The 72,089-nt window shown below is 40.3% G+C and overlaps 1 long non-coding RNA gene across 1 annotated transcript; it reads right to left on the bottom strand.

Annotated features, from left to right (window-relative positions):
- Nucleotides 1-37,954: 37,954 nt before the first annotated feature.
- On the bottom strand, nt 37,955-67,578 carry LOC138742896 (uncharacterized). The gene is made up of 5 exons (XR_011344507.1): nt 67,522-67,578; nt 67,069-67,162; nt 45,769-45,903; nt 44,526-44,700; nt 37,955-38,415 (listed from the first exon to the last, which is right to left on the bottom strand). It is a non-coding gene; the product is annotated as an uncharacterized lncRNA (long non-coding RNA).
- Between the last annotated feature and the right edge of the window lie 4,511 nt (nt 67,579-72,089).

Below are 72,089 nucleotides of genomic sequence, written 5' to 3'. Positions count from 1 at the left end.
AGCTCCATCCTCAACATTCATTGGAATGACTTCATCACCAACATCGAAGTACTTGAGCTGGCAGAGTCCGCAAGCATCAAATCCATGCTGCCGAAGACCCAACTGTGCTGGGTGGGTCACGTCTCCAGAATGGAGGACCATCGCCTTCCCAAGATCGTGTTCTATGGCGAGCTCTCCACTGGCCACCGAGAGAGAGGTGCACCAAAGAAGAGGTACAAGGACTGCTTAAAGAAATCTCTTGGTGCCTGCCACATTGACCACCGCCAGTGGGCTGATATCGCCTCCAACCGTGCATCTTGGCACCTCACAGTTTGGCAGGCAGCAACCTCCTTTGAAGAAGACCGCAGAGCCCACCTCACTGACAAAAGACAAAGGAGGAAAAACCCAACACCCAACCCCAACCAACCAATTTTCCCTTGCAACTGCTGCAACCGTGCCTGCCTGTCCTGTATCGGACTTGTCAGTCACCAAGGAGCCTGCAGCAGACGTGGACATACCCCTCCATAAATCTTTGTCCGCGAAGCCAAGCCAAAGAATTTAAAATGAGGAACAGTGTCTATTATCACTCAGACCATGTCTCTGATATATGGAACAGAAATTAGTGAAATATCATATTTAAAGGTGAAAGAGCTTACATGAAAGAATTACTTCACTGTGATATACCAGATCATGTAGAGCCACCTATTTCTGCACCATGTGGCTCAAATTAAATGAGAAAACAAATATAAAGACAAATTGGGGACTGGGTTCTCAGTGCATCTGATTAATGAATGCAGTGAGAAGCTCAGAATAAATCCTATTGATGCCTGGACAGCAATTATGGGAGCTTTGTCCACAAACGTGAGACTTGAGAATAGTGACTGTCACTCATACAGGAGTGGGCCTCCACAACCCATGTCATGCCTGCCCCAATCTTACATAGAGGAGAAAAGGCTGAATAGAGATCTAGTTCATGGAACATGCTTCAGGTAGCATCCACTTTAAGTATTGTTCTAAGTTCTCTCCTTAGGGACTCTACCTTAATCTTAGGTACCACCCTAACTCTCAGTTTATGACCCACTTACGTTCTCCCGACCACCCATTCAGTTCCCCTTCCAGCTGAGCTGCCCTCATTAATCCAATACTCAGCACTTTTGTAAAGCCTATTCAGTAGCTGACAACACTTTTGTTTTTGCATGCCAATGAATTTTGTATCAACAGATGGTCAAACAATACACTGAAATTTTGATGCACATAAATGGAAGTTTCCATTTTTAGGAAACAATTTCTAAACAATGGAATAGACTTAAAAAATATAATGAAAATGCTATATAATTTTTCATCTTGTCCGAAGGAACAATATAGGTTGTAAATATACGTTGTATTTGCAAGACAAACCTGAGAAGAAATGTGTTTTTGTTCACTGATGCTCAGCACATGCAAGAGCACTGACTAAAACCTGTCCACCTCCACACTTTAGTCAATTCCAATCAGATCAAAGACAGCAGAAGTCTGGCTTTAGCCCATAATATATACACAGTCATCAAGTTATAGTCATATAACACAGAAATGGACCTTTTAGCCCACCTTTGACCTTTTGGTGATTTACACTAATTCCAGTTATTTGCAAGGGGTCTATGTCCTTCTATGTCTTGCCCATTTAAGCATCTGTCTTAATGCATCTTAAACACTAATCTGATTCCACACCTTGACCAGCAGCACATATCAAATATCAATCACTCGCTGTATAAAACACTTACCTGTATAAAATCTCCCCTCTCCAAAGCCGATGTCCTCCCTAACATCGCCAAAAGATGTTGACTGTCTACCCTATTGATTCATCTTCTGATCTTGTATCGGGTCACTCCTCAGCCTCCCTTGCACCAGGGGAAACAAATCCATCTGATGCAATCCCTCCCCATTACTGAAATCTTCAATTCCAGGCAACACCCTGGTGAATCTACTTTTCTCTCTCTCAAAAGCAATTACATTTTATCAATAGTGTGGCGACCAGAACTGCATGCAATTAGTGTAGTACTGACTGCTGATTGGAGGAATACATATTTGGAATGTTAAACTCGGTTTCTGCTAAAACACTGACCAGGTATAATTTTTGTGATGTAGCATTAGCCGGGACCTATGTACTCATTCCTAATCTTTTCCCAAAGGGATATCAAAAGCAGATTGGATATGCTGGCTGTATGTGGCACTATGGCTAAGGACTAAGGAAGACACCTTCCAAGATGCAGATGTGCCACTTAAGGAACTTATGGAGGAGTTCCAGAGGAATATCGATGTCCTGTGCTCATATGAAGCAAAGAGATAAATAAACCTTCTATCATGTAAGTTCTCTGTTATTGTACATCCTTCATGTAAAGTTGTGGCTGATGCAGTATTTACTTCAGAATGAAAATTGCCTCTATTCCAAATCCACAGATATACTTTGCCATCTTCTTGATCTTTCTTCAGCCAATTTTTCTACTCTGAAAATGTGCCTGTGTGTACAACATTGCAGCAAATGGAGGCTTCACCTTGCCCTTTCAATTGCCATTCCAGTGAAGTATAAACCAAGTTTATTTTTCTCAGGATAATTTGCAAAGTTCCAAAACGTGAGCCCAGAATTTGTCCTTAGGACCTGTTTAATTAATAAACAGATTTGAGAGAGCTGTGTGATAGTACTTTAGTGAGAATCCAAAGCTCATTTCAGATTTTAGTTTAAAATCTCCAAGAAACAAGGCCTCATTTTTTTTCTCAGCATGTTTGAAATTTGATGACAAACAAGGAGACTGTGAATAAGCCAATTTGTTGCAAGAGTATCTGAGAAAGTGCTAATTAAAACCCTGTCCCATTTTACTGTTCTTCAGCCAAAGCAATATCAAGCATGTTAAGTATTCATACAAAGTAACATTAAACATAATGCATAATGATGCATCTGGTAGAGCTGATGCTCGCAGCTTCAGATATCCGAGTTCAATTCTGTCGTGTAGGGAGTTTGCACATTCTCCCTGTGACCATTATGGATTACCTCTGGGAGATCCCCCACCTCAAAGATGTATAGGTTGGTAGGTAAATTGGCCATCGTAAATCATCCTCAGGTGTATTTGTGCATCATAGAAACTGAGGTGGTGTGGAAGTTAATGGAAATGTGGGGACATAAAGGGATAAATGTAAATGAATAGTTGATGGTCTGATGGACCTGATGGTCTGAAGAGCCTGTTCCCATGGTGTATGACTCTATTCAAGACAAATGGTATTGAAATAGGATTATGTAGCATGATCAATAATCACAAGCAGACACAAAGCAAGTGATTAAACGCTTTAATATCCTGAATCATCTAGCACATAACTACATGCTTCTGGCCCTGATCCGAGGCTGGTATTAAGGGAGGACACAAGAGCTATCAACCTTTATTGGAAACTATGGGGAGGTGTTATCAGGTTGGAGGTGGGCCAGCCTGAGCAATCCAGTGAGATCCCCACCTGCATTACCATGTTCCACCACAGACTACTTCATCTGAATCAATGTGAAAATGCTGGAATCACTTGGCAGTTCAGAGAGCATTTGTGGAAAGAGAAATATTTTTAATTTTTATGTTTATTTACTGTTGAAATTCATTCATTTTGTGTCCACATGTACTATTCTGTACACTTAGAAATATTTCAGAATCATTTTTGTACTGAATAGAACTGACAGAATGCAGTATTAAAATATTAAATCTATTATCATTTTTTATAAAGATGATGGGAACCATTACTTGAGAAAATAACATGGTCCAATTAGTTCTCATTAAAAAATCCTGACAGTTGCATTTTTCAAAGATCATCTGCTGTGGTTTGGTGCCAACATTCTGACTCAACTGTAAAGGTTTGAATACAATTTTCGACAGCCCAGGGTAATGGTGATAGAGTATACACTCAGAATTACAGGTGCAAAAATTGTTCTAAATTACATTTAAAAAAATGAAACAAATTAGTGTAAAGGAAGAGAAAGTGAGGTGGTGTCTGTGGTCCATTGTCCATTCAGATATCTGTTGGGAGTGGGAGAAAACTGTTTCTATGCCATTGGATGTTTGTCTTCAAGCTCCTGTACCTCCTTCATGATGGTAGCAGTGAGAAGAGGGCATGGGCCAAGTGGTGTGGGTCCTTGAGGAGAGAGGCTGCTTTCTTGAGACACCACTTCTTAATGGAGTGCAAGCTGATGCCTGAGATGGCACTGGCTGAGTTTTCAACTCTCTGCAGTCTTTTCAGGTCCTTTGCATTGACATTTCCATACCAGTCAGTGATGCAACTAGTCAGAAAACTCTTCATGGTGACATACCAAACCTCCTCAAACTCCTCAGGAAGTGAGCCTTCTTCATGACTGCATCGGGATGGGGGGGCCTCAGATAAATCTTCAGAGATGCTGACTCCCAGGCATTTGAACTTATCAACACTTTCCATTGCTGACTCCTTGATGACAACGAGTTTGTGTTCTCCTGATTTCCATCTCCTGAATTCTGTAATCAGTTTCTTAGTTCAGCTAACATTAACTGCAAAGTTGTTCTTGTGATGCCAGTCAACCAGCTGATCTGTCTCATACCTATACGTTTACTCATTGCCGTCTGTGATTCTGCCAACAACCATGGTGTTATCGGCAAATTTGTAGATGGCATTTGACTTGTGCTTGGCCACACAGTCTCAGTTTCATACATATGTGTAGCACAGTAACAGGCCATTTTGGCCCATGAGTCCATGCCGGCCAATTTACATCTAATTAACCTACACCTCTGGTATGTTTCGAATGGTGGGAGGAAACTGGAACCCCAGGGAAAATCCACGCAAACACAGGAAGAATGTACAAACTTCTTACAGACAGCGCGAGATTCAAACCCCGGTCCTGATCACTGGCCCTAAGTTTCCCAGACCCTCCCCCACCCTCCCATCCTGGCTAATATTTAATGATCCATTAACATCTCAAAAACTGATGTTTGTGGGATCCTTCTGCTGAATAATTTTGCATTTCTTGTATCACCACAGTGACTATATTTCAAAACTACTCTCTAAAATGTAAAATGTCTTGGGGAATGTCTAACATTGTAATAAACTCTTCTGTCAAGTCTATCTATCTGATAATAAATTACCATGCTAAGTAATTAGCATTAATTAGTCTATTAGTCCAGATGCAAGGGGAGTAAAATTATCATGGCCACATAGGTATTGTGAGCCAATGTTTCCTGTTGCTTTGAAGTATGCTGCTCCTACCATTACATGCCTTAAACTATACATAGATTGTATTGCAGAAGTTATCTAATTTTAAATTATATTAATCAAAACCATGCGTTTGCATTATTTTAGAAGGAAATTTCAAAGAAATAGTTTGACAAAGTTCTTCTCTCACTCAGTGGATGCTTTGGTGCCGTCTCTTTCACTCGGATATTACACAAAATTAATGGACACACTTTTGGAGGACAAGAGTGCACACAGCTGGTGGCAGCTGTACCACCAAAATTAGATGCAAAACCATGGGGGAGATGGTGCCTGCCATGCTTACACAACCATTGTAGACACTACGCCATGGCTTTACAGCGCCAGCAATCAGGACCGGACCTGGGATTGAGTCACACACGGTCTGAACGGAGTTTATCTGTTTTCCCCGCTTCTGCATTGGGTTTCTCTGGGGACTCCGATTTCCTCTCACCATTCAAAAATGTACCAAGGGTGTAGGTTAATGGGGTATAAATGGGGCGGCACGGACTTGTGGGCTGAAATGGGCAGTTACTCTGCTTTATGTCTAAATTTAAAATTAAAATTTACAGACTACGTAGCCTGAAACTATTTCCAATATACAATTCCATATCTCACTTTTCCCCACAATCCACACTTGCTTTCCCATTCTCTGCATCCCAATGTCATTCTTTTTGCCATTTCATTTCAAAGATCTAAAAAATGCAAGCTGATCAGATACAAGACAGCAATGATGATGAAGACACGCCACCATCAAATGTCACACTCACAGCCACCAGCTCAGATACAGCTGTGTGTGATTTAGAAGATAGCATGGAAGTGAGATTACTCATGATGAGTCAATGGGAAACCAGAAGGATTCAACCACATTGCTATTGTCCAGACCTTTGCAGAAACATAAGAACAGAGGTATCCTTGCCAGAGGTTCTGGACTGCAGACGTCTATCTCTCTTGAGTGGAGAGATTGTGGCCAGGGTGATGGAGATCCTTGGTAGTGCTAGCTGGCTTTCTAAGGCAGCATCTCTTGTAGATATTTTAAATGGACAGGAGGAGGGTACCCATGATGGACTGCAAGATTTGCCATTTTCTGCAGCCTCCTGTATCAAGGCACAAATATCAACAAAGCCAAAAGAAAGTGCTTTCATATTGATCCAATAGGCAAATGCAATACCCTAGTCTTCTGGATCTTGTAAATTATTCTTATGGATGAAAGATTAAAGAGCATATGGAAGGTTTGTTATATCTTCTTGTTTGTGTGTTGGTTGATAATTGGTCATGGAAAACAATGATTCATAAATAAATGCATGAAGATATGGTAATAAAATTAATTGGATTCACGGTCAGACAAGGTAATTTTGAGATAATACCTTCCCAGCATCTTTGCTGTTACCCAGAAAATCGAGTTCATTCATGGGTGTGAATATGACTTGGAAACTGTCACCATGGTTTTCCATTTGCAAATTAAGTACCAGCACATTGGTGTTTCTTAGAACGATATCTCAAAATGAAATCGTTTTCAACAACAGCTTAAAATATCTTTCTGGAGTTGTTTATGGCTGAATTCATTTCATTGTGGTTCCTGTTGCTAGTTTGTCATTTGCAAGAGAAACACATTTTCTCCACTTATTTTAAGCCTCTATTCTTTCTTGTTAACTACTGTCATCCAGGCATGTTATTCACAGCTTGCTATTCAAAGCAATCAAGTGCTCCAGTTGTTGGATCCAATGCACTTTAAATGGTACATTCAAATTGCAGCTCTGGTTTCCATTTTTACTTTTTAGTTTGATCTCTTCAAACAAGTTTACTGCTAGCTTTGCAGTTGGGGTGACATCACGAGTTGCTCATGCAAGATGGTAACAACGATGGAAATAACAATTTTAATTTTGTTTGATTTAAAATTTGTTGCGAATGACTGGGCCAGAAACAGCGAAGATCAAACATCTATAGTCTGTCATCTCATACAATCCCAAGGACTGTGATGTCATCTAACTGCCGAGTGCCCAGTGATAATACAACATTCTGAAATAGAGTTGACCATGAAGCAGAGAGTATAACTTTGATTATTAAATGCTGTAAAATGCATCGTGAAAACTAATACCCTTCTGATTAAAGTAGAAGGTAAAATATTGCAAACATTTTGAGATAATAAAAAAGGTTAGCGTTTGAAATACTGATGTGAGAAAATTGCAAGTTCAATATCAAGCTTATTGGCGCATTTACCTGGTACAGAAGGATTCTTCGGTGATCAGTCTTGCAAGTCTACCAAGCATACAGCCGTGCAAAGCTGAGGAACAAAAGCACAGTAGCAGAGGATAGACTTGCAATGAAAATGATCAATTAGGACATAGCAAGGCTATCGTGAGAGCAGAGTTGTAGGATTCATTCAGGTGACTGATGGATGCAGGGAAGAAACCATCTTTAATCCAGCTGATGTGCAATTTCACACTTTTGATCCATCTCACTTGTGGAGTGCGGGGTGGGGGAGGAGGCAGAAAAAAATGATGACTGGACTGCGATGGATTCTTCAGTATATTGGCTACCTTAAGGCAGAGGGAGGTGCAGGTAAAGTTGATGGAGAGGAGGCAGATCTGCGTGATGTTTTGAGGTTCATTCGTCAGCTTTTGCAGTTGCTTCTTCTGATCTTACACAGAGCAGTTACCATCCCAGGCTGTGATAAACCTAGCTAGCTTTTAATCATGAACCTGTGATCATTCAAACTTTCTTAGCCTGCTAAGAAAGTGAAGGCATTGGTGTGCTTTCCTGACCACCCAGTCAACTTGGTCAGTCCAGGTACGGCCATTGGAAATCTTTACCCCCAAGAACTTGACACTTTCTACTCTCTCACTTCAGCACCATTGATGTGGACAGTGGTGTGGGCTCTACACACTTCCTTGTCTATGATCACCTCCTACATTTTATTGACATTGAGATAGAGATTCTTATTTTTGGTACGGTGCCACTAGACTCTGTAGTAGGCTCTTTGTGTATTCTGCTGGTTTATCATTTGATATTTAGTCTTTCACTGTGGTGTTGTCTGTGTATTTAAAGTTGGACTTAGAATGCTATTTGGCTGTAAAGTTATGGTGTACAGTGAGTATAGTTGAAGGCTGAGTGTACATCCTTACAGAGCATCAGCATTGAGTGTGATGATGGAGGAGATGCTGTTACCCATCTCCCCTGTTTGCAGTCTGTTAACAGGAAATAAAGAATCCATTTACAGTGGGGGTGCCAAGGCCAAGATCCCAATGTTTGTGGAGCGATATTTGGGACTGTGGTACAGAAAGAAGAGCTGTGGTCAATGAACAGGCATCTGACATGAGTATTCTGGTGTTCAGGTGTTCTGGGACTGAGTGGTGGGCCAGGGAGATAGCTTCTGTCATGGACTGTTTGGATGATTAGCAAATTTAAGTGGGTCAAAGCTGGCTGGCAGGCTAAAGTTGATGTATGCTAAGTCCAGCCTCTCAAAGCCCTTCATGATGGTGGATGTCGGAGCCATCAGTCATAGTCATTTAGGCCCGTTACTGTGCTCTCGTTTGGTACAGGTATGATGGTGACTTTGAAGCAGGTGAGAACGACAGCACTTCATCAGATATTCTGGGTCCAGGGTGCAGGAGCTCAGCAAGAGCACCATGCAGTGTTGATGTGAAAGCAGATGCTACTACCACCACTTGGCTCTTGAAACATTCAGAATGTTAATTTTTATTAGGGATGGAGAATTTGCTAAGTGACAAGAATAGCTCAGCTCATAATGGTGTCAAAGTCTTAAACAGACTCATGCAACAAAGTTTAATTTTATTCACAGCAGGACTTGTATGAATCATACTAAAAATTAATTGCCTAGAATATCAGGGCACTGTGGCAGCAGAAGCAGTTAGAATTAATCAGAGCCATATCTTGTTTCCATGAAGCACGCCTAGGTCACCAGTACACAACACGGCATGAATGTGAGGGTTTTTACAACAAAATCAACATGCTAAGAGGCAAATTTGTCATTGGGACTGTAAGATCAATCTGCCGGATTCATGGTTAATAACAATCATATGATTATGATGTGAGACAGGACAACATTTAAATGACGCATAATAAAAATCAATTGCAGCACACACTAAATTTTTGCAATGTATTATGCAGAACAATCAGGAGAATGGTCAATTCACAGTGATTTACAAAGAATTAAGGAGACGATTCTGTTACTGTAGCCTAGATGTGGAAAAGTGCAATATTAACTGAAAGTTAAGGAGTAAGCATTTTGTAGGAACAGGATCTAAAACTTTAAAAATGTTAAACCCAAACTCAATCCACTAAAAATTGAGAACTTTCAATTTTAATACAGGTAAGATAGCATCAGGCAGGAACTGGGTGACTTATTTTAAGACTTTGCAGTGGTTGCATCCCTAGAATTGGATCCAGGTTTAACCCTGGCTATCTTGTTATATGAAGAAACCTAGCAGTTCAAGAAAGATAAGAAGTGGTGCTGAAGAATTAAAGTATCACCGGTGGCCAGTTTGAAAGAGTGATATCTAGATCTCAAAATGCCTTCCTTCACTCCACCAGGGTTTAGTGCAGGTGACTCTTTCACAATGCAAGCTCCTCCCATCAGTTTCTTCCAGTGACTGAAACACCTCCACAGTATACTGACACCACTCGCAGTCACTGATCACCATGAACCCCTCTCTCCTGATCAGAGCTCCACTCATGATACACCCTCTAGAATTGCCTCTACTTGACAAGGAGACAAAACTGCTAATTAGTCCAGCATCTGGCTGGGGACATCTGTTATCAAAAGCAGACAATTTCAGGAGTGGAGATTTAAAAGTGGAAAGCCAGAAGCAAATAGCTATAGAGTTTAGCAGGCAGCAGACGAACAGCAAGAAAATTAGAGAGACATAACAGACAGACAATTACCAGAAAAAAATCTTTTAAAACAAAACACACTCAACATCCTGGTAAATCAATACATTCTATTAGCAAATACTGAGCTGTCCTTCATGAGTTAAGAGACCATTCATCTTGTGCTAGTTTATAAAGGTTCGAACATTGATTTTAAGCAAAAACCTATTTGATGAGCTGTGGTTAAATGAATGCAAGTGCGTGCAGGAGGGGCTTATTAATTATTCTCTTACAAGTAAACAGCCCAGATTGGAACACAAATGACCCAATGTATCTGATTATTTCAGGCAGAGAAATAATTAGATACATTGAGTCATTTGTGTTCCAATCTGGGGTGTTTACTTGTAAGAGAGTAATTGATTAATGTTTAATGATATTTTATCTGTACTTTTCTCTATACCTTGCACTTTGTCTTTGTAACAATAAATCTTTTTTTTTACTTAATATAACACTACACCCTGCATGTTTACCTGTTGTAACTAAGTATGGGTTGACTAGCCCTAATAGAACACAAAGCAAAGCTTTTTCATTGCATCTTGCTGCACATGACAATGTACAATCCAATTCAATTCAACAAACTTCTTCAGTGAAGTTTCCTTGGCTTAACTATTTCCATCATTGAATTCCTCTTCATCATTGGAAGTTATTTACTATTAATTTTATTGCTCGATTTACTGTTAATTATACCATGTTCAACATTGTTGGCACTTCTCCCAAAATTAAGGAACCCAGGCCTGCATGAGCCAATGCATAAGGCTGTTAAATGAATATCTGGGCAGTGAGTATTCCAGTAGGAGAGATAATTTATTTGAATCAGCCACACAAATGCAAAAATAGACTGAATGCGACCATCTCATTACTAATTGTCTAAACTCATAGCTTTACCAAATCTCTGCAGCACCCAAAATTCATTCATTCACTCCAATTTCCTGGATTAATAAAGCTGCAGGCCAAAACTGTTCCCATGATTTGCCCGCCATCGACCAAGTTAAAGGTCTGATCCTTCTCTACAGCTTGCAATGACTGTAGAATGCACCACAACTTTTCAAGGCCTCATTCTAACTTCTGAACAGCCAACTACAAGAACAAGGCCATTGCATTCATTGAAATATGGTTATCTTATGGGGGATCCAGGTCACAGACCATTCCAACTTAGACTTATATTGTCAATCTTTCATTTATGCTGGCTGAAAATATTGATATTCTTCAACATTGAGGGAGGACCTTCACAATATACATTTTATGAAATACTCCACTCCCAACATCACAATGGTACTTGTAGATGAAAACTAAATTTTAAATTTAAATTTAAAATCCAGCATGGTTATCATACTAAAAATTCCGACCCACAAGCCCGTGGTGCCCATATTCACTCAATTAACCAACAACCTCCATGCATTTTTTTTTGAAGGATGGGTGGAATCTGGAGCACCAGGAATAAACCCACATAGACATGGAGAGAACATACCAACTCCCTACAGACAACACCGGATTCGAACCTGGGTTTCTGGGGCTGAAATAGTGTTTTGCTAACCGCTCTGCCCCAGAATGCCCTGGTCACAAATAAAAATTGTTGCTATTTTCTGAACTTGAATACATTGCAGGTTGTTCTCAAATTAGTGAGAGATCTTTTATTCTAAGAAGGTGTTTCCTTGAAATCAGTGTTCTCAACCAGCTCTAGAAATGTCTACATTTCATTGGAGTGGCCTTCTTGCAATAGAAGTGTGCTTGAGTAGTAGGGAAGGTGCAAAAAAATCTTGATTTAGATTTAATGCTCGTGCCTTTTGTAGACTTTTTAAAAATCTTTCCTAATTTGGATCTTGAAAATTGGAACAACATAACTATCTCAATCGCTAGTGCTCCAGTGAAGGTATTTATCATGTCTGTTCTGGTAAGCAATGTTTCTCTCTGGTCTAAGCTAACAGTTTAGAAATTAAGAAAATAGCAGCAGGTTCTGGGAATTTGAAATGAAAACATAAAGACTCAACTAATCAGGCAACATAAGTGGAGAGAAAAACAGAGTTAATACTTCAGGTCCACCATCTCATTCATTATAATTGCAATAATGGTCTCAACCCAGTCTCATTCATTCCCTTTGTTCTCACCACATCGCCCCATATCTGCCACTTGAAACATACTTGTTTTCTCATTATTATATTTTCTGATGAGGATTCATTGATCCTAAACATTAATTCCTTTTCCATCTTCACACATGTTGCCTAATCTGTTGAGTGTTTTCATTGCATTCTTAGTTTCAATTGATATTTATCCTTGAAATGGTAACTATATTTCAATCTTTCAGATACTGATTATCCACTAGGGCACTTGTATCTTGTTTTTATTTGAGATAAGAAGCATATTTACTCATAGAATATTGAATGTAAAATGGAAGAACGAGTCAATTTTTAGTCAGCTTCAGAGGCTGATAAAGTTTTATTTTCCATTTTAAGACTGTGTGTATTTATGAGAATCTCCCATTCTATCTCAGAAATACAAAAGTCTACATCTGGAGATAATTTCTTCATATAATTTATGCATACAATTGCAGAATAAAAAAAAACTCGACTCATAATTCATCTGGTCAAATAGCATAGTAATGGATGCACTGTTTTTATCTCGATTTGCTATGTTGGGGTTTATATTTGTTTTGTGCAGATTGCAGGCACAATTTCCTCCCCTGCCAGGTGAATGCAATAGCAGGTGCTACAGCAGATAATGGCTGGAGATGCTTTAATCTAACTATGAGACTTCAAATCCAAATACTGTAGAACATTTATATACTTTTCATGTAGTCAAGCCTGAGTATAGTTTCTCCCTTCAGCTGGCATAGCCAATTTATTTAATCAGAATATCAATGAACAATATTCCCTGGAAAAAATGATATAAAAAATGTGTTGAGAAGAAAGAAATTAAAGGGCTACAGCTGGTTTCCCATGAACGAGTTATAGCTATGCTTGAAATGAACAGTAAAGAATAAAGGATCTATAAAAGACTCTGCCCCTTGAAAATACAATATCCTGCAGATAAGAAATCTACATAGAAGTGGCAAAATTATCCAGATTGTACTGAGCCTTCCGTTACATTTATCCCATTGGGTGCCATGCAGTTACCAATCCACCACAAATTGGCAACATGTAACGAGAATTCCTTTATGATTGAACTGGGATGAAAATACCAGTTGTACACATTGTTGTTTTATTTGTTTAATCTTTAGTGTTCCAAGAGAGAAGAATCAAAAATGGTTTCAATTTTGCTTGTTAAATAACTGTCTTTGCTAACATTAAAATTCAGATAGTCCCCAATTTACAACCAATGCGACTTACGGGCATCTGTACATATGACCAAAAAAGAAAGAAAAATATATGTAAATATAAAAATTACATTTTTGGGGTGAAAGTAGAGGCCTATCTATGGAAAATAGCACCTATGGCAGGGGTGGCCAACCTCTCGTGAGAGCTGGCCTTAATGGCCACCATGTTGTATTTGACAGACGATAAAATGAATTTCTGACTTGGGTCTATTTCGAGATTAGGTCAGTCAGAACGGAACCCAGTCGTAGGCTGAGGCTTTTAACGGATAAAAATTTCATATATTCTTTTTTTAGGAAAGCTATAATCCAGTATGATCATTTCTTTTCTGCTAAAGAGTACTAAAAGATAAATAACCTGTTGACAGTCTGCATGATGGCCCTCATGACTGCTTCACATTGGTCTTGTAGGCAGAATCATTTTTTTCATTTTAGGATACTTTCACTTGGTCCGTTCTTGTCAACATGAAGCGTGCCTTAACTTGAAGTTAACGGTGTCTGCAGCTTTCTTCTCTACTTCTCCTGATCCATAACAATTCAGGCTGTCTGCAAAACACTTTGAGAGTTTGGTCCATCTTCCTGTCAAGCCTTCCAAACAATCAACCTTTACAGTTCCTTTGATAAAATCCAACCCCTTGAGTAAATAATTAAACCTGGGTTGTTATCAATCTTTTCATTTTCTTAAACGTTGAAATGTCCCAACTTTATTTATTATTAGATTACCAATTTAAACTTAAAGCAAAAAAGTGAACAGTGGAGGTCATTTTCTTTTTCTGCAGAAGGCTGTTATTCAATGAAAAGAATTGTTACCACTAAGCCATATGAGTCTGTGCATCTAACTTATTTCAAAGGTGCATTTCAACCATAAATGAAAGGTGAAACTGCCCATAAGATATACTGAAGATATATTGAAGGACATCAATTAACCTCCTAGTATAGCAGAAGAATTATGCATCTAAAGTTTTAAATTCTCTAATTATCACTATATGAAACTCTATCTGCTTGAATGAACAACAGGCACAGATTTAAAGAATTAACTTGCTTCGATTCTGTACTGGTAACATTGTAAATCACAGAAAAATGCCACCAAGTACAGCAAGAGGAAGTCACCATTGTTCTTTTTCACAATGTTAATACATTTATATTTGTTTTGTGCAGATTGCAGGCACAATTTCCTCCCCTGCCAGGTGAATGCAATAGCAGGTGCTACAGCAGATAATGGCTGGAGATGCTTTAATCTAACTATGAGACTTCAAATCCAAATACTGTAGAACATTTATATACTTTTCATGTAGTCAAGCCTGAGTATAGTTTCTCCCTTCAGCTGGCACAGCCAATTTATTTAATCAGAATATCAATGAACAATATTCCCTGGAAAAAATGATATAAAAAATGTGTTGAGAAGAAAGAAATTAAAGGGCTACAGGAAATCTCTGCAATGAGTTAATAACTATCTTATCACCTTCTCTCTGATCTTTCGGTGAAGTTGTTTATTGTTAATGCTGCTACTTAGGAGAGGATCAGTTGTTCCAGAAATGATTAGGCTTAGTCATGAGACAGGTCTAACACCAGTAATAATGCTGCAATTACCCACAGAAATCCAGGGACTTTTATCTCTGGCATGGGTCCTCATAAACAGTGGCATCTTCTGCTCAGGACTTGATCGTAGAGTCAACATAGTGTTCAGCAGGTGACACAATTCTTTCGAGCCTCAAAACTGCTGGCTAGGGCAATGGCACTTTAAATTTGCACAAACTCAGTACCTCATTCAAGTGGACGGGAGATATCAGCTCTCGGGGGGGGGGGGGGGTGGGGGTGGGGGTGGGTGAGGGGGGAACCTTAGCAGTTAAAAAAAAATATTTAGTGAATGTTTGTGAATATTGAAGTCATTCCCAGAGATTCAATAATCCCAATCATATTGATCACTTAGACAACCTATGAGTGTAGATGGGACCTCACCAGTTGTCAAAGTGGTTGTGCAAGTTCATTTGAGAAAATTGTTCCACTGTGCAGGGATACCCCGCTTTACGAAAGTAGAATGGTCCTCTGAAACATTTTGTGTGCTGAAATGGCGTAAAGGGAAGACCAATTCACTACTATTGAAGGGTATTTTCGTAAAAGCGAAAACCCATTCAAATTTCTTTCAGATAACGAACACAGGTTTCTTCGTAAAAAAGAATGTGCATAAAGCAAGTATTTGTAAAGCAGGGTATACCTGTATTGGGTTCCTCCAAAGTGCATGAAGCAGGGTTCTTGCAGGAAACTATACTCCAGATCTTGATGGATTTAACAGCAAGATGTACAGGTAGGGAGCAGAGGTTTGAGATTAAGGATGATCTTATAGAGGTTGTTAAGTTTATGAAGGACATAGAGTAGATAACTTGTTCCTATGCTGGTGGCATCCAAAAACAAGAGGCCATAAGTTAAGAGGGGAGAAATTTAATGTATGTCTGTGTGGTCATTCTTTCCACACATGGAACAACTGCCAGAGGAAGGAAAGAGGCAGATACAATTACAATATTACAATGTTTATACAATGTTTAAATGGCACTTGGAGTAAAGGATATAGCTCTAACGGGCATAGATAGGCATCATAGTTGTCATGGACAGCCTGGGCCAAAGGGACAGTTTCTGTGCTGAACAACTCCATAGACCCCCTTTTACACTGCCCTCAAAAACAGGATTTAACTGCCTTTTAACCACTTCACTTAGCTGGGTAAATGCAACAAAAACGGGATGTGGGGGGAGGGTCACTTTCATCCCAGTAATTACTCACCAAGGTAGGTAATATCAGGCTTTTTTTTTGGTGAGGTCAACAAAGGTGATGTAGAGTCCTTTGTTTTGTTCTCTGCACTTTTCTTGGAGCTGTCTGAGGGCAAAGACCATGTCAGTACTTCCTCTGTTTGCGCGAAAGCCGCACTGTGATTCTGGGAGAATATTCTCGGCGACACTAGGTATTATTCTATTTAGTAGAATCCTAGCGAAGATTTTGCCTGCAATGGAGAGCAGCGTGATTCCCCTGTAGTTTGAGCAGTCTGATTTCTCGCCTTTGTTTTTGTACAGGGTGATGATGGTGGCATCACGAAGGTCCTGAGGCAGTTTTCCTTGGTCCCAACAAAGCTTGAAAAACTCATGCAGTTTGGCATGCAGAGTTTTGCTGCGAGCCTTCCAGACCTCTGGGGGGATTCCATCGATACCTGCTGCTTTGCCACTTTTCAGTTGTTCGATTGCCTTATATGTCTCATCCTGGGTGAGGACCTCATCCAGCTCTAGCCTTAGGGGCTGTTGAGGGAGCTGGAGCAGGGCGGAATCTTGGACTGAGCGGTTGGCACTGAAAAGAGATTGGAAGTGTTCTGACCATCGGTTGAGGATGGAGATCTTGTCGCTGAGGAGGACTTTGCCGTCTGAGCTGCGCAGCGGGCTTTGGACTTGGGGTGAGGGGCCGTACACAGCCTTTAGAGCCTCGTAGAAACCCCTGAAGTCGCCAATGTCCGCGCTGAGCGTGTACAGAGCCGTTGTCATACCCACACTCCTGTTCGGCTCCGAATCATGGGTCCTCTACCGGCATTACCTACGGCTCCTAGAACGCTTCCACCAGCGTTGTCTCCGCTCCATCCTCAACATCCATTGGAGCGCTTTCATCCCTAACGTCGAAGTACTCGAGATGGCAGAGGTCGACAGCATCGAGTCCACGCTGCTGAAGTTCCAGCTGCGCTGGGTGGGTCACGTCTCCAGAATGGAGGACCATCGCCTTCCCAAGATCGTGTTATATGGCGAGCTCTCCACTGGCCACCGTGACAGAGGTGCACCAAAGAAAAGGTACAAGGACTGCCTAAAGAAATCTCTTGGTGCCTGCCACATTGACCACCGGCAGTGGGCTGATATTGCCTCAAACCGTGCATCTTGGCGCCTCACAGTTTGGAGGGCAGCAACCTCCTTTGAAGAAGACCGCAGAGCCCACCTCACTGACAAAAGGCAAAGGAGGAAAAACCCAACACCCAACCCCAACCCACCAATTTTCCCCTGCAGCCGCTGCAACCGTGTCTGCCTGTCCCGCATCGGACTTGTCAGCCATCAACGAGCCTGCAGCTGACGTGGACTTTTAACCCCTCCATAAATCTTTGTCCGCGAAGCCAAGCCAAAGAAGAAGGTAATATCAGAGCTGCTGCTTAACTGCCTTCCCTGGATGCCAACACTGTAATGCTGCAGGTCCCCTTCTTTTTGACCCAGGATGTCGGGTCCCTATGTAAAAGGTCGCACTGAACTGGCTTTTCTTGGTTCAGTGTGAACACTTTGATCCAAGCCAACTTGGCTTTAAACACGGGTCATTCACATGCCAATTTAGTGGGATCTCTGTGTAAAAAAGGGTACGCAACTCCAATATAAGATTTGTTCCATGAAGATAGATCCACTGAAAGCAATATCATTAATTTAGCTGAATAGATCTGCATGTTTTCTGGTTATCTAGCAACAACAATGTGAATGAGAACTTTTTAACATTATAAATAGAACTTGTCCCAGTATTTGTTTCTTATGCTTGGCTCTTTCATTGTTCTGCTAATATATATGAGCTTCACATTGTTTTGCATCTGGACTTCAAGCTCAGGTTAACACAAATAGACATTTGTGTGCAAAGACTACATTGACAGAACAAAATTAAATTTGGCTTTGTTTCTTAATAACATTCTGCTTGGAGTTGTCACCATTTAAAAAAAGTACATGAAAGCTTGATAAGTGTGCAAGTAAACCTGATAATGAAAACTGTGAAAATGCAAGAGAACTACAACTATTAGTGAAATATTTTGGGACAAGAGTTTATTGCATTAATTTGCTTTTATTTATTTGCTCTCATCTATTGTCCCCAGACATCTGCAGCTATTTGATACCCAGTTATAAGGTTGATGTTGGTCTCTGCTGCAAAAACCCCTCTCACTGCTCCCCATCTGCAATGTCTGCTTCAAACAGAATGTGAGATCACTTTGCTGAGCACCTTTACACTGTCTGCATCAATGACAGGGATTCCCCCAGTGGCCAGCCACCTCATTTCTGCAGCCTACTCACATGTTGACATGTCTGTCCATGGCCTCATTCACTGCCATACCAAAGCCACCCGTAAATTGGAGAAGCAGCCCCTAATATTTCTGTCCCGGCGCTCCCTAACCAGATGGCATTAAGGTCAACTTCTCTTCCTTCTGCTAGACCACTCGCCATTCTCCCTCTAATCCCTATCCCTGGTTCCTTTCCTCCAGCTCTCCACCCTGTGCCACTCTATTGACAGAGCCATTTCCCCATCCCCTGTTTGCTGGTGTCCTCCCTCCCTCATCCACCTATTACTTCTTGGTTGGGCTCCTCCTCCAAAGCATTTTATGCAAATGCCTGCCTAAATTTTGCTCATACCTTGATGATGTATCTTTGCTGTACAATAGAATCCCCATTATTCGGCCCCTACGGATGTTGGACTCATTTTTCCAATGCCTAACTAATACACCTGCATTAAGAATACACTACTTAAAAAGCAAAAGGCAGTGCAAAATGTAAAGTAATTTGAAAAAAAAATCAGTATTGTAGGCTTTAATTATGTAAAGTTCACTTTAATCAGGTTGCTAACGTCGTTATGGAGTTGCGCTAACTGTGCACCCATTATAATCAAACCCCTCTACCAAGTATACATATAAAGTCTTTCTAATGTGTCTAATACTAATAAAGACTCTTACTAAGCAGGGATAGGGAAATGATTTGGGAGAGTTGCCCCAGTGGTGAGAAACATCGGCCAGCTCTTCATCCTGGGCGCCACCATTTTATTCAAATATAACTTTATCAAAACTTTACCACCTTCCTTGCACTGACAACCTGGCTCACCTCCACACAAGTGTCCTGGTCAGGCCCTTGGTGCACCTTCCTAACGCTAACAACCTGGCTCACCTCCACGCAGGTAGTGACAGAGAAAAGAATGCGAGCGCAATGAAGGGCCATTGCTAATTCAGCGGGGCAAACCTGCATGTCGAAAAAAGTGTCAGTGTTCCCTAATGGGGTCCATTTATTTGATATTTATCTATTTATTTCCTGAATTTTTTTTGCCAGTTATTTGAGTTTCCAGTTGATGGAATTCAGGATAATGGGATTCCACTGTATAAAGTACACTGTTTGACTTGCTGAGTTTCTCTACCATTATGTTGTTTAACCATAACATTGATGTTGTTCTGTGAGTTTCATAGCCAAACTCAGTCTGGATTTAATTCTGTCAAAATGTACACTTGAAAATAACTACAGTTGCCTATCATGCAATGGGAAAGGCCATTCAACCCATTTGGCCTATGCTAACAGAACGGATTAGTTCCACCAACCCTTCTTATTTCTCTGTAACTTATTCTATCCAATATGATCATCAGCTCCCCTGAAGGAAACCTATGCAGTCACAGAGAACCCTACCTTACCTTAGAATGCTTTGTACTAGTCAGCTTGAAGTGGAAATAAAACCTGAGGACTATCTGGGACTAAAAAGCTGAATAATATGCTCCCTTTATTAGGCAGGAACCATTTGAAACATGCCTAATCAGCCAATTTCTCTTAGAAAGCAGTATCTCTTCAAAGAAAGTTACTTTAGCTAAACCAAAGGGGGAAAAATGAATTTTACTTGAAAAGGAAATGAATAATCATGTAAATTCTCAGCTGTATTTCACCACGTCCAATAGTCTTTTCTATTGAGCTGGAATGAGCAGAAAATCTCAAAGACCAAACAGAATGGCATGGGAACTTTTCACAGGCTGGTATGCTAGCAAATATTTTTAATTGATATCTGTAAAATTGTTTAATTTCCAGGCAGCTTAAAGCTTTCATGGTCATTTTCTGATGTCAGAACCAAAATAATGTAGTGCCAACTGTAGGTGGTGCTAATGGATAAAAGTGGGCAAAATGGATATTAAAAAAATATTATTGGTTTGTTAACAAGGTTGAACACTTAACTCTGAATATCATACTCTGGACTGGCTGATGCAGTTACCACTCCAAAGAAGGTATAGTTACATGATTCACACTCATAGGGTTGTTTTAGAGACTGCCCAATAGTCGATGAGAATTGGAGGATCAAATCTATAGAGGCATCACAGACAGATGCAGGAAACACAAGGTTGTGATGGTAGGATACTCCCATATTGTAAAAGGGCTGGATGGCTTGGAGTTTGTCAAATGTGTTCAGCAATGTTTTCTAAATCAATACATAGAGGTACCAACTAGTGAGAGTGCAATACTGGATCTCCTATAAGTGAATGAAACAGGACAGGTGACAGAAGTATGTGTAGGGGAACATTTTGGGCCCAGCGATCATAATGCCATTAGTTTCAAGTTAATTATGGAGAAGGATAGGTTTGGCAAAGGATCTAGAATGCGTGAATTGGGATAAGTTGGTTTCAGGCAAGAATGTGCAAAGCATATGGAGGAACTTCAAAGGTGAAATTTTGAGAGTACAGAGTTTGTATGTTCCTGTTGTGATTAAAAGCAAGGTTAGCAGGCATAGGGGATCTGGTTTGGAAGAAGAAATAGGTATATAGCAACATGGAGCAAATAAGATACTTGAGGAGTATAAAAAATGCAAGAAAAACCTCAAGAAAGAAATCAGGAGATGAAAAGAAGACGTGAGGTTGCTTTGGCCGACAATGTGAAGGAACATCCTCAGGGTTTCTACAGGTATATTAAGAGCAAAAGGATAGTAAGGGACAAAATTGATCCCCTTGACGATCAAAGTGGTTGGTTTTGTATAGAGCCAAAAGAGATGGGGAAGATCTTAAATGTTTTTTTTCCATCAGTATTCACTCAGGAAACAGACACTGTTGTGGGAAGTAAGGAAAACAAACAGTGAGGTCATGGAACCTTTTCAGTTTCAAGAAGAGGAAGTGCTTGGCTTAAAGCAAATAAGGGTGGATAAATCCCCAGGTCTTAACAAGATATTCCATCGGATCTTGGGGGAGGCTAGTGTAGATATTGCAGGGACTCTGGCAGAAATATTTAAAATGCCCTTAGCCACGTGTGTGGTGCTAGAAGATTGGAGGGTAGTTCATGTTATTCCGTTGTTTAAAAAAGGTTCCATTAGTAATCCTGGAAATTATAGGCTGGTGAGCCAGATGTCAGTGGTTGGTAAATTATTGGAAGGTGTTCTTAAGAGATAAGATATACAATTATTTGGATAGCCAAAAACATATTAGGGAGAGTTAACATAGCTTTGTGCATGGTAGGTTGTGTTAAAATAATCTTATTGAGTGTTTCAAGGAGGTTACCAGGAAAGTTGACAACATGGACTTTGACGAGGTCCCATATAGGAGGTTAGTCAAAAACGTTCAGATGTAGATATTCATGGTGAAATAGTGAACTGGATTTGACAATAGCTGGATGGGAGAACCCAGAGATTATTTATGGATGATTCAAGGTCTGTGACTAGTGGAGAGCTTCAGGGATCTGAGGTGGGACCATTGTTGTTTGTCATCTACATCAATAATCTGGATGATAATGTGGTAAATTGGATCAGCAAGTTGTAGATGACACTAAGATTGGAGGTGTTGTGGACAGCGAAGAAGGTTTTCAAAGCTTGCAGAGAGATCTGGACGAGTTGGAAAAATGGTAGATAAAATTTAATGCAGACAAGTGTGAGGTGTTGCAGTTTAGAAGGAAAAACCAAGAAAGGACATATACGGTAAATGGTAGGGCACTGAGGAGTGCGGTAGAACAGAGGGATCTGGGAATACAGATACATAATTCCCTAAATTTGGTGTCACAGGTGAGAGAGAGGTTTTGGCATATTGGCCTTCATAAATCAAAAGCACTGAGTATAGGAGTTGGGATGTTATGGTAAAGTTGTATAATACATTGATGAGGCCAAATTTGGAGTATTGTGCGCAGTTTTAGTCACCAAACTATAGGAAAGAGATCAATAATTTAGGAACTGAGTTACAGGGAAAGGTTAAACAGGTTTATTTTCTGGGTCGTAGAAGAATGAGAGGAGATTTAAAAGAGGTATTTAAAATTATGAGGGGGACAGACAGAGTAAATGTAGATAGGCTTATTCCACTGAGGGTAGGTGAAATACAAACCAGAGGACATGGGTTAAGAGTGAAAGGGGAAAGGTTTAGGGGAACATGAGGGCAAACCTCTTCACACAGAGAGTGGTGGGGGTGTGGAATGAGCTGCCACTTGAGGTGGTGACTCAAGCTCAATTTTAACATTTAAGAATTTGTACAGGTACATGGATGGGAGAGGTATGGAGGGCTGTGGACTGGGTGCAGATCAGTGGGATGAGGCAAAAATATGGTTCGGCAAAGACTAGAAGAGCCGAAGGGCCTGTTTCTGTGCTGTAATGTGCTTTGATTCCCTCATCAAATTATAATATGGTAAATATATGGATGCAGAAATACTGTGAAGTAAACATATTTGTTCAATTTCAATCCACATGTTGCTTTCATGGATATAGAACTCACAACCTTTCAGAGCTATAACCTTGCAGTATTGTACTCTGGAATTCAGTTGAGAGCCAGTTTTGCCACTCCACATTGCACTGTAAGGCAATGCAATAAAATAAAATAAAACAGAAAAACAACATGAAACTGAGGATCATTCTGCAGAAAGGTTATTGCTCAGATGCATTCCAGTATGTGGGGTTCGCAGAAATATTTTAAAATAATTATTTCTTACAAGAAGTTGATGTATGCCTTTCATTTGCTGTTTGTGATAGTTTTCAACTGTGAGTTCCTGTGCTCAAATGGTGCTATTTTATGAGATTGATATGGCAGCATACAATTTGATGGAAAACAATTCGAGGCTGCATACATCCACTGATATGAGGGAATTACCTGGCCTCTATGTATTACATGCAAAGTACAATAAGTAGGCATGCATTACAAGGCCATAATTACTCAAGAGGTTTCAACAACATCACAGGATTAATTTGGTATAGCGTGCTCCAGGAAAATAAGAAGCCTTGTAAATTTTTCAGACACTAAAACTGAAATGTTATTAGCTATAACTTGGATTTCACCATTTATTTTTGTTTTTCCACGTACGTAGTACACAGCATCAAAACCCATTCTGTTATCCTGTATAAAAAAGGAACATTAAATGAGCTAAGAGCAGATGTTTTTGGTTTACACCCAGAATCATACATTAGAACATCCCTTGTACAGTACCCAATGGGTCTACAATTAATTGCCACTTCCAACAATTTGCTGCTCACCAATCTGAGAAGGGAATAAAGCATACTCCCTTTGGCAGCTCAACACCAACCACAGATGTTACAGCTGTCTTAGACAAGAGGCAGAATGTAGGAGAGGAGGCAGCTCTGAAATTTTGTTAAACAGACCAGTTCAGTGTCATCAGTGAGATAAATGACCAGAAGCGATATACTGAAAGGCTTGTGAATACTGGGGACTGGAGAATCAATGCAGAAAATGTCTTACCAGCTGTTTTCTTTAGGGATGGGAAGCTCCAGTCAATCAAGCAATGCAGAAACAAATTTCATGTCCTGCTGAGAAAAGTCACAATGACTCTACACACCATGGAAACCTATTGTAGTGTGTAACTTAAGCAAGAGCATTGACCATTCATTAATTGATTCAATGGTCCTGCAAAAGAAGGTGTGTTGGATTCTTACTGGTGGCTGCTAGGGTTGGGATAAAGAGGAGGAGATGGTAGAAGGCTTTAAACTCTTAAGGGTAAATATTTCCAGCAAGTTGTCCTGGTCCAACTATGTTGATGCCAAGAGAATGCACCAAGATCTCTGCTTCATGTAAGAACTGCTCCGCTGAAGACAACAGAGGGCGAATGCAGCTCAGACCATCATGTAAACTTCTCTCCCCACCACTGACTGCATCTGTGCTTCCCATGACCTCAGAAAAATACCTAACATATTTTCATTTAGTCTTTTTTAAAATTTTTCTCTTTTTCTTTTTTTTGGGGCAATAAATACTTATGGGTTTGATTACGATTTCATGTACTATTATTCATGTCCAATAGGATAATCAATATAAATATATATTGTATTTGGTTCTTTATGAACCTATTATGTATATTCTCAATTAAACTCAATAAAAAATATTTTAAATAGGAAAATACTCATCCTACCCTGGTGACACTCTCTTCCTCCTTCCTCTGGGTAGAAGAAGCAGGAGTCCATGGATAAATCCTTGAGTTAACTCCAGAACTAACAGCATGGGTTTGGGAACAATAGCAATGATTCTCCAGCTATGAGCTAACAAATAAGATCAGGATTAAGCAAGTCCAATCAGTGCCATTCAGGACAGCAGAGGTGAGTTATTGATGATGAATGAGGAAGCGAGCTCCGTCAAAGGCTGCAGATATATCATGAAGAATGACATGTCAGAGTTTACAACAGTCAAGCCAACTAAAGATATCAATCTTTGTGACCAGAATTATAGTCAGGTCAGAAACCAGATTGGAAAACTTAAATATACATATGCAGGAGAGATGGGCATAGATCTGAGTGCCAAAAGCCTATTATTTGTTCAGTAACATAAACTGCACGTTAAAAAAATTCAGCTTGAATTTAAGTAGACTAAATAAAAAGAAAAGTTTACTAAATTGGATATTTTATTATACTGGACAACAGACATTTTTCTACCTGAACATTTTTTGTTGAATTTTATGGATTTTGGACTGCTGATCACAAAAATCACCATTAAATGTTCCTATCATGTACCATTTCTTTGAGAAATAACCTATTTTTTTTAAATGTCCTGTCATATATTGCCCACAAGGCAAGCTGTTTTGGAGAGTCCAAGCCTGCCTGGTCATGCACTCAGTGTGGGTGCTATTCCAATGTTGTCTTAGGCCTGGGCATGTACGGAAAGCATTTAAAGATGTTGTTGTGAATTTTCTTGGAAACTACAGAGCACCAAACTACATCCAGCTTATTGACAACATGCTTGAAGCACACAAAACCATGAAATGCCATTGAAAATTCATTTTTTCCATTCACACTTGGACTTCTTCCCTGCTGTTCTTGGTGCAGTAAGTGATGAACATGGAGAAAGGTTTCACGAGGACATTGCATTCATTGAAAAGTGATATCAGGGCAACTGGAATCTTTCAATGCTGGCCGTCTATTGTTGGACACTAACATGAGAGGCATCAGATGTTGAGTATAAATGAAAATCAGAGACAAAACATTTTTAGGTCATTTGAACTAATGCTATGTGTCAGCATCATTAAGTGGTTAAACATACTAAATTCAATAGAAGTTAATTTAATGTTTCTCCAACTTCCTATGTGATATGGCAAATCTGAAATTATCTTTGAGTTCAGTTTGAAGTTCTCATGATCTCCAATTTTTTTCCTCAGAAAACAAACCTTTGGAAAAAAAAAATTGTTTTCCTGTTATTTTATGTGAACTCTATATATGTCAACTCTGCCATATATGTGAACTCTAACCCATATGTGAACTCTAACCCCTGTGTACAACAAATTTATAGAATTGCAGCCAAAGGACTTCCTTAAAAATACTTTCATGGATACTGGAATTTAAAATGTTTCATCCAAAAATCGAGTTTGTATTGGCAAATAAGTTTAGCATAATTTTCTAACAAAATATATTTTTTTCTATTCATCAATTGAGATGAATAGGTCTTCTCATGAAGTTCTGACCAAGATTTTCTGTGAATTTCTTCATCAGAAATACCAAGATAGCTTGTATCTGATCTTTGAAATGATGCTCTATATACATTAATCAGTGCTCATAGAGAAACATTTTGTGTGAAATACCTACCAAACAGTTATCCTCTGGACATGAAAGGATTCTGTACCTGGCAAGAAAGGTGTTACTGGTCCTTTCTCCTTGTTTTGAATGGACAAGAGCTTAGGTAACTCGTGAGGCATAAGATCATAAGACATCAGAGCAGAAATATGCCACGCAGCCCATTGAGTTTGTCCTGCCATTTTCCCACTCAACCCCTCTGCCCAGCATTTTCCCCATAACCTTTGATACCCTAGACAATCAAGAATCTATTAATCTCTGCCTTAAATACACCCAATGACTTGGCCTTAACTAAGGCCTCTAGCAACAAATACCACAGATTTAACATCCTCTGAACGAAGAAATCTCTCCACATTTCTGTTCTAAGCGGATGAACTTCAATCTGGAAGTTGTGTCCTCCTGTCTTAAACTCTCCCACCATGGGAAACAACCTTTCTACATCTCCTCTGTCCATGCCTTTCAATGAGATCCTCCCTCATTCTGCTTCGCTTTGTCCACAGTGGCCATCCATTTCAAATCTGTGCCCCACTACTACGCCACATGTCTGTCTATGGCCTCACTCACTGCCAAACCAAAGCCCACTCAAAAATTGGAGGAGCAACTCCTAATATTCCATCTTGGCACTCTCCAACTGGATGATATTACCATTGATGTCTTCAATCACAGTGTTTGCAGACTTTCATGTTTTAGCTCCCATTCGATTGTTGAGCCTGGACTTAATTCCATGAAGATTATCTTGCTTAGGGGAAAAGTTATATTCCAAATGTTGCTGTGGTAGAACCTGGGGTTGAAATTTGCTGCCCTGGTTGATGTAATACTGCTGAAGTGCTACTTTTGTCAGATGAAATGTATGTGTAACATAATTAACTGATGAAACAAGCAAAGAATTTCAATCTATCTCTTCACAACCAACAGGTACATGGGAGTTTATTCTTGGGAATGATCCCATTTGCCATCTCTTCTCCATGCTTCTTTATTAATGAACAAGGCTGGGAAAGGATGTGGTCTGAAGTATAAAGTATCTCTTTCAGCTCTCCATCTCATCCACTGGAAAAGAGAGATCCTTGTCACTGAACAATTGGATGGCCAACTCATTCACCAGTAGAAAATCTTTTACTCCAATTTAAGCACAATGATCTGGTTGAGTTCCAGCAGTAGATGCTTTACTGGTCAGCTTTGCTTGATAATGTCAATTGATACAAGGTTGACAGGTGTGCAATATTAAATTATTTAAAAATAAATTTCATCATATAGGATACTAACGGGCCATTTTACGCCATGACTCCATGCTGCCCAATTTACACTCAATTAACCAACACCCCCTGAACATTTTAAATGGTGGGAAGAAACCGGAACCTCTGGGGAAAACCCACGCAGACACCGGGATAACATTCAAATTCATTACAGATAGCATGGGAAGAGTCACGTTTGAAGTAGTTTGGATTCCTGGTTCAATTATTTTGACTTATAACCTCTGTGATAATCTTAGGTTATGACCTTCTATTGTTAATTCCCATTTTAGCAATTCCCCACTCTTTTAGAACTCAAGAGGCTCCACATGTAATCTCTGCAAAATCTGAAGATGCAATGGATGTATAAGTAAACCAACATTAGCATCCTCTTCCAAGATCATTTTTCTAGCAGTTATATTCAGCTGACTCTGATGCATGAGAACCCAACGCCTGAAACGAGCACTCTATTCAGAATACCAATGAAGAGATTTCTGAGGGACAGAGAAAAACAATTCCAAGAATGCTTTGAAAACCTCACTGAAAACATGTCGCATCCTCAACAACTTGTGTAGATCCCTGGTTTATTTCAGATAAGAATGGAGAATGAGCTTCTGGGAAGTCACTGAGACCACACGAGGCCCAATAAAAACAATGCACCACCTCCCAAACCATCCAGAATCTCACCTGAGGCAAAATCTTGGATCCTGCATCGGTGACTTCAGAATTCACTAAATTAGACCAGAAGCATGTTATCCTCCATTTTAAAGAAAATACCTAAGAAGAATAAAGAATATTTTGTGCGCAGGAGCAGGGTGGAACAATAAGATTGGCGGTATCTCACTTCATCTCACAATTTGGTTAGACCATAACCTCTACAATGAATGTTGCAATGCATTGCAACCAATAGTTTGTTGTAAGCTGAAGTACATTTAATTTAGTGAGCTTATAAGATCACCTGCTGCTAAAAATCCCATCTGGGAAAAGATGAGCAGAATTATTCAATGTTGTTCTCTTTATCTTTTTGCTTCAGTTGCTTGCTGATTGTAGTATTTCTTTCTTTCTTCTGCTTGGGTTCTGCTACATTAGTTCCAGGGCAAAAAGAACCTTACATCATCTTATGGTCCAGATCATAAGCATGAATCTACTTGAGATACTGAGAAATTTATCTTCTACCAAATTAATGTTCCTCTGTTAAAATACTCACAGAACATGTGATGGCACCATCTCGAAAGTGACACGCCTGTCACTTTCCCTGAAGAAAGCTGACCATGAAGGTGAATCAGTCTTGGTTATGTATATTTCATATTAATATCAATGCCTGACACTGATTTATCATTGCAATTTTCATGAACCTGTCCTAATGTGGCACTTACATCGATTTTCTGCTGTAGAAGCACCCTATCGCTTATTCTGGTAGCAAAGGAAACAAATTGTGGTGTGGAAAAACTGAAAAACTTCTAAATAGTGAAATATCTATCCAAGAAACACATCCTTCCTATATAAAAACAACCTCACAGGGTTACAAGTGGATTGAAATGTTCCCTTTCATTCTAATTGTAAAGTATTTAAGTATTCAAGTATGGCAGCTCCCGAACGTTACCCGACCAGAAGCTGTCATATTTAAATATTGAGCATGGAGCAGGAACAGCTAAATGCTCAGTTGAATGATATTTAAAGTTGAAATGAATAAATTGTACACTCATATTTAAAAATGGACAACAAACATATATGGCATCTTGTATTGGAGACTTCAATATGCTGAGGTGTAAAGATTGAATTCTGTTCAACAGATAAAATTACTGTAAAGTTACAGGCAGTGAATTATGAATAAATAAAGCAAAAATGGTAATTCATGTAACATTTTCAATAAATTGCTATCATTTTCTGCAGAGCACACTTTAATCTTATTTTTGTTCTTTTTATAGTTTTTCTTTCCTTTTTCCTCTGCACACCAAACCTAAGGGCAGAGAGCCATTATTTCCTTCCAGAGATGTGGTGCCCAAATATTCTTCTTCAACCACACTGACAATTTTAGAGATGAACTCTCCCAGAAATGTCCACACGATTGAATGATTAGGGCAGGCACTCAAAATTGGATTTCCAGCTCAAAATCTGGCTTTAAAGTGTTCAGATCTTTGAGAAAGCTAAAATATATTAAATGTTGAACTCAACATAGCTCTTTTGATGCCCACCCAAGCTAATTTACTGTAAAGCAGATAAACAACTGAGCTTGATAAAAAATAAATTGATTCGGTTTGATAAACAGTGTTGGATTAAAATAACACAGTTTCACGCTCCACAGATTTTTGGATTTATTCTTTTCTAAGATATGGATATGGTTGGCAAAGCCAACCTTTATGCCCATTCCTTTGTCATTCCAGACCTGAGTTTGTTCTGGAGTAATACAGCAAATTTTCATCCCTAAAGGACATTAGTGAACCTGATGATCTTGTAGTCTCATTAATTATTAAACTATTTAAAAAAAATTTCTGGATTAACTTAGATTCTTGATAGTGGGTACTTGGATACTTTAGTAGGATTTAACCTTATGTCATTGTTAAGTCGTCAAAAATTCTGATGACTTTTTTAAAAAGACATACAGCATGGTAACAGGCCATTTCGGCCCATAAGCCCATGCCACTCAATTACACCTAATTAACCTACAACCCCTGGTATGTTTTGAACGGTGGGAGGAAACCTGATCCCCCAGAGGAAACCCATGCAGACTCATAGAGAATGTACCAACTCCTTACAAACAGCGCAGGATTTGAACCCAGGTCCCAATCGCTGGCAGTGTAATGGCATTGCACTAACCGTGCACCAACTGTGCCGTCCAGTTACTGGTCCAGCAACTTAATCACAGCACTGCTGTTCCCTGATCAGCTCTGTTATTTCAGCATTTCATCTATTATTACAGTTTTAAAAAGTTTAATTTGATTAATGTGTTAGCCTGATTAACTGTCTTACCACTGAATCATTGACTGTGATTGGCTGAGAAGTAATGGTACAATATCAAGAAATAATTTATCAAAAGATTTGAGAGCTGGAAAGCAATCATTAAACAGAAATATTACTAGAGTTATGCACTGCATTACACCATGCTGCTCAGTGTGGTGGAACCACTGTTAATACTGTCTGTATGTGTATGGCTGGCCTGCACCATGCTCGTTGTACCTGTGGGTCCTTCCCCTTGATTCCCCTAATAAAAAGGCAACACCATAACCCCACCCCAGAACAAGATCAGGTATTGGCTCAGCAACATGAGATGTGCCTTTTGTTTATGGTAGTAAAAGCCTATAAGTCAGATAACTTCTAGTCTTTGGATAGCACATCATTCAAGAGTCAAGATTATTTATTGTCATGTAATAAAATAGTAAATGTGATATTACACAAAATTTCCTTTAGTCTACTGTAAAGCAGACAAAGATTTACTATCAGCAAAAATTGCACCACCCCTTCCAGCCAGAGAAAGAGAAGCAAAAGAAAGGCCACCCCCCCACCCCCACCAAGGTCATTGAATGTCCTTGGCTTTACCTCCAGTGCTCCCACAGCTTCTGCAGTCACACAGCCTTCAGTCCAAACCTGAGCTCCTGATGCACACATCTGACATGATCAGGAAGATTCCTGCGCCCTCTCACATCCCGATTCCAATATCTGGTAATCTTTCAGCCATTCTCGAGCCAGATTCCAGCAGTCCTCAGCCTGGTGTGTGTCCTTTGAGTGCAGTCGCCAGCAGCCCACATCCTATGTTGGTTCCTCACCTCAAGTCACCAACACATCACCGCCTGTGCATTTTTCAGCCTCAGAGCCTCTCACTGGTCTGCTGCCAATGTTCTCCTTCCCAAAGGGGGATGGGGGTTTTCTCCCCATTTTCTTGCTCTTATACTTTGGCTGGCAGTAGTTCTACAGTGCAATGAAGTTTTTATAATCAGTCTAATGGAATTTTAGCAAATGAAGAAAGAGCCACTTTAATTCTCCATTCTATTCGCCCTCTGACCTTTCTGTCATTGGCTCCTGCACTATTATAATGAGGCATAAAACACCTCATTTTCCACTGGGCACATTGCCATCTTCTAGAATCTATTTTGATATCTCCAACCACTTTCTGTCTGCATCATAGGGCTATGCAATCAGGGCCTTCACCCCACCATCAAGGGCTGACTATCTGTAGTAATCCAATGCATAGTCCATCTTCTTCTGTGTCCTGGCAATTCAAGTACAACCCCAGGTATTTTTTTTGAAAATGCTGAGAGAGTACCTTCCCCCACAAACCTTTCATGTTGTATGTTGCAGATTCCAACACCATCTGGGCTGAACGATAGTTTGTTCTCGGATCTGCTCTCACCTTTTTACTCTTCACGGTAAGACTGTGACCTCTGATTTTAGATGTATTTCTTTAGGTGAAAGGTTTCTTACCATTTACTCTATCTATGCCCCTCATGATTCTCTATATTTTTCATGTCTTCCTCAGCCTTCTCCATTTCAAGGAAAGCAAACCTGACTTGACCAGTCTCACCTTAGAACTGAAACATTCAATTACAGCCACATCCTAAAAGATCTCCTCTACACCCTCTTCAGCTCCTTCATCTCCTACCTATTATTTGGCAAACAGAAGTGCAAAGTTTTCAAGCTGAAATCAAAATGATATCAAGGAATATCATGACTTACCTGCTCATATTTTCTATGCCCTATCTAATGAAGACCAGCATCCTGTATGCCTTCTCCTTCACCTTATTGATCTCTTCTGCCAACTATTGCGGTAGACAGAGCCGATGTGCTCAAAGAAGTGATCTCCCAGTGGGCGTCTTTCCTGGCTTCTTGCCTCCACTGCCATCTGGTGCTATGTGGATTCCAGCTCTGGTTCCAAGCCTTCCAGTTGGTCCCCATTAGGATCTCAGGTACTTGCGCTGCATTGACTCCTGCACACCACAATAGCCACCCATTTCAATTTTCCTTCCCATTTTCCTTGCCAACATGTCTGTCCATGGTCTTATGTACTGCCAGACTGAGACCACTCATAAATTGGAGGATCAGTACCTCATCTTCCGACTGGGCACCCTCCAACCAGATGGCATTGATGTCGACTTCTCTGGCTTTCGGTTAAACCCCTCCCCATCCCCTGGTTTGCCCATTCTCTCTCCATTCCCTGTCTCCTTTTGCAAAGACTTGATAAATTCTATCTAGTCCTTTACCACATCCAATTAACACCTTTTGCTTATCTGGATTCCTCCCCCATTGTTTAAATTCTGAGACCTTTCTCATATATATCCTGCTTCTGCCTTTTCTGATATTTCCTTGAAGAAGGGCTCCGGCCTGAAATGTCGGCAATATATCTTTTGTCTCCTGTAGATGCTGAAAAGACTAGCAGATTTATTCCAGCATTTCGGTGTGTTTACTACAATCACAGCGTCTGCAACCTTGCATGTTTCACTCAATTAATTATGCATGCCAAGTTGCTCCTGAGGTAGGGGTGGTGAGCTGATTCCTTGATCTGCTGGACTCAATTAAATGTGGGTATACCCACAAAGCTGTTGGAGAGGGAGGTTGACCCAGCGATGCTGAAGGAACAGTGATTTATTTCCAAGTCAGGGTGGCTGCCATGACCTTCTATCTGGTGGAGATAATGGTTTTGGAAGATGATTCTTAAGGAATTTTCTTGAGTGCTGCAGTTCATCCTGCAGATGATAAAAACCGTTGCTCTTCGGATTATTTTGAAAATATGTTTTTGCAAGTGACTGTTCAGCATTCAAGGAATATTTTAGATAGGTTGTTTTTATCCTTCAACTGTTTTCCTTCTTTTATTTGTTTGCTAATTATTTGATGATAGAGAATTGTACACCCAGTAATAGGATAGATACAAACAAGGTCAAAGCCACGATGAAATCTTGTGAAAAATTGCATTTGTGGTATCAGTTTTTTCCAAAGATCTCTAGTGCTATATAAATGATTTCATAAAAGACTGTTGGATAGAGGTGGATATCAACTAGTTCCAGAAGCCCTGATAATTTACAACCATGAAAAAATGAAAAGACAAGAATGTGTTTACTAATACAGCTCAGGGTTTAGGAATTGTTGAATATATTAAACACTGCTTGAGATATGGAAGATTCTAAAGTTTTGGAGATATGCAAGAGAAAGAGACTATGGTTACACCAGTCATAATTATGCTGAATCACTGAGCAGGTTTAAGGAGCCACGAGGCTTATTGTCAACCTTATTTCTTATTGTTTCATTCCATAATTCTCCAGAGAACATCTGATATTCTCTTTGGAAAACAAGAGGCCCCAGAAGTAGCTGACTCATCAAATTGTCAGGGGTGAGATGCCTCACAGCTACAGCTTCAGAGATCAATTTCCCCACTTTGTTAATTGTCAGTTTAATCTTCAACTTTGTATTTTTCGTCCTCTAACCATGACAATCGCACCTCTCCCTCTCTCTCTTTATCCCACATCACTGTATTTCCTTTTTAATTATCCATGGCTGCAAAGCACTTTAGTTGACCTCCCAGTGGCCAACCATTTCAGTTTGGTGTCCCATTCTCATATTCACATGTCTGTCCATGGCCTCATGTACTATCCTGCCCTGACCACTTGTAAATTGGATTTCCATCTGGGCACTCTTCAGCTGGATGGCATTAACATTGATTTTTCTGGTTTCTGCTAACCTGCTCTCCTTCCCCACTACCCCCTCCCTTTCCAGTCTTCTTTCCCTTATCTCTCCACCTCCTTTCCTCTCTATTTATCGAGCCATCCCTCCTCCCCCTGCTTGCTGCTGCGCCCTCCCTCTCTTCTCCACCTATTATGTCCTGTCTTTGCTAACATGCTCCTCCCCCCATGCCTCCCCCCCTTACCTTTTCATCTGGATGCATGCCAACATTTTTCCATATCTTGATGAAGGGCTCGAGTTCAAAATGTCGATTATGTATTTTTATCTTCGCTCTATAAAGGATACAGTTTGACCTGCTGAGTTTCTCCAGCTTTGTGTTTTTACCTCAACCACGATATCTGCAGACTTTAGTGTTTTACTTCAAAGCACTTTGGTATACTGTTAAGTTACCATGAAGCATATTTTAATATTTTACAATATTAAAGGTGCTTGGTAGATGCATGTTTTCTTGATTTTTTTCTGATAAAACTAATGTTTTATTAGCCATAAGACTAATGTTTAATTAAGAAGGCCTTATGCACAGTGTGAAAAATGAAATTAATTTACAAAAAAAATGCTATCTAAAACTCACTTACTTGGAAACTTTGCTGATCTGGCAACTAATGAAAAAATGAAATCTTATGTTTGAGTCTAAAGAAAATAGTTACCTGACTCATCGCTACAGTTATCTGATCGGGATTAATGTGGGCATGTCTTGAGATCTTGACTCTGATAAATATTACCAATATATGCAAACTCTGCCCAGCATTAGACTGCATGATGTTTGCTATGATTGTTCCAGTGTCGATAACAATCAATTTAACTCCAGTGTGCTTTCATTTTGTGTGAACATATGAATATAGACACTGATCCATATTGGCACTCTGTTGAAATGTTGGTTCTCAGATATCTTTTGAACCTTTACACAAGATCAAATCTCACATGTAGCCAATATAGATTATCCCTGGAGAATACTTGTTTGTCACCAGACAAATTTAACACCCAGTTTAAACAGTTAAGGCTATTCAGGCCAAATCTGAACTGAAAACAGGTTTTTTTGTAAAAGGTGAAATGGGACACACTGCAATTGATTTCTCTTTCTTTGCTTTCAATGCCCAAAGGGATAATTTGACATAATTTCCTCATCCAGTGGATTTGGATTCTTCGTGAATGTTTTAAATAGCAAATCCTTGCTGAATGTGTAATGTCCCCCAGCTGTATTATATTCAATGCCCAGTGACCTCCATTCAGCTTTGCCTTGCCTCCTTTACCTTTAGAAATTATTATATTCTTTTGTGATAAAGAATACATGATAATGGAGGCAGGGAGACAATGAATGGTGATTAGAAGTTGGAACCTTTCACTAAAAATGTTATGATTATGTTTGAAAACCAAATTTTCAAAGTGTTCGTACATATTCAACATTGCCCTGGCTTTAATGCTTAAGTGATTTTTGTGGACTTTCTAGCTTTCTAATGCCCATGAATTTTACGATGCCCTTGTAGCTAATCTACCTTTTAATTAAAAAAAAATGTAAATTGAGTCATACTGGCCATGCTGCCTAATTACACCCAATTAACCCACAATCCCCGGTACGTTTTTGAACGGTGGGAGGAAACTGGAGCACCCAGAGGAAATGCAAGGGGAGAACGTACAAACTCCTTACAGACAGCGCCAGATTCGAACTCTGGTTCCAGTTGCTGGCACTGTAATGGCTTTGTGCTAACTTCTATGTTAACCATGGCGTTTCACAAAACAAAATAAATTTTATTGGTTGGGATTGAAAACGTCAGAGGCCATTCAGTGGATCATTATACACACAACCGTTTCAAACAGGGCAAACATCCCATTTTTGTCCAGTTCATTTTCTTGTGAAATTTATTGTTCAATTTTTCATGTACAAACATCAGACTGAAATAATATCTTGTTAGTTTGTTCAGGACTATTATCTGTGGTTTAAATTTTTACAAACATAAACACATCGCTGGAAATTCACCCAGATAGTTCCTATCCTATTGGATAGAAATAGCAGGACAGCAAATTGAATGAGAGGTATATCTATGCACTTATTGCCAAGAATTGGCGAGCAGTGCCCATTGCTAGGAACAGGCTACAGAGCAAATGAAATAAAGTCTGTTTAAAAGTTTCATTATTCAAGAGAAAAATGTCTGTATGTATTTTGGTCAGTATGGTTTATTGTGTGAAAAATAAAAAAATTAAAAAAAAAAGATTGTTCTTCTCTCAACTCTCACTTTTCACAGAAAACCAAAGCTCAGAAAGATTTCCATGAGAATTCCAACAACTTTGAACTCTGTCCAATTCAGTCAAATGAATTTGTTTATGTTATGGTCAGCAGCTTGCAAGATTTTGCTTCACAGTTCCAGTAACTGGAGTTCAATTCTGTCATCTATGTAGAGTTTGCACATTCTCCTTCTGACAAGGTGCTCTGGTTTCCTCCCATGTTTCCAAGATGTGGGTTCATTGAAATCTGTAATGTGCCCCGACTGTTGATGAGACATAGAATCTGAAGAGGAGGGTGTCGTTGATTGTAATGTGGGGAGACCTAACAAAATGAAATTGGTGTAGGACAATGAAACTGAGTACTTGATGGTGTGCACAGATTTAGTGGGCTGAAGGGCCTATTTCCATGCTGCTACACTCTATATCTCTCTGACCATTTTGATTTACCAAGATAAAGTCCAGTTAGGCTTAATAAGTAACTGTTGGCAAATTGCCTCTGAGCTGTGGCAATTTCTCCCAGAGGAGATTAGAGACTTGGAAACAAGGTAGATTTTACTTTAAAATTGTAATGTGGAAATTCATACTTAGAAAGTAAATTATTGCGTTAAACACAATATGCAACCAGTACTTTTGACTAATGTAAGGTAAAACATCATGAGATGGGAATGTGTAAGGAGTTACCCTGTACAGGGCTGTAACAAGAAGGGGAGGTGTCCTTGTACTCCTGTTAGGTAAAACATCATGAGATGGGAATGTGCAGGGCTGTAACAAGATGTGAATGCATCCTTGTACTTACAAGATAAGAGAGACATTGATGGATTGAGAGGCAGGAAGCTAGCAGGGACAGGATAGCAACAGTTTTAGTCATTGGACAAGTAATGATATGATGATGTTCTAAGCATGTATCCAAGGGTATAAAAAATCACCATTTTGCTGATAACGGCAGAATGCATTCTCCGACTAACATGGTTAGTCGCAAGTGTTACAATCCGGTAATAAAGAACAAAGAACCCTGATTTCGACTCAGTCTGGTGTTTGTCTCACTCATTCATGAACAAAGCAGACCTAACACTAACAGTCCTTAAAATATGTTTTTGGTTTCAATCTGTCTTTCCTAATCATGAAGACATAGCTCAGAAGAAGGGGAACGGAGGTGGATGTCCATGCATGCAAAAATGCTATTTAGTTTTATCCCAGCTTTCAGTCCAGAGCCTTGTAGCTTATAGCTCTTCAGCACTTAACCAAGTCATTTTTAAATGTTATTTAAGTGTCTTCCTCCAAAGTATTTTCTGGCATTGAGCTCAAGATCACTAGCTTTTTTTATTGTTATTACACCCTAATCTTCCAATCTTGGTCCCTGAAATCTATAATTATTGGCCTCAAATATAAGCTCCCTGTTCATAATGTCTAAACCTTCTGATAGTTCACTGAAATCAATCCTCAATCTTTCTTGCTATAAAGAAAGCCATCTAATCAATCCAGGTATAACAAGGTTCCAATATCTGATGTAAAAACACAATGCTGGAGAAACTCAGTGGGTCAAACAACTACTTTATAGAGCAAAGATAAAAATAAATAACCAATGTTTCAGGCTTGAGCCCTTTACATTCAAATTCTGATGTTCATTTGTTCTGAATTTCCAAGAGTTTGGCAAAGAGCTGTTTCCAGCACATCCTTTACATTCACTTGGGCCAGTGGAAAATGTATAATCCTACAGTAAAATCCCTGTCATGCAACCAGTAAAAAGAAACAAACAAATAAATAAAGCATTAAAATAAATAAAAATTTAAATCAAAGTTTAAAATTGTAAAAGTAACACATAAAACTTTGGTGAAAATGGGAGCAAATATTCAGTCAATGGAGTGCCCTGGTCGTGCTTTGCTTGTTGCATCTCTTTGAATAAAGTTGTTTGAATAAAATGGCTTCGCCCAGGATGAAGAGGTGATTGATTCTGCTTGCCGTTGGCTGCCTGCTTCGTAAGAGTCTTGTTAAGAGGATTACTCCCTGCTTAGTGAGAGTCTTTGCTAGTACATTTTTAAGTATATTAGCAAGGTTTTGCCTGTAAACTTGGGGGAGGGGGTTGATCTAATTCTTTCAGTCGGCTCCGTGGAGATGCAGCAACGGTTAAATGTTTTCAAAGAATGCGACTGAAAATAAAGTAAAATTCTTTAAGGTTTATATATGCATGCAAGTGAAGTTTGTTCAGTGAAAGTACAGTATAGTATTTTTGTCTTTTAAATTGTTTATTCTTAATGCTGATGCATTAGTTAGGCATTATAAGAGTGAGTCTCCAGCAACCATAAAATGTATATATCTAGCATCTACCAATCCATATAGATGAGAGATACCAGGGGTTTTACTTTACTAGGTGAAATCTTAAAGAAATGAATCAAGAGTGTACATTAATAGGAGTAAAATACAATAATCTGGAGAATCTGCTAGACCAGCACCATCGACGTCCTGAGAGGGTCAGATAATCAACATTTCACTATTGTCACTTCTCGTTAGTAACAATTCACAGCCAGGGTTACATCTTACAAACTGTGTCTTCATTCCCTTCTTTGCAACATTGAAAGTGCATAGTATATTTTAGCTGTAGCATTACAAAGAAATAATTTAATACTCATACCCTCTCCGGGCTGGTGAATATCATGCTCTTACATATTTACTGAACTTTAGGAGGAAATTATCCCTTAATTATTTTATTAATGAATCCTCCTCTACAGGACAAATGATAGAAAATCATAAAGGCACAGGCAAACATTTTATAAATATATTACAAAACTAAATGATGGCTTTTGTCCACCCTTACTTAAGTTTTTAATTAAGCTGTAACATATAATTCACAACATCTAATAGAGACTCTCCTTGAACTGTACTAATTGCTTCCATAGAATTAAATTTCTCATTAATTCCTTGATTTTTTTTATTGTGATATTAATAAACTGAACAATTAAACTGACAGTTTCATTCCAAAGACAGACTCACAGCTGAGTTTTGTTAAAATATAATTAAATATGCTGCAATCTGGGTTCACTTTTGAGAGCAGTGAATGTCCAATGGTGAGGCCCAAGGATGGGGAGGAATTAACCAATAGTCATTGTAATAACAACATGCTTTGGGAACATTCTAAAACCAGAGAGGCATCAAAAGTAGGCATATAATTAAAATCCATTCACCCTATGAAAGATTTGATAATATTCAATCAACCGTGTATGGGTCTGAATTGTTAAATGTTAGTATTTACATATAAAAGTCATGTTCAGATTGCTGAGTATTTTTTTCCTTTTGTCACTTTCTTGACAGATTTATACACAAGTTTTCTCTTGCGTTGAGTTTGGGATTAAATGAAGTTATTAATCATGTTGTGGATTTGTTTTCTTCTTTGAAACTTAATTGTCAGTTTGAACAAAATGTTCAGCGGTCTCGACACACCGTTCAACAATAATAATAGAGAATAGAGATATCTTGCAAGTTTGTGGCTGTAATCCTTTGTTACAGCACGTCACAGGCTTGATCATGGGAATTAGAAAGATTCAGTTGGTACTTGGATATCATCTTTATCTATCTATGGTGAGGTGTAAATAAAGTGGAAATGGATGACATGGTATATTAAATGTCATGCCTAGAAAAGTTTAGAATAGGCAGAGATGAAAGTAAAAAGAAAATTAGAATAGTAAAGAAAGGATATAAGAAATTTTATCAAGGAATTAGTGGTCTATAACTTAACAAAGGGAAGATGTTTAATAAGAAACGAGCTATTTATCCTCATTATGCTTCTTTGGCACAAACTTGATTCAGAAGCAAGAAGCCACATGATAGATGTGATTGTGATCAGAAGGCTTTAACTTTTGTAGTGCTCTAGGACCCAGCTTATGATGATTTAGGCTTACATATAACCTTCAGGATAGATGATACCAAAATAGTGAGGATGAGGCCTACAAACTGGGAAAATTATTTATGGACTTATCAATAGATGTAATTCAAACTGGAGACATAAGATTATGTATGTGGGAAGACAACTTGCAAAAGGATGAATGGGAGGATACTAAGTGTGGAGAAACTAAAGCCACTTTCAGGTGGCCACAATACCTGACTGTAACACTGCCTATTGTACTCCAATGCGGCTGTCGGGTGTGATAGTACAGATTCTATCACCAATGTGTTTATGTACAGGTGGTAGTGTAGGATGACTGTGATTGGCTGAGAGTGTAGCCACACCTACTGGCAGGTCTTAAAGGATTGCTCCTAGCCAGACCAGGTCATTCTGGACTGGTCGACCTACATGTGATATGCTCCAGTCTTTTAGTTAATAAAAGCCTTGGTTTGGATCAACAAGTCTTTGGTTCTTTCAACGCGCATTACATCGGGTGGCCACCTGAAAGTGGAGAACCTGGCCAGGAGGAGCACTTACATAACCCTCCTCTTGTAGGTATAATTTCCAGCTCTGAGAATCCCCTGTAGCACCTGAAAGCAGCAGTGGGACTACGGCCAGTGTTCACAGGAGTCACCATTTGCTTGGACGCAGCTCTCCTTCAGCTGGCACGTTCAGGTGACAGAAAGGTGTCTTCTCCGCAGCCACCTGAACTCCCCCAGCCACGTCTGCCGGTGTATTATCTGCATCCGAGCACATGAAAGCGACTAGAGTAATATCAGTTAGCCTTTTTCGCAGATTCTTGGTAGTGAAAAGAGATGAGTGATTAATGAGTCAAACAAGATACATTCCAGTATTGGCAGGAGCTTAGAATATAAGAACAGGAAGGTTAAACTCTATGAAATACCAGGTATGCCACAAATGGGGGGGGGGGGGGAGAGGGGGGTACATACTGTAAGGAAATGATAGTGAATGCAAAGGAAGGAAAGATTGGCAAAATTTTATCAGAACAGATGGATTTAAGTATCACCAGAGATGAGAAAAGCTGAGTGTTTTTTTTTGTGTCATGAGTCAAGAAGAGATTTATTCTTCATTGTTCACCCATGTCTCTTTTCTAATCTAGGCCCCTCACAAGGCACATGCTGCAGGGTACTTTGTGAGGGACCTAGATAACGTAGATTAGAAAAAGGACACGGGAGCAATGAACAATAATTAGTGGAAGGTTTGGAGCAGAGTTGATGAAAAGTCTCCTAGTGTTTAGTCAGGATTTGAAACTCAGTCCCTGGATGGTAGAGGTAGAAATTGTGGATGCGCTCTTGAAATGTGATAACCTTGCAAAACTACTGAGAAGTCAGATTTGGGAGGATAATTCTTCTTCAGAAGGCATAGATTCTGTGCTGTAAGTTTCTTTGTTTTTACAATTCTGTTAATGATACTATTTTTAAGTTGGTTAATTTAGAGTTCATTGTTTGCAAGACATATCTGAATTTTATTATTGGTTGTGCTTGTTAAGAACGGACTCTAATACAGATTATCCTCACATTCATGAAAGGCTCCAATTCCCAAGTGGCTTTTAAAAAAATTGTGATAGTAAGACTTCTCATAAACGATAAAAGAGTCAAAATTAAATTCTGACCGAGCATTGAGCTAGAGTTATAATGTTTCTGGTGTAAAACATAAATGGCACGTGGTGCCCTACAGGAGTCAAATCATGGTGAGTACAGGCACCAGGTCATTGATCCATCTCCCCATTGCTTCAACCCTTCTCTGAATGTGCAACATTTTTTCCCATTGATACAAGGATCATAACAAAATGCTGTTTAAGGCTGTTGTATTGGACACCCCTTCCAAGTCTTGTTTAATAGAAAAAACCTTCATGCTAAAACAAAGGACATATTCTGCTTTCTTTCACATGTGGTAAACTATGGAACTAACATACTTTTAGTATGGAACAAAGCAGTTTAGTCTTTTTGATTGGTTTAACATATTTAACAACATACTCCAAATCTTGAAGCAACATGTACACTATTCTTATTCTCTGTGATATTATTATACGTTTGCAGAATATATGAAATGCGTTATAGTTCCCAGCTCTTGCTCTGTTCTTCTTCACCTTGCCCATAGCCAAGTATTTTCCTTTCAACTCAAGCTAATTGCTAAAATATAATTTCTAATGCATTAAATGCAATGATTATTTTAGCTATTTATTAGCTACATCCACTTAAACCATCAAGGACCAATTTGTGTTTGTATTGGGATTGTTTTCTGAATTGAAAAAGTTTTATTCAGTATTTCACTTAACAAACAATAGATACAGGGGTGAGGGTGGAGGTTGACCTAGTTGCTGGGAGTCAGGTTCAAATGATGTGCTAACATTCTGTTTGCTTCCCTCTCCCCTAACAAGGAGGATGGCATTAGTGTCAAATATCACCCTCCCAACTTGAGTCCGTTAGCAAAGGTACTGCAACTGATTGAGTTACATTTTAGTTATTGCCAGTTACCATTCTCTTCTGTTGTCTTAAAAGCTTCAGGCCCTTGTTGTGACACACTAGCCAATCAACATGCCTCGCACAACCAGATCGCCAAGTATATTAAAATATATATGCACTCCATTTAGATTAATTTCCCAACAAAATCACGTAGAATTTAAACAAATTAACAGAAAAATAGGTGAAACTTGAAAATTCTTCCAACTCCCAACAGGTGTTCAGAACTAACCCAGAAACCTTGTTAGCCCTATCCAATCCTTTACTTTTAGACTTGCATAAAACTGTAAGAAGTAGGAGAAGAATGAGACCATTTAGCCCATTAAATCTGCTCTACCATTTGTGGTTGATGCATTTTTACTCTCAACTGCATTATACTGTCTTCTCCCTAGCCCTGGCCTCCCCAGCTGTCTGTGGAAACAGATTCACCACTTTCTGATTGAATAAACCTCTCCTCATGGGATAAAATAATATAATCACAGAGGTCCACTGTGCAGAAATAGCCCATTTGGCCCATCTTTTTCCATGGTAACTAAGTTGGTCCCATTTATAGTGTTCAGCCTAAATACTTTTATCTATGTATTGTTTGAATGTCATAATTGTCCTCACTTCTACCACTTCCTCTGGCAGCTCATTCCATATACCCACCATCCATTCACATACCACTTTAAGTATTCCCTATGCCATAGGTGCTTAAGGTGGTATGTGGGTGGAAAGGAAACATTTGAAAACCACCATTTTAATTGTACCTCATTGACTCATCATGTGCAGTGTTTCATAACTCCAAAGGAAATGGGCCAATGACAATTTTTCTCAAGCAAAATATTTCAGTCACAATTGGGTCTAGAGCAGTGATTCTCATCCTTCCCTTCCCACTCACAAACCATAAGCAATCCCTGACTAATCACAGAGCACCGATGGCACAGGAAACACTTAAACTGGTTGTGAGTGGAAAGAAAAAGGTTGAGAACCACTGTCCAGTATCTAATTATAATTCAGTCAACCAATCTCAGTTACATTCTTGCAAATCTTTTCTGCACTCTTTCCACCTGAATGATATATTTTCTGGAGCTGGGTGATGAAAATTGTGCACCATACTCAAAGTGCAGACTCACCCTTATATGGTAAAGTTGTGACATGACATCTCTGTTCCTCTACTCAAAGCCCCAAGAGAAGTGTGCCAAATGCTTTCTTCAACATCCTGTCTACCTGCTTCACATGTGGACTCATAGAGTTTAATTGTTGCAATTTGGTTATATGAGAGATATAAATAAATTAGTGAGGTGTTATGACTCACAATGGATTAATCCGATGGTGTTACAGCTACAGGAACATTTGGAACTAATCAGGGTTTTAAAAAAACTTTGATTTGTCATCTGGGAGCTCAATGCTAGAAACAGGCAGTAATAATATTGTCAAAATTGAAATCATTGCACTGATAGCTCACTGGATACCTTCAAAGAACCAGTTTTTTTTATTTACAGTAAATAAAGGAAGAACATGGAACAGACAGGCTTGTCTGCATCCTGTCCATATCCCATTGTAACCCATCTTCCTCACTATTCACAATGCTTCATACTTACCGACTTATTCCCAAATAAATTTGTTGCTTGCCTGCATAGCCAAAAGTCCTATTAATGTACCAATGCAAAATAATTAGCAAGCACTTAATTGGGTAAAATCTTAATTGGGTAAAGGCAAGCTGTATTTACAGTTGACAAATTAAACAGCACAAAAATAAAATAAATTTAAATCAATGTATTTGGTCTATTTTATACCTCGACTATTCATTGTGGTAATCAAATCCATGTTATTCTTTCCAATTACTCTCCAATTTCCTCTATTTTTCATGACTTTCCAATTCAAGAAATTGTTCCTGAATTGCATGTTTAGTTACCTGGTGGCTATTTCATGCATGTCGATCCTTCGTTTGAGCAGGAGTTGAATCTCTGTACATCTATTCTTTAATGTGAGACAGGCATTATCAACAGATTTTAAAAATTGCTTCTGAGATTTATTTTGAGATCATACTGGGTAATTCAGTATTTTTGAGCTTTGTTGTTGGTGCTCTCCTGCAGTGAAAGGAGATAACGACGAGACAAATAGTTACTTAGGCAGCTCACAGATGCTGGTTATGAATAGTGAATCAGGAAAGAAGCCAAAATTGATTGGTTGGATCTGATTCATTCCTGTTACTGCTGTGTCAATAGCTTCTGCTTGTCTTATTTCACCAAAGCTAACTTCTCCTTCAGTATTGCCTTGAGTTTGCCATGAATGTGGATTTTCAAGTTTTAGGTTACAACCTTCCTCCCCCCCACCTTGATCTGGTTCCATCTGTTCTTGACATGATCTCATTTTCAGTTTTCCCTCAAACCCATTGGTCAACTCCCCTACCTGTTACTCCACCTCAACCACTTTTTTTTGTTCCATATTCTATCACCTCTTGGCCCTGTCCCAGCTCACCACCCCCTTCTTAGGCTTCATGTCTCCCTGTCTCTCTCTCTTTATCCTTGGCAATGTGGCTGCTTTTACTCCATGGCTGCTGCCTGATCCATTAAATAATTTAAGATTCTCATTGTTCACTCAAAGTTCCAGAAACTGTAGATCTTGCGTTTCTCTTTTCAGAGATTGGGTAGAAATCTGATCCCTCATTGACTACTCATTGTCGCCCTCTTTTAATTGATTCCTATTCAGTTCAGTATCATCCAAAACAGACAAAAAACGTGCGGGTCACAAGGAGCTAAGCTATGCACAATCTTATTTTCATCTCATGTAAGCTCTAATGAAATGAGTAGTAGAGTTGCTAGAAATAAATATTTCCAATGACCTAACATAGAACAAGTGCCTTGACATGATGGTCACGAAGGTTCTCCAATGCCTCTACTTTCCTGGAAGATTAAGCCATGTCCCCTGTGTTCCTCAACAACTCTGCACATGTACCATCAAAAGCACAATTGCTTGATGCATCACCACATGGAGTGGGTGCTGTTCTGCTTAAGATTGAAAGCTACAGAAGCAGTGAATAGAGTTCAGAACATAACATTAAACCTTTCCTCCCCTCCATCTACATCTCTTGCTGCCTTGGAAAAGCAGGCGCCATACTGAAAGACCCAGCATTAACCTGGACACACTCTCTTCACCTTGCACACACCAAAGCGGTTTCTTCCTTGCAGCCATTAGGCTTTTGAATGAACACCAAAATAGTTTTGCTTGGTGCAAATTGATCTTCTTTTTCATTTCAATCCACTGCTCTGTAGATTATACTCTTCACACAGCTGTAAATGAATATCAAAGACGAGATGTTAGTCTGTTCGCAGAAGAGTGAAACACAATAGGCTGCAGATGCTGTGCCTGTTGTAAAAAAACACCGGAAATGCTGGATGAACTCAGCCAGTCTTTTCAGCATCTACAAGAGACAAATGTTTTGGGCCTGAGCCCTTCTTCAGGAAAAATCAGAAAAGGTAGAAACAGGATATATCAGGAAGTCTCAAAATTCAAACAATGCTGACTAGGGGAGGAACGAAAGGTGTTAATTGGATGTGACAAGGGTCTAGGTAGAATTGATCATGTCTGTGAGAAAGGAGACGGGGAATGGAGTTTTTAACAAAAGCCAGAGAAGTCTATATTAATACCATCCAGTTGGAGGATGCCCAGACAGAAGATGACGTGTTGTTCATCTAATTTACAGATGGTTTCAGTCAGAGAGATCGCTTTGTTGAGCTCCTTGGCTCTGTCCACCACAATAGCGTGGATCTCACAGTGACCACCCATTTCAATTCTCCATCCCATTCCCTTGCCGACATGTCTGTTCATGGCCTTGTGCTGCCAGACTGAGACCACCTGTAAATTGGAGGATCAACACCTCATCTTCTGACTGGGCAACCTCCAACTGGATGGATATTGACTTCTCAGGGTTTTGTTAAACCCCATCCCCAACCCCCACCCCCTGCTTCCCCCATCGTCTCTCCATTTCCTGTCTTCTTTTGCACAGACATAAATTCTACCTAGTCTTTTATCACATCCAATTAACACCTTTTTTTAATCTGTTTTGACCCCTCCCCCATTGTTTGAATTCTGAGACTTTGAGACTTTCTGATATATCCCACTGCTGCCCTTTCCGATTTCTCCTTGAAGAAGGGCATAGGCCTGAAACATTGCCAATATATCATTGTCTCCTATAGATACTGAAAAGACCAGTTGAGTTCCTCCAGCGTTTTGGTGTTCACAGAAGAAGCCTTCTCATTGTAAGGGGTGTTCTGTGATAAATAACATTACCTTAATTACAGCAAGATGCAAGAGGTACAATATTCCATTCATTATCATGAACATAAAATCCACAAAGTTCAGTCAGACCTCATGAAGGAGAACTGAAACATTGTGTCTCTGCTCCCCTGTTCTGTGTGTGCCTGCACCAGTGGCAGTGTTGCCATTGTATCAGAAGCAGGGCCACCATAATTTTGATCTTGAACAACTGAAGTTTCTCAACATAAAGCCAAATGATATTGTTGGCTGTTGATATTGCCCAGGATCAGTGCACTGAAATTCAGGGAGATGCAGTCCTTGTATAGCAACATCACGGTAGGTTTCAGCTTGCGGGGTAGATATGCCCTTCAAGCAGTGATGTAAATTGTTCTTTAGAAACTGGTCTTGTTATGCTTGCAATTTTGTAGACTGGCAGAGGAACAGTGCAGATTGAAACTCAAGGTCACATGCAAAAGTTCAGCAAGTTTGTGTCCACCAGACATCAGTTAAACCTTCAATCTTGGGCTTTGTGCCATATAAATTGGTTACACAGCAGCAAAACCTTCTGCATGATTCCAATCTGTTCACTTTTATTATGTTAGCTTGGATTTAATCTAGAATCGTGGCTCATTTTTCTGTTCTTATTATATTCCAGACATAATGCAGTTTGATCTGTGTGATGTCAAATGGATTCATCCATGATATTATCAGAGAGCAATATAATCACACATGGGGGATGATCCAGGTGCTGTGAATGGATGCTCATTGGAATTCATGTTAGGGCAATGGTACTAAAAAAATGCTGCAAGATTTAAAGGGGCAGGCATCAATTAAACACATATTTTCAAGAAAACATAAAGTCATTATCTAGATAAGATCTGACATTTCTACCGATGGGCGGAGTGATAGGCGTCCCCAGAAAAAAGCCTTACTGTTGGAGAGAACGAAGGGAGATGAACTCTTAGAACCTGAGTTCAAAGCAAGCAACGTAGGGTCAATGGCAGTGAATTGCAAGAGCAATTGGCGATAATATAACTTCTATATATTATTGATCTATGGGGCGGTGACAAGCTGGAAAGTGTCTATTTGCATTACCAGGATATACATGATATGTGAAACTGCAATAGCTCTCAGAATTAAAGATGCTTAGTATGTAGAGTGATCTCCCTCCCTGGATACTGTGTTTGCGTGCTTGATTGACAGACAATCAATGCAAATGTAGCATTGTGAGGGATTTCAAAGACATAGCTAGAAATATCCCTTCACACTGCATCTTATAAGAATTCAGCCAATGGCAAGTACACAAGGAACATCAAGGTTAAAAATTACAGCTACACGCAGCTGGTTCAGCACAAAAAGGAGAGTGGTGTACTTAACTATTAGAGACAATCTTCTTCAAAAGGTGTCAGACAGGCAAGCCATTTATAGGCACTGGATATTGTTAGTTAAAACTTGCTCTTGCATGCCTGTCTATGAAAGAAAATGCTGACATCAACCAAAAACACCAGTCTGGATATTTGTGATGGATCTTTTCTGTGTTTCCTAACATCCTTCTGCTTACTTAATATAAAGCTTGGGTACTTCCATATGGAAGAAGGATAAATCGGATAGAATGATTCCTGGGAGGCAAAAGTTACCTGGCTGAATACTCCAGGCCTTTTTTTAATTACTTGAAATTCTAAGGAATTGCCAGGGCAAAAGTTGATTAATCATATCTTCTGAATGGGTAGCTAAAGCTAACGGTTAGAATTAAGATGGCAAGAAACTCCTTTACCCTGAGGGTTGGTAACTCTGAGTGGTTCTCTAACCCAGAGATTTGTGCTTGTTTTGACATTGAGTGTTTTCAAATTGTGGATATGGAAATTAGGTGGTCAAGGAGATGAAGGAGAAGACCATGTGCGATCAAATTGAACGATGAAGCGGGAACCCAGAGAACCAATTGCTGGCCAACAATTGCTCCTATTTCTTGTAATTTATGGAAGCCTAAAATAAACATTTAATGTCAAATCTAGGTTAAAAGTCACTGGCAAATTATAAATGTATTGTTCAGTTTAGATAATATTCCATCTTGGGTTTTTATAGAGTTTAATGTGAGAGGAGATACGAATCCCCAGGATTTTATTTATAAATGGAATTCAAAATTGTTAGTTGGAAGTAGGGAATCACCTATTTTGAAACATTTGATTGAATTGTGGAATAATATTGATAATGAAATTGGTATGAAAGGATTAATATCGAGGAAAATGATTCTATGTCAAAATAGGCTTATTCCATTTTCAATGAATAATCAACTTTTGAAGATTTGGGAATGGATGGATATTAAGAAGATTGAGGATTGTTTTGAGAATGGGAAATTTATAACATTTGAAGGAATGAAGGGAGAATTTAATGTACCTAATAATACTTTATTCTGCTATTATCAAGTTAAAGCTTTTTAATCTGGCAAAATAGGTCCTAGTTTGATTTTACTGAATCAAAGTGAATTGGAATTACTGATTTGTATTACTACTATAAATAAATTTATTTCTGCAATGTATAATTTACTGCAAAGGAAAGCCCCCAAAATTGGAGTGCATAAATCAAGATTAAGATGGGAAGTAGATTTACAGACACAAATAAATGAAAAGGATTGGATGGACTTATGTAAGAGTAAAATTATAAATGTGAAATATAGATTAGTTCAATGTAATTTTTTTACATCAAGTGTATTTGACTCCACAAAAATTAAATCCTGCCATATCAGATTTATATTTTAGGTGTAGATCTGAGATTGGAACTTTATTACATTCAATTTGGCAATGTCTAAAGTTAGACATTTTTGGTTAGAGATAGTAATTTTTTGGAACAAATTACGGGGGTCAAATTCCCACAGGATCCAAAGCTATTTTTATTAAGTAATATTAAGGTTATAGGACCAAAATTAAAATTAAATATGTATCAAACCAAATTTGTGCTAATTGCTCTATCAGTTTCTAGGAAATATATTGCAATATCATGGAAATCAGAAATAGAAATATGGCATGCAGAACTTCGTAGAGAAGAATACTTGCAAATTGTGAGATAAATATCACGTCTTTTGGAAAATATGGTGCCCATATTTACAAAATATGGGTTGCATGTTTAGACTCTCTGAAGTCCTCACTTCTTGGTAACCTCCAATATAGACTTTACAGTATAAATGTTTTATTCTCTTGGCATCCTCCCATTGTCCTTTTTTTCTTTTTTTTTCTTTTCTTAGGGGTTTGGGGGAGGTGAGGTGGGATGGTGGAGGTAGGTGGGATGGTGGGGGGGAGGGGAGGTGGAGGGCTGGGATTATACACAAACACACACACACACACATATATATATATATATACACATATACACACACACACATATATATATATACATATACACACACACACATATATATATGTACACATCACATGAATAATTTTTTTTGAAATTGAATGTAATATAACTATTACTGTGGTTTAAAATTTATAAATAAAATAGTCCCCCAAAAAAATTCACTGCCAAATACACTGGTAAATTTTTGGGTGGGAAATTGAACCAGATGTGGGATTGACCACAACCTTGCTTAAATTCATATGATATATTCTTGCTGTTATTAATTTTTGTTTTTTTGTTGTTTTACACAAAATTGTTGGAGGAAGATTAATTAGTAATGAGTGCAAGGGCTTGGAATCTATTGGAAAATGATTCAGATTTTTTTGTGCTTTGCAAGTTTTATGAAAATTGTTAAGTTTTATAAATTTATGTAAATGTTGTTGGATTTGCTCTTCTTTGCCACTGTTCAGGTGAAGCATCAGTACTTTGTGGGCTGGCCTAATTGTCCATTTCTTCTGTTTATTTGGGCCTCCACTGACAGCTCATTATATGGTATACTATTAAAAAAATCTCATCTAATTTGTTCTCTTCCACCTTATTGAGCTGGAAGAATCAATGTGTTTGAAACTTGATGTTTTAGTTGCCTCTTTATTGATTCTCAATTCTGATTTCCTAGGGGCACATCCTTTGCAACACCTAGGACATGGTGGCACTTGGTGCCCTCCTATTTTGGTTCCATGCACTGGTTAAGCAGCTATATATGAAGCTGTTCGTCAGAAAGAGGGTCAGGTTGAGTACGCCCTTGTCTCTGTTGACGAGTGACTTGTACTTGACCACCTGTCAGACCCATTCTATGCTGAAATCACAGATGAACCAGAAGACAGCTCGGGTGATAGCCAGGACAGAGCACGATGGATGCACCAGGTACTGAGTATTAAGTCACATCAACTTCTGGTTAGATCCTGGTTGTGTTTCATTGGCTAGTTTACTGGTCCAATGACAATAAAGTGATCATCATCACATGGACAAGCAGGACATATGCAGGACAAGTATTCATATATACAAATAAATATATTAAATATTGTTTCAGGAATATGAGAGGCTTAGATGGTTAATGTGAACAGTTCCTTTGGTTGTTCAGCATGTTCACTGCCTGTGGGAAAGTTTCTCAGCCTGGTGGTGCTGGTTCTGATACTTCCTGACAGGAGCAACTGAAAGATGCTGAATTTGGGGTGGAAGGGGTCCGTAATGATTTTGTGTGCCCTCTTCAGACAACAATCCCAATGGTGGGGCGGGGGGGGGGGGGGTGAAGAGACACTTCAGTGATCCTTTCTGCTCCTCTTATAATCCTGTGGATTGACCTCCGATCCATTTGTCTGCAGCAACCGGCCAGGATGCTCTCCATAGAGCTCCTGTAGAACACTGACATAACGGTAGCCAGTAACCTTGCCCACTTCAGTCTTCTCAGAAGTGCAGCTGCTGCTGTGCCTTCCTGACAAGTGAGGAGATGTGTGCCCAAGATAGGTCACTAGTTAAGTGAACTCCAAGGAACAGAGTTCTCCACTCACACCAATACAGAGTTGTTGACGTTTATTGGGGGGTAGTCATTCCTGGTCCTCTTGATGTCCACCATCATCTCCTTTGACTTGGCCAAATTGAGACTCAGGTTGTTACTCTCTCACCATTTCATGAGAATTTCCACCCCTTGTCTGTGGTGCGGTTCATTGTTGTTGCTGATAAGACCAACTACTATTGCATCATCTGTAAACTTGATGATACTGTTGGAGCTGGACATGGCCATGCAGTTGTGGGTCAGTTAGCTTGAACAGGAGCAGGTGAGCCTACAGCCCTGAGATGTGCCAGTGCTCAGGGTGACACTGCTTGACGTTCTGCTACCGATCTGGACAGACAGTGGTCTTTTCGTTAGGAAGTCAGATTTCAGATTTATTGTCAGAATACATACATGACATCACATACATCCCTGAGATTCCTTTTTCCTGCGGGCATGGCAGAATTACCACTATTGGTAGTGTAAAAAATAAACTATGCAGCGTAAACATGTAAACAAATAAAAGAAATGCAAATTTGACAATGAAGGGGATGACAGACCATTCGATCAGTTGCCAGTGAACATTGCCCCATTCTTCCTCCTATTAACTCTGGCTCCTGATGCTAACTCAAAATGGCCACAGATGCTGATCACTCTGTGGATGGATCATATGTATTTGAACAGAAGACTGTGATGTCATTCATGTACTGGAGGCTTTGACTTGGCTGCTTCCACTTCCTGGTAACGCCTTCTCTTTTATGCCCCTTCCCTGCTGATGCCCTATGCAGCACACAAACAAAACAGGAGAGAACGGGCAACCCTGCTGACTCCAGACTTGATGGGGAAGTTATCTGTTACCCCACACATTGATTTGAGCTGCACTATAGATATCCATGTAGAGCAGTTTAATCTAATTTCTAAATCCCTCCAAAGTCATTTTGGAGAGCATGTGTGTGTGTGTGATATCCAGTCAAAAGACTTCCCCTGGTCCAAGGTGACCAGGAGGGTGTCTATCTCCCTATCCAGCATATAGGCTATATTATCTCTGAGCAGTGCGAGGATGTCAAAGATTTTCCTGTCTGGAACAATGCAGTTTGGGCTGGATTTGGAACCCAGAGCAGACTTGATCCAATTGGCAATGACTTTGGACAGGATTTTGCAATCAACTTTCAACAATTAAATGGGTCTCTGATTCCAGATGTCCTCCTTCTGCTTGTAAATGAGGATGATGTTGCATTTCCTCATGCAGTCTGACATGCTCTGACCATAAGCATTGCGTTGTTCTCTTCCAACAAGTTGGGCCCACCCAGTTTCATAGAGCCTGTGCAACTCAGCCAGAACCCGTCACTTCAGGGGAGTTTTTATCAAATTCAAAGGAAGAGAAGGAGACAGTCAGCATCTCCGTGGTCAGTGTGTGGTCTAGAATGGTACTTTCTATCTAGCTTTTGGCACACAACTTTGAAAAAATGTTAAGTTCTTGGAAAGGAGCAGCTTTAGTGGAATCATACAAGAAAGAAGAGGTCTTTATGTTGTGAGATAGTTCCTTAGTTTTTATCAAAGTGTTCGAGTACAGGAAAATTAGTAAAAGAGGCACAAAGCGACATGGAGTTTGTTTGACAATGAAAGTTATTTTGTTATGCACTGTCTCCAAGATGTAATAGGGAATTTATTGCATACTTGAAAAAAAATGTGCATGGAAAATAAACCAGGGTCAGTGATCCAACCAATCTCCTTCAGCACCCTGAGATTAGTTGTCATATTTACCTGTAAGTGCAAAATGGATTTGCATGCCCACTGACTTAATTTTGCATGTATAAATCAGCAATTTACGTGTGTCTCTGGTTTGCCCTAACCATGCTGTGCAATTACTTATGGTGTGAATAAGAAATGTCCAACAAATCTTCTGAAACTTAGCTAGAGAATGAGAAGCTACCAGAAATTATTTGCTTTATTTTCCACTCTGTTAAGCAAGAGTAATCATTCCAGCCTCAAAAAGATGTGAATTTCATGGATGTCTCCAGATGCTGACAGATGACATACCAGAGGCGGCTGGTGTTGAGGGCCACAGCTCTCAGGTTATTTAATGACCTCTTCCATCTCAATCCTCACTAAAGCAAATCCGTTCAATTTGCTGTGAATTTAGCAAAAGCACTGTTTCCTTTAATGTGAGCATGGAGATGAAAGGCAGAGTTTTAAAGGTCACATCTTGAAAATTGAATATTAAAAATTTATTGCAGTTGCAGCTCTGTGACTAAAGCTTAGATTAAAATATGTTTTTAGAGCGTGATATAGAGAAATTAATTTTTGCTGGACTGAATCATTTCTCCAGAAATGCTTCATGGAAATTATTAGAAATTCTACATTAGATTCTGCTGAAATGCCCTGATGGGACTCTTTGCCAGCTGCAGGGAAAATCCACGTTCTCCCTGCAACATAAAGGATTCCAGGAAAACTGCAAGGGTACCAGAAGACCGGAGGCCAGTGAAATTTCTGCTGAGTTCTTGGACAGTAAAGTGTAACATTTAGGATGAAACGTGCCCTGCAAAATGTTATTTGTATCATTAAGGTCTATCTTTTTTTAATGTTAGAGATTCCAAAAAATGCAAGAGTTCTGGGCTCGTGGTACAAACATGGTAAGGAACTGAGGAGTTGCTGCATCCCAATGGGCACTGTTCATTAACCAGCAGAATATGCAGAATGGAAAATTAGAAGCTGTTTCTAATGTTTTAAACATGAAAGGAAGCTTAATGAAGATAAACATGTGTGAGGGCTGTTTGGAAACTAACTGGTATTTTTCACTGAGTAACATGACACTAACAAGACATGATGGGGTAAGGAGAGGCAGCAACCATTTTAATTTGAGTACAATTGTTGATGGCTATATTGGTGTCACTTCATCTTAATTTGGAAATTATTATAGACTGAGGCAATCACTGAGATTCATGCAATTACAAGATGATGCAAAATTGCTAATGAATCCAACACTCCAAGGGCAGCTACGACAACAATCTGAGCAGCCTCTGTTGAAGGAAAGAATTCTTACAAAACTGGATAAAGTTACAAGCAAGAAATAAGTGTCACATAAGCTGAAAAGTGTTTTAGCTTTTGATTTGTTTAAATTCAGCAGATCCGATCTTTGCTCCCCATTTCACAAAGAAATGTGAAAAGGGCATGAGGCATGAAACAGGATGACGAGGATGTACTGAAATTTAAGAATAAAGAGATGAACATGTAAATCTTGATCGTTTATTAATGAAACATGTTTTCATATAAAATACAAAGTACAAAAAAAATTTGTTCATTTCTGCAACTTTCATGCATCAATGGAGCTTATGCATGCACACAAAAGCCCACTAAATTAAAAAAGTTTGAGAGTTTTCAAGAAGTCTGGATTCTCAGGTGGTCTACATTTCTGACATCTGGGCTTTTAGACTTTTACTGTATACAGATCAAGGCATTTCAGGATATACTGTCACTGCCTGAAAATACATCAGTACAGGAAAGGATGCCTGAAGAAGGGGCCACAGGGACCTCTCATCAACTCCTACCTTTTGGGAAGCAGGCCGAGCCATTCGACTGAAGTTCAGCAGCCGGACAAAACCCAAAGTCTGCATGACATCAATACCCCTGTCCCAGCGGAGGAAGAGCAAGGCATAGGAGAACATCCTGAACCCAGCCCATTTTGACCAGCAACAGAAAAGATCCATGAGCGAAAGCCATTGATCAAGTGGCCAAAATCCTGTGAGCAGGCAATGTGGGCAAAGGTCATTGAGATGCTCAGAGGCAACACCATGAAGAAGTTGGGAAGAGTGGGGGAATTAATCTATAGCTATGGGGTGGAACGTTTTGGAGTGCAAGAGAGGAAGAAAACAACACTGATGATGCCTACTAAGTCCTGGAGGCAGAAGGAGATACATTGTCTAATCAGAGAGAAGAAGCAGCTGAACAAACTATAGGGCTCCTCCACAACTCCCCCTGGCCTCAGGAATCCTGGTATATCCATGAGGGAGACCACGTGGTACCCTATCTTCTCTTCATGGGAGTCCAGCCTGTCATTCCAGTTGATTGGCATGGTGTGGCTTGCCACCATACTGCCGAACCCCTGACGATTGTTCGTCAACGGGGGATTTCATATTCCAACCCCAGGGTTCCTTTACTAACTGTGGGTCACCTCCTGCTGCCCCTATTGGTAAGCAGGAACACAACAGGACACACACACACCCCCAACAGGACACATACACACACAAACACACACACACTCACACACACACACTCACACACACACACTCACACACACACACTCACACACACACACTCTCATACACACACTCTCACACACACACTCTCACACACACACACTCACTCACTCTCACAAACACACACTCACTCTCACAAACACACACACACACACACACACACACACACACACACACATTAGTACAATTTCCCACATGGTTTGTTCTCCACGTGTGTCCAGCTGAAACTCTTTGAACCCTGCTTGCAGCGCCAATTGTCTTGTTTGGAAGAGAATTATGTTCGGTGGGTTCACAGAGAGACGAGTCTGGACATAAGTGATACAATCACACATAACTTTAATTAACACACAGGAGACAAACAGGGGAGAACATTAAACGGTACTTGATTTCTATATTACTTAAGCAATGTGCACATTTCTGCCCCAGGTTAATGTCAGGCTGGCACTGGAGGAACTGAATTCTGTGATAAACAGCCTTGAGACAGCACATCCTGATGGCTTCCTGATCATTGTGGGAGACCTCAGTCAGGCCAACCTGAAGAAGTCTCTGACAAACTACCACTAACACGTCACATGCGTGTCCAGGGGAACCAACCCACTCGATCACTGCTATACCACCATGACAAATCCATACTGTGCCACACCACAACCGCACTTCGGCAAGTCTGATCACCTGGTTGTACTTCTACTCCCAGCGTACAAACAGAGACTGAAGACGACAGCACCAGTGGTGAAGATGGCGAAGGTGTGGTTGAGGGAGGAGGAGGAGCATCTGCAGGATTGCTGTGAATCGGTGGACTGGAACATATTCAAGATCTCATCCATAGACTTGAATGAATAAGCAACAAGTGTCACCAACTTCATCAAGACCTACGAGGATGAGTGTGTGTCCACACGCAAACACTGGGTGTTCCCCAACCAGAAGCCTGAATGAATCAGAGAATCCACAACAATCTTCGCATCTGTTATTGCAGTCCATCCATTTCAACCTTGTCCTGTGCTTTGATACGGGCAGTGAATGGAATCTACACTACTCCACAAACTTTCTATCTGATTAGCATTTACTTATCCCTATTCCTGCACTTGGAAACAAGTTCAAATTCTGATGATTACAACAAAGGACCAAATAGCATCTAACGTCACAATCTTAAACACGTTCCAAGTACATTTTATGTTTAATGCAGAATAAACCCCATCTCTTGCCTCCATTAATTTTTCAAGTTCAGTGCCCATTTTATTATCGCAAAATGCAGTACCATGGCAAGGAAACTGAGTATTAAATCCATTCTTCCAAATAGAAATTTAAATGTCAAACAATTCTTGGTAGTAGCAGTACATTGTACTCTGCTTCTGAGGCCTCAGATTTGAGTCCAACAAGTTTTAAAGGTAGCCTGTAACATTTCGATACAAGTCACAATAGAATACAATGTTCAGTGAGACAGGCTCAAGGATTTGATGGGTTTAGAGGGAAATGGGCCAAATGCAGCCAAATGGGATTAGTTCAAGTAGTCAACAAGTCAGCATGGACAAGCTTGGCAAATTCAAATGCCATCTACAAATTTGCCAATGAAATCATGATTGTTGACAGAATCACAAACGGCATTGAGGAAACGTACAGGAGTGAGATAGATCAGCTAGTTGAGTGGTGCCGCAACTAAGAAATTGATTGTGAACCAGGAAAGGGAAGTCAGGAGGATACAATCAAGTTCTCCTCGAGGGGGTCAGCAGCGGAGAGGATAGAAACTTTGTTTCTGGGTGTCAACATCTCTAACGACCTGTCCTGGGACCATCATGCCAAACCAATCATGAAGAAGGCATGCCAATGGTTATATTTCTTTAGGAGTTAGAGCAGATTTGGTATGTCACCAAAGACTCTTGCAAATTTGCACAGGCATACCATAGAGAGCATTCTGACTGGTTGCATCACAGCCAGGTATGGAGGTGCCAATGCACAGGATAGAAACAGGCAACAGAGGGTTGTAAATTCATTCAGTGCCATCAAGAGATGGGCACCTCAAGAAAGCAGCTTCTATGACCAAGACCCTTATCACCCAGGTCATGCTCTTTTTTCATTGCTACCATCAGGAAGGAGGTACAGGAGCCTGAAGACACAATGTTTCAAAAACAGTTATTTCCTCTCCAGCATCAGATGTTTGAACAGACAATGAACCTAGGGGCACTTTCTCATTTTTTCGCTGTTTTGCACTGGTTATTTTTTTTTAATATTTATAGTCATTTTTGCTCCTTGTTTTGCACAATCCTGCTACCACAAAACAACAAATTTCATGACATATATTCATGACAACACACCTGATTCTGTTTCTGATTCTCTCAGGTTGGGCTGAAGGTTCCTGTTAATCATTATGACTCTAAAACTTTCATGTTTTTGGTTTGTTTTTACTCCTGCTTTTCAAAACGATTTCAAATGAAAATAGTTTGCCATGGTTCCCTTTAGACCAGTGGTTTTCAAACGCCTCCCCCCCCCCAAAAAAAAACTTCACATTCCACCTTAGGTATTCCCTTTGCCATAAGTGCTCTGTGATTAGTAAGGGATTACTTAAAGTGGAATGTGATTTTAGGGGGAGGGTTTGAAAACCACTGCTTGAGACTGTTTATAGAGTAGAAGTGAGTCACTGAGAAGGCGATGTAGACTATCACGAGAAAATGTCAGCAATCTGCTGAAGGCAACGTGGGATAAACCAGCAGGCTGCAAAGAACTATCAATCTGTAAATAGGTCTTCCCCACCTTACAAGCTATGTTACACGTCCATCTGTACATACAACCAAATTTTCTAAAGAAAAAATATAAAAATTACACTTTTATGGGTGAGAGGGGCATATCTATGGAAAATAATGCCTATGGCAGGGGTGGCCAACCTCTCGAAAGAGCTTGCTGGTGGCCAACCTCCCGCGAGAGCCGGCCTTGGTGGCCACCATATTGTTACTGACAATATATCCCTCCTGATGCCGATTACAAACAGACACTTACAGAGTTGCATAATGTCATCAGTAAACAAGAGACGGCCCACTCCAATGCACTACAAATCTTAGAGTCTTGAACCAGGCCTTTCTCAAGAAAACCCTGCTCAGCTGCCACCACCACGTAACCTAATGTTCCACAGACCTTAGTACACTCAGTCACTGCTGCACCAAGATAAGGAAGGCCTGTCGTTTTTTTTCCCTGAGTCCACCTTTTGGCAGGTCAGATCATTTGTCTGTGCTCCTTCTGGCTTCTTATAGATAGTGACTAAAAATAGAGGCTCTGGAGATCAGGACAGAAAGTGGCTGAATATTGGTCACAGGACTTCCTGGAGTCGGCAGATTGGGTGGTGTTCTTGGATTCATCTGAGAGTCTGAATGATTACACCAGGGCTCTTACAGACTTTATCAAAACAGCTGCAGACAAGTGTATCCCCATCAACCAGAAGCCCTGGATGAACAATGAAATCCAGAACCTGCTGAAAGGCAGATCATAGGTATTAAAGTCTTGAGATCCAGATCACTACAGAAAGAACAGGTGTGACCTACTGAATGCAATCTCCCAAGTGAAGTGATGTTTCTGGACAAAAATGGAAACCGTGAAGGACACCTGACTGCTGTGGCTTAGCCTAAATGACATAACCTACTACAAAAATAAATTTGGTGCAATATGAGGCAGCAAACCTTCATTCCCAGTGGCAATGCCTTCCACGCCTGATTCAAGCACAAGAACAAGAAAGAACCACCACCGTGCACCCCCAAGTCCCCTGATGATCCTCTCCTGTCCGTATCTGAGGATGACGTGTGGGCTGCCTTTAAGCGAGTGAATCCAAGGAAAGCACCCAGTCCGGATGGAGTACCCAGCCAAGTATTACAAACCTGTGCTGACCAATTTACCAATGTATTCACAGATATCTTCAATTTCTTACTCTGGCAGAGTCTGGTAACCACCTGTTGCAAACAGGCATCAACCATACTGGTGTCCAAGATGAGTGTGGTAACCTGCCTAAATGACTATCAACCAGTGGCACTCACATCAACTGTGTTTTGAAGGGCTGGTGTTGAAGCATATCAGCTCTTGTCTGAGTGGTGACATGGATCCATTCCAATTTGCTTTTCATAGCAAGAGGTCTAAGGCAGGTGCCATCTCACTGGTTCTACACAAAGCTTTAGAACACCTGGACAGAAAAGATGCATACATTAGCATGTTCTTTATTGACTATAGTTTGGCATTTAACACCCCTCAAAACTGATCAGCAAACTCCAAGACCTGGAACTCAAAAACCCACTGTGCAATTGGATCATGGACTTCCTAACCTCCAGACCACAATCAATGAAGATTGGCTAGAACATCTTCTCCACAATCTCCATCAGTTCCAGAGCACCACAGAGCTGCATTCTTAGCCCCCTGGTCTACTCGCTTTTCACCTATAACTGTGTAGCTCGGTATGACAAAAACATCTACAGATTTGCTGCTGATACCACGGCAGTGGGTTGTATAAAAAGGGGGATGAGTTAGCAGACAGGAGGGAGACTGAAAACTTGACTGAATGGTGCTCCAGTTAAAACAATGAGATAGACAACAGACTTGCCAAGGCAAATAGCGCCTTTGGAAGACTACACAAAAGAGTCTGGAAAAACAACCAACTGAAAAACCTCACAAAGATAAGCGTATACAGAGCCGTGGTCATACCCACACTCCTGTTCGGCTCCGAATCATGGGTCCTCTACCGGCATCACCTACGGCTCCTAGAACGCTTCCACCAGCGTTGTCTCCGCTCCTTCCTCAACATCCATTGGAGCGCTTTCATCCCTAACGTCGAAGTACTCGAGATGGCAGAGGTCGACAGCATCGAGTCCACGCTGCTGAAGATCCAGCTGCGCTGGGTGGGTCACGTCTCCAGAATGGAGGACCATCGCCTTCCCAAGATCGTGTTATATGGCGAGCTCTCCACTGTCCACCGTGACAGAGGTGCACCAAAGAAAAGGTACAAGGACTGCCTAAAGAAATCTCGTGGTGCCTGCCACATTGACCACCGCCAGTGGGCTGATAACGCCTCAAACCGTGCATCTTGGCGCCTCACAGTTTGGCGGGCAGCAACCTCCTTTGAAGAAGACCGCAGAGCTCACCTCACTGACAAAAGGCAAAGGAGGAAAAACCCAACACCCAACCCCAACCCACCAATTTTCCCCTGCAACCGCTGCAACCGTGTCTGCCTGTCCCGCATCGGACTTGTCAGCCACAAACGAGCCTGCAGCTGACGTGGACTTTTTACCCCCTCCATAAATCTTCGTCCGCGAAGCCAAGCCAAAGAAAGAAGAATGTCACTAAGACCAAGGACCTGATTGTTGACTTCAGAAAGGGAAAACCAGAGATGTACAATCCAGTGATCATTGAGGGATCAGAGGTGGAGAAGGTGAGCAAATTTAAGTTCTTGGGAGTCTATCTCAGGGGATCTTTCCTGGAACCAGCACACTAATAGCATCGTGAAGAAAGCACGTCAATGCCTCTACTTCCTCAGGAGTTTGCGGAGGTTTGGTATGTCAGTGCAAACTTTAGCAAATTTCTATAGAAGTGTGCTGACTGGCTGCATCATAGTCCAGCATGGGGACACCAATATCCCTGAGCATAAAGCCTGCAAAAGGTAATGGACACAGCTCATGACATCACAGGTAAAACCCTCCCTACCATTGAGAACATCTGCGGGGAACGTTGGCATTGGAGAGCCTCAGCAATCATCAAGGATCGACACTACCCAGTACCATCGACACCACCACCTCTGTTCTCACTACTACCATCAGGAAAGAGGTATAGGTGCCACAAAACGCGAACCAGGAACTCTCCCCCCCCCTCACCCCCAGACTCATCATTAATAATTTCAATCAGGGATTAATTGAAGGACCCTTATTTTTGCACTTAATTGTTTTTTTTTCCTCTGTATTGCACAGTTTGTTTTACATAAGTTGAGTACAGTATTTTTTGCAATTCTCCTTCACCTGCAGAAAAAAAAGTATCTTATGGTTGTATGTAACATCATGTATGTATCTACCAATAAATCTGAAAGCTGAATCTGAATCTGCAAACTTACTAATCATGTCAGCTACATTCTCATCCAAATAATTAATATATATGACATAAAACAGAGGACCCAACAACAATGCCTGCTAGATCAAGAAATAAGCCCCCTCAACCACAAAGCCAAGTTTGTAATCCAATTGGCTTGCTCACCCTGAATCATGTGATCTAACCTTCTGCATCTGCCTGGCACATAGGACCTTCCCAAAGACCTTGCTGAAGTCCACCTAGACTTTTCCTACCCTGCCCTCATCAATCGTCTTGTACAAAAACAAAGATGATTTCCCACACACAAAGCTATGTTGACTATTCCTAATTACTCTCTGCTTTTACACATTCAAATATAGTCCTACCTTACAGAATCCCTTCCAATATCTATTCTCCCATCGATATAAAGCTCAATGGCCTCTAGCTCCCTGGTTTATTCCTTCTTCCCTTTGTAAATAAAGGTGAAACTTTAACTATCCTCAACATTCCAGCATCTTTTCTGTGGCTAGAAATGAAACAAATCTCTGTCAGTACCCCAGCAATCTCCACCCACAGTTTCCATAACATTGTAGGACACACCTGCGCATTTATTCACCTTAATACTTTTCTAAGCATAAAAATGTGTGCATGTTTTATATGTGTGTGCATTTTGTATGGATGTTATAGAATTGCTGTGTGCATTTGTACCATGATTGTGTGAAAAGATACCAGTCCAGCACTGCAGATCAAAACGAATTAAGCCAATAAAATTCTCAAACAGTTTGAACCTACCTAATAGTTTCAGGAAGGGAACTGAAACAAATCAGAAAATTAAAGTTGTCAGAATAACACCTGAAGCTTTTATCCAAGGTTCTGTGAAAAATAATGAGAACTGAGATACCAGGGGAGATAAATATGAAAATGTACTAAACTCCATTGCATGATTAACTTACACCTGCTACATGTTTTGAAATAAACATGCAAATTTGGTGCTGTGACCTCATTAATGTGATTAATACAATAACACTCTTTATTGCTTTAGCATCACTGCAAGATTCAATTTCATGAGTGGCTAGCAGGTTTAAGATGGCTGGGATTGATTCAACTGCGAAGGGGAGAAGCTTTGTGGCTGGAAAAAATACTTGCATTTACACAGGGATTTGGAGCTTGTAAAATGGCTGAAAGGGGTGAGAGTCAGAAGCCTAGCTTTCAGATGTAGAACTGGATATTCTCAAGGGTGGCATAGAGAAAAGAACAAAAACTGCAGATGCTGGAATCTGAGGTCAACAAAGAGAAGCTGGAAGGACTTAATAGGTCATGTACTATCTTTTGGGTTGGACACTTCGTCCACTTGCAGTGCATCAGGAGCTCCTCCTGCCCCTTATTTCTGTGACAGTGGGAAAAGATAGATTTTAGAGGGTGTTGTGACAGAATATGTTTTTGGGAGATAAATTGGGGCAGGGCTTTTAGTGTAGGACACAGACAAATACTTAAAAACATTTTATTTAAAATACTGGAGCACTTCCCCATGCTAGACATGTCGGAGCCAACAGTCTTTACAGAAGCTTTGAAGAATGCCCAAGAGACTTCATCAATAGATTGTTGTTTACAAAAGCCAACAGATGGAAGAGTTTGTCGGATCCGCAAGCTGTCTTCAGTGGAACTTGCTGTTCTAAGAGGGTCATGTGGTTTTGGAAGCAGAGAGAGTCAAAGAGGCTTTCTCTCTGAGAGAGAGAGAGAGAGAGAGAGAGAGAGAGAGAGATAATTTTTACAGTTTTACAGTCAGCCACAGCAAATGGAACTGGAGCAGGACAAGCTGGCAAGCTTGTGGAAAAACCTCATTTGGAAGACAGGTTGTGAATGCTTCATTCAGCCTGGTCAAAGCCCTTGTAGTTCATGCAAGAGGAGAAGACTGACTGTCAAATGTTTCACTTGGAATAAGAGTAACAAAAAGGCACCCTGTGGTGATCTGAAAGAAAGAAGTTATCATCTGGAGAACCCTGAAGGTGCAAGTTTCTTTGGCAAGGCATTGAAGTGGCTGATTAACAAAAGGAATCAGTTGTGGGTGTCAACGTACAACAAAACTCTCTCTGAAAACCAACAAAAACCTTCCTGAGTGGTAACCATTGACCTTTCAAGCACCAAAGCCTGGTGAACTTTATAATTGTTAAATTCTGTGCACATATAATTGCCTGAACCAGTGAACTTGAAGGAATGAGAAGTGAGATTGGACTGTGAATCAAATAATTTTTCTGAACTTACATTCACTTGTGCTTAGAATTAGAAGGGGGTTGTTAGCACAACAAAACTCAAAACGGTCAACCAGTTTACCTATCTCGGCTGCACCATTTCAACAAATGCAAGGATCGACAACGAGATAGACAACAGACTCGCCAAGGCAAATAGCGCCTTTGGAAGACTACACAAAAGAGTCTGGAAAAACAACCAACTGAATATCTTCACAAAGATAAGCGTATACAGAACCGTTGTCATACCCACACTCCTGTTCGATCTGAATCATGGGTCCTCTACCGGCATCACCTACGGCTCCTAGAATGCTTCCACCAGCATTGTCTCCGCTCCATCCTCAACATTCATTGGAGCGACTTCATCCCTAACATTGAAGTATTCGAGATGGCAGAGGCCGACAGCATCGAGTCCACGCTGCTGAAGATCCAGCTGCGTTGGGTGGGTCACGTCTCCAGAATGGAGGACCATCGCCTTCCCAAGATCGTGCTATATGGCGAGCTCTCCACTGGCCACCGTGACAGAGGTGCACCAAAGAGGAGGTACAAGGACTGCCTAAAGAAATCTCTTGGTGCCTGCCACATTGACCACCGCCAGTGGGCTGATATCGCCTCAAACCGTGCATCTTGGCGCCTCACAGTTCGGCGGTCAGCAACCTCCTTTGAAGAAGACCACAGAGCCCACCTCACTGACAAAAGACAAAGGAGGAAAAACCCAACACCCAACCCCAACCCACCAATTTTCCGCTGCAACCGTGTCTGCCTGTCCCGCATCGGACTTGTCAGCCACAAACGAGCCTGCAGCTGACGTGGACTTTTACCCCCTCTATAAATCTTCTTCCGCGAAGCCAAGCCAAGATATCTATTGCTGCTGGGTTTTGGGGTCCTCTGGGCTCGTAACACTAGTCATATAATACTCTTCCATGAGATATTGAGGATTACTGAGGCACCACTGTGGATGAACGGCAATATCTCTGTGGAACATGAATCTTGTTATCTCAGGATAGCAGCATTCATGATATTCCCAACAGTAATCTGCTGACCTGCCAATTAGCTTGTCTTGCAAGCAATGGTCTCCTCCCATCCTGCACACACACTGACAAATAGTCACTGCAATTCCAAATCTGTACTTTCTCCCTGTGTCTGCATGGGTTTTCCCCAGGGGTTCTGGTTTCCTCCCACCATTCAAAAATGTACCAGGGGTTATAAGTTAATTGGGTGGCATGGGCTTGTGGGCCAAAAAAGACCTGTTACCATGCGGTATGTCTCAAAATGAAAGCACAAACTGGAGAGAGGATACACATTGCCTTTCTGCCATACCTCCCCATTACTACCATGAATAGTAACCAGGTTTACACGCATGAGTTTCCAGTTCCGGATGATGGCTGCATGGCTTCTCAGAACCTGATATTACCACCACGGTTAAGTCAGGTGCCGTGCAACAATTCTTAATTGATAAACATTGGATGGTAGAGCACTGTGGAGTTGTGGAAATGCGTGAATGGCGAAATATGGAAGAAAGCTACAGGGTTGGGCAGCCTGATCTGCTGTGGTGAGCAGGCCTCTGTTGAGGTGACGAGGCCTCCAGTTTTCAACGTCATTTGCTGCCAGTGGCCGAGGTGGAGATGCTGTGGCATGCTTTGCGGACGTGTGCCGGAGCGGGCTGTGTTGTGCGCTTAGCTGGGAGGATCTGAAGGTCTCTGTGTTCTGCGGTGGAAATGTAGGGGAGCCTGGAGTGGCTGTATCAGGTGCCTGGCCCGGAGGTTCTGAAGGCTGTGATATCTTGGAGAGCAGAGCCCTGAGGCAGATGGTGGGGTTAGCGGGGAGGCCCATAATAGACATCTGAACTGTGTGGCGGTTCTTCACTTCAAGCTACTAGACTTTTTAAAATCTAAGTCTATGAAAATGTAACTTGTCTCCACTATGACTGCAATCTAGATTTTATTTAATCATTTGCACTGTGTAATTTTATTCACTATATAGCTCTGTGTAGGTGTGTTATAGTCTTGTGTGTGCTTTTTTTGTTTTGTCTGGTGTTGGAATGGCGTAGTCTTGTGTTGTCTATGATGTTTTTGTGTAATCTCGTGATTTGTAGGTAGCATTATGTGTTGGAGGAATGTTATTTTGTTTATTACTGTGTACTCTTTTACAGTCTGGTCTTAAATGACAACAAAGGCATCGATCATATCATATGATTTCATATATTTCAACAGAAGCTCCCACAGATGCATCAAACCCACCATTAATCGATGACATCTTTAAATAACATTGATGGTGTGTTGTCCACACAAACTGAACATATGCACATAATCACCTCATAATCTGGCAGCACTGGCATTGAAGCCGTCTTTCAATCTGATTTGGCATCCCTTTCTGAATTTTTTGTGGATGTCCAAGCATTATGCAAACTGCCTGCCACCTTCCAAATATTAAAAACCATTACGTAGAGTTCAAATGCATTTACAGAAAACTCATGGCAAATCTGTCCTTCACCCTTGGTGCACAGACAACAGGGCCACTGAGATGAATTTTATGGCTTTTGACTTTAGTTCTGAGAATCATCCCAATGGGACTTCTTGTAAAGAAACAAATAAAAGAGAAGTCGAAAATGATAAAAAGGTTTGATGTTTGCTTGTGCTCAGTCAAGTAAGTCCACGAAAACAGCTTTCATCTCTGGTCTGCTGCCGAGGTCAGGGTAAAATGAAGCACTGCCTTAACATGTGGGAAGCATGGCATCTTCCTTCTTGACCTGTAACTCTCTTTGAATTCAAAGTAAAAATATAAAACAGAACTTACTTTTCTTCATCTTGTGAATGCTTCTTCTCACTCCCCACCTTGACTTTGAAATAAGGTCTTTGAATGTACATTGTTTATTATTCTCTTTAACATTCTGCACAAGGTATTGGGTAAAGAAAATAACAATGTGTCAGGAATTACTTTGTTCTTAGTCCTCATACAATTTATGATCGGCCCCTGCGAACAAGGTTGAAGAATAGGGAGGCCAGTTAATCTGGCAAGCGTTCTGAATTTATGATTGATGTTTCCAATGTAATAGTGATAATGGTTTGGAAGGGTAGTACATTTAAAAATATTGATAATTATAATTATTAAGTCACCTTTTCAGCTGGAAGTTTTTAGAATCCTGCAATTAATTAGAATTTTATCTTTAGAATTTACTAATAAGCTCTAATTAGTGGCTCTTTCCAGGTGGGGAAAATTTGACTAGTCTAGCATGACAGATTAACAAACCTTTGCAATGCTTCATGTCCAGATGCTCTTTCATTTAATTGAGACGTATTTTCAAGTCTATAAACAAATTATTAACAATGTTGGAGGAGTTTGTCGAAAATTCATTATCACTAAATGTCAAAATTTGCAACGATGTTGTAACAGTTGACAATAAAATTAAATCTTCTCTGCCTATTTGTGGCCTGTAAGTTTGATACTAAGAAGATACAAATGTATCAAGCTAAATGTAAATTAATTCATTGGTATCACTACTCTATTCTTTATGAGCTGTGGATCCTACGTTGAATGCCCAGCTGTTCTAAATCCTTTTTAAATTCTGTAACTTCTGTAAAAAATAGTCTGTTTCTTTGCAAATAAAGACAGCAAACTTCCTACATTGATATTGGGCACAATTACTTTATGCATATCATGAAGAAGCTGAATATCTTGGATCTCACCCACTGACAAGGAAATGCTTTGCTAATCACTGAATAATTCTCAGAAAACAAACAATAGGAACACACCAGCTGCCCAAGCAGGAAGTTAAACACAGTTAATATCTTCCAAAATAGCACCTATATAAAGAAACATTACCAATATTATTGAAATTCATCCATCAAAATTCTTGGGAACAAACTGGATGGAAAATTGGAATGGGATCAGTATTCCATGGCAAACATTGACCATAAAGCAGCGATTCGTGACTCGGTACGAACAAATACAAGAGCAAGGATGATATTTTCCATGCTTATTTCAGTTTAAATGAAAATAATCTCCTGGAAAACATGTGGGGTCATTCAGAGGTAAGCGTTTATTGGAATATTCATTGAGGTTTATCATCCCTGCAGATTCTCAAATTTAGTTCATGCAAGACATGACCAGAGATAAAGAACTGGTGTAAATGCAAAATGAGGATGTGAATGAATGGCTTTGATTACCTATGAGTTTAATGTTAGTGATGACAGTAATGAAGAAACCTCAGAGGCAGCAAAGCAGAAAATGTCATTGCTCAGAGCAGATGATTCACCATGTGCACCGTATCCCACAACATTTACAGATGTAATCAAGCACACTGACAAGGTGCATGATCACAAGCACACCAATAAAAAGAATTGTAATCATTCAAGCAGATATAATGGATATAGATGACAATTGGGCAGCAGGCAGGAACTAAGTCCTGTGCTATTTGATGCTAAATGCCCAAGGTGAGGAGGACATGGGCATTTTTTAGATGCACACATTTCAATCAAAAATAATTCACATTGTATGAGTGTGATACATGATCTGGAAACCAATTAAGATCAAGTCAAGATATCTCTCTATGAATTTTATATTAAGTTGTTGTTGGAAAGAGATGTAGGGGCAGAAAATAGATTGAAGGCCATGCCAACAGTAATCTGGCAATCAAACCTAAACTTGAAACCCCAGCACTACCAAATAAAGGATCTTGCACCGAAACATTGACTGACCATGGATGCTGTCTGATTAGCTGAGTTGCTGAACACACCAACAGCTGATTGCCAGAGAAACATGCACATTGGTAAATCTGGCATTAAATCAAATAAACTAATTCTCAGTTAGGTTAATGCATACATGAATCTATCCATGACAACAAAACCTACAGGGATCAATAAATTAGCAGTCCTGTAGCTATAAAATGTTCAAAAAGCATGGTGAATTAATGAATTTAATTACAAAGTGGTGGATATAAAATATTGTAACATCCAGCATATCATAACTTTTGACTATGATCCTGCATTTCTATTCTTCCTTAAATAACACCCAAAACAGTGCCCAGAAAAATGCGTTACAAGATCAAGCCAGCAACCACAAAGAAGGCATATCACACAGGGGTAAAGATGGACAATTACTTTATTAACAAAAAAATTCACCTTCAAATTTTAATTCAAAATCCCCCCTTTTATAACAATGCCCACTGGTTACTATGCAAATTTCTATAACAGTGTAAAACTAATAAATTCCCCAGCCTAAATCTAACATACATAATTAAAGTCTGAGCTACACTTCCAACCAGCCCACAGAAAAACTTAACACAAAACAAACACAAAACACCCAAGACTCACAAAACTTCAATCTCAACTGAAGCAAAGATCATAAACAAAATTCAGTTTGTTTGCTAAACTGAAGCCAAAAGATTTTTGAGAGATCACAAAATTCGAAGTTGTCTTGTGTTGCTTGCAGAGAGAGGAACAATGGCTTGGTCCGGATCCTTCTGGCTGCCTTCGGAATGTTCATCCTTTTTGAAATCCCAACATTCTAAACTGTCTTCTAGACCATGACTCATGGCCTGGGCCTCCTTCCACTCCACAGCACCACCCAGTGGTGGTTTATCGTCCAAGTCCAGAAATTTTTAGATCATTTTCTGCACATGCTCAGTCTGTCTCCCACTCTCTCAGCAGTCCACTTTCACCTTGGCTCTCTCAGGCAAACTGTCACTTTTTAACATAAAACCACACAACACATAGGCCAATACACAACACAGAACTCTGTAACAAATGGCAGTGCTGCCAGAGCTGGTGTAATGACAGTGCTGCTGCTGGTGTGAACCCAGGAGAGTGGGGAGCTGAGAAAGAGCACTGTTCTGCAGGTTCCAACTGCCTGGTTCTCATGCTGGAGGCTCCATACAGGCTTTAAATAGCCCATTAAAGTAACCAACATTGTTTTGAATTAAAATCCTGCAACCTCAAAGTGTCTTTGCTCAAAATGGTGGTGCCTATTCTTGCCAGCAACCATGGGGGGGGGGGGGGGGGTTGTGGGAGGGAGTAGCAGACCAGTGCAGGGCACCAGAAACAGGGAGAGCATCTTCCGTTGAGAAGGGGAAGCATAGGATGACCCAAGAGGACAGTGACCAGTGCAGCAACTAGCAAGGGGCTCAGCAGCTGAAGGACTCACACAGGATGCAGGTGGTCAGTCAGTTGCGTTCAAAGGACTATCACAGGCTGCGGCCTACTGGAGTCTGAGCAGGGGAACCAGGTATCAGTATTGGAACTGAGATTCATGAAGATGCTAAGGCCAAGAAGGACTTTGGATCATATTGGAGGTTTGGATCTGGAGTTCTGGTTGCCAATGGATCGAACAGAAATCTGTGCAGTGGCAGAAGCTGCAGGAGAACTGGAGGTGAAACCACAGCAACTCAGTGTCTCTGAAGGGACTCTCTTTTGCTACTTTTTCTTTCTTACTGTAAGGGGCACCGGGCAACACGAACGTCGGCACTATCTGCAAAAAGAAATGTTGTAGTATTGTAGCGAAGTATTCTCATCTGAGCTACTATAGATGTCACTATACAAGTTTTCGAGTTGATGTATACGCTGGGAAGTCAATGTACACGCTGTGGAGTCTAGTGAAAGACTGACACCTCCAGGCTTGCATGCTGGTCTTGTCACATGGACAGGAAGTGTCATCATTATCAGCACAGATTAAAACCTGTGTTGGATGTTAGTCAATTTCCTGCATTTTCCGCAGCAAGTTCATGATTTTGGGAGCCGGTTTGCTTGCGAGGAAGTGGGTTACCACATGACCCCCCCCCCCCCCCACAGAACTGGCAATCCTGCTGCAGACCCAAAAAGACTATATTTTTTTTGTTTGGGCAGTCTTCTCCTCCGCTGAGGTGCCTGAACCACGATTGGACTGTTCAGATCCATATGGGCAGGCTTGAGGCAGTTAGTTGCAAAAGCTTCCTCTTTACCACTAATGTCCAAAATGTATGTCAAACCATTGTGTCTTAGTACCTCAAAGGGACCCTCATATGGACGTTGGAATGCTCCTTTCTGTACAAAAACATACTCGCAGTCCTGCAAGTTCTGGGGTATATAGGACTTGGCCTGACCATGTTGAGATGTTCGTATGGGGGCTAAAGAACCAAGCTTAGGACCACTACAGGCATCTCCTCCTGTCCTCGTGAGTCTGATAAAAACTCTCCTGGAGCCATCAGGTGCATGCCGTAGACCAGCTCTGTTGATGAGACACCTATATTGTCAGATAGTGCTGTTCACATGCCCAAGAGTACCCATAGCAATTCTGTAAACGCAGTTAGGTCCCTGCTGATGTGCCACAAGGGCCAATTTCAAATGCCTGTGGAACCTTTCTACTAGTCTGTTGGATTGTGGGTGGTATGCAGTTGTGTGGTGCAACTTGGTTCCAAGCAAGATGGCCATTGCTGACCACAGGTTTGACGTGAATTGGGCACCCCTGTCAGACCTGCTGGCAGACCAAAATGTGCTATCCTGGCAGAAATGAGGGCCCTACCACAGATGTCAGTAGTCATGTCTGCCAGTGGAATTGCCTCTGGCCACCACATGGCCCGATCCACTATAGTGAAAAGAAAATGGGAACCACGTGACACTGGCAGTGGCCTATAATGTCCACGTGTACAATATCAAATCTCCAATAAGTCAGTTCAAAAGATTGTAGTGGGGCTTTCATGTGTTGCTCGTCTTTGGATGTCTGGCACAAGTGCATATCTTCAATTAATTGCTGACCTGTTTTTTGAAGGCTATGCCTTACAAATCCATTGGCTACCATTCAGCCAGTCTTTCTGATTGATGGATGTGCCAACCCGGGTACTGTGT

Source organism: Narcine bancroftii, chromosome 9 (assembly GCF_036971445.1).
Source record: "Narcine bancroftii isolate sNarBan1 chromosome 9, sNarBan1.hap1, whole genome shotgun sequence".
NCBI classification, from domain to species: domain Eukaryota; kingdom Metazoa; phylum Chordata; class Chondrichthyes; order Torpediniformes; family Narcinidae; genus Narcine; species Narcine bancroftii.
This window is presented reverse-complemented; position numbering and strand designations above follow the sequence as displayed.